At 33.6% G+C, this 71,472-nt stretch overlaps 5 protein-coding genes and 2 long non-coding RNA genes across 16 annotated transcripts in view; 3 read left to right on the top strand and 4 right to left on the bottom strand.

The window, feature by feature from the left end:
* The first annotated feature begins 13,837 nt into the window (after positions 1-13,837).
* Positions 13,838-15,287, top strand: LOC114423800 (NAC domain-containing protein 83-like). The gene is made up of 3 exons (XM_028390691.1): positions 13,838-14,404; positions 14,482-14,741; positions 14,839-15,287. Exons 1-3 carry the CDS (start codon positions 14,224-14,226, stop codon positions 15,070-15,072), a joined length of 675 nt encoding a protein of 224 aa, XP_028246492.1. The 5' UTR covers positions 13,838-14,223; the 3' UTR covers positions 15,073-15,287.
* Positions 15,288-22,044: 6,757 nt separating this feature from the next.
* Positions 22,045-24,069, bottom strand: LOC114423799 (GSH-induced LITAF domain protein). Its single transcript, XM_028390690.1, has 3 exons — positions 23,761-24,069; positions 22,514-22,640; positions 22,045-22,431 (listed from the first exon to the last, which is right to left on the bottom strand). Exons 1-3 carry the CDS (start codon positions 23,964-23,966, stop codon positions 22,348-22,350), a joined length of 417 nt encoding a protein of 138 aa, XP_028246491.1. The 5' UTR covers positions 23,967-24,069; the 3' UTR covers positions 22,045-22,347.
* Positions 24,070-24,984: 915 nt separating this feature from the next.
* Positions 24,985-49,523, bottom strand: LOC114423798. 9 transcript variants are annotated; one of them, XM_028390687.1, is made up of 27 exons: positions 49,374-49,523; positions 48,650-48,796; positions 48,330-48,453; positions 48,166-48,228; positions 47,239-47,300; positions 45,756-45,857; positions 45,502-45,667; positions 44,679-44,777; positions 43,629-43,778; positions 41,801-41,840; positions 41,564-41,621; positions 41,283-41,365; positions 38,048-38,146; positions 37,818-37,933; positions 37,614-37,732; positions 36,187-36,257; positions 35,676-35,781; positions 34,791-34,930; positions 34,495-34,653; positions 30,698-30,801; positions 30,361-30,536; positions 28,209-28,398; positions 27,575-27,674; positions 26,941-27,109; positions 25,816-25,898; positions 25,645-25,721; positions 24,985-25,542 (listed from the first exon to the last, which is right to left on the bottom strand). In XM_028390687.1, exons 6-27 carry the CDS (start codon positions 45,796-45,798, stop codon positions 25,371-25,373), a joined length of 2,520 nt encoding a protein of 839 aa, XP_028246488.1. In that variant the 5' UTR covers positions 45,799-45,857; positions 47,239-47,300; positions 48,166-48,228; positions 48,330-48,453; positions 48,650-48,796; positions 49,374-49,523; the 3' UTR covers positions 24,985-25,370. The 9 variants fall into 9 exon arrangements, with proteins under 9 accessions (XP_028246488.1, XP_028246482.1, XP_028246485.1 ...); XM_028390681.1 differs by lacking the exon at positions 47,239-47,300 and adding an exon at positions 49,174-49,224 and having other exon boundaries at positions 49,374-49,507; XM_028390684.1 differs by lacking the exon at positions 47,239-47,300 and adding an exon at positions 49,174-49,224 and having other exon boundaries at positions 49,380-49,507.
* Positions 49,524-50,735: 1,212 nt separating this feature from the next.
* On the top strand, positions 50,736-55,439 carry LOC114423796. Its single transcript, XM_028390679.1, has 7 exons — positions 50,736-50,821; positions 50,963-51,151; positions 51,229-51,282; positions 51,503-51,583; positions 53,800-53,869; positions 53,985-54,073; positions 55,077-55,439. Exons 2-7 carry the CDS (start codon positions 50,972-50,974, stop codon positions 55,209-55,211), a joined length of 609 nt encoding a protein of 202 aa, XP_028246480.1. The 5' UTR covers positions 50,736-50,821; positions 50,963-50,971; the 3' UTR covers positions 55,212-55,439.
* A 302-nt stretch (positions 55,440-55,741) lies between these two features.
* On the bottom strand, positions 55,742-56,752 carry LOC114423797. Its single transcript, XR_003668904.1, has 2 exons — positions 56,622-56,752; positions 55,742-56,447 (listed from the first exon to the last, which is right to left on the bottom strand). It is a non-coding gene; the product is annotated as an uncharacterized LOC114423797 (long non-coding RNA).
* LOC114423794 (chloroplast envelope membrane protein-like) lies at positions 56,442-67,567 on the top strand. Of its 2 annotated transcripts, XM_028390678.1 has the most exons (8): positions 56,442-57,931; positions 58,077-58,162; positions 60,325-60,498; positions 61,023-61,137; positions 63,394-63,491; positions 65,760-65,895; positions 66,196-66,269; positions 67,259-67,567. In XM_028390678.1, exons 1-7 carry the CDS (start codon positions 57,302-57,304, stop codon positions 66,262-66,264), a joined length of 1,308 nt encoding a protein of 435 aa, XP_028246479.1. In that variant the 5' UTR covers positions 56,442-57,301; the 3' UTR covers positions 66,265-66,269; positions 67,259-67,567. The 2 variants fall into 2 exon arrangements, with proteins under 2 accessions (XP_028246479.1, XP_028246478.1); XM_028390677.1 differs by lacking the exon at positions 67,259-67,567 and having other exon boundaries at positions 66,196-66,449.
* A 1,990-nt stretch (positions 67,568-69,557) lies between these two features.
* Positions 69,558-71,472, bottom strand: part of LOC114422322 — a 4,111-nt gene continuing 2,196 nt past the window's right edge. Inside the window, exons 4-6 of the long non-coding RNA XR_003668674.1 lie at positions 70,372-70,460; positions 70,120-70,189; positions 69,558-69,832 (exon numbers count right to left, since the gene is read on the bottom strand). This is a non-coding gene — a long non-coding RNA (uncharacterized LOC114422322). The remainder of the gene's footprint in view (positions 69,833-70,119; positions 70,190-70,371; positions 70,461-71,472) is intronic.

Raw genomic sequence — 71,472 nt, 5'->3', positions numbered from 1 at the left:
ATATCAAGATCAATATGTTAATAAGTGTTATTTTAAATTTTTAATGTAATATTAATTATTTCATCAAAATAATATTCTCTCTCATCTATTACTAATTTTTCTTAGTTTATGTAAAAAAATAAATATAAAATAACAATTATTATGGGATTCAAGGAGTAACATAAATTATAGTTTAAGGCTTAAAAATCAGAGCAGACTCAAGTTACTCTAACTTCACTTTCTTTTAATTTAATGGAAAAATATATTACTCATCACAACCCTTAATTAAAACAAAATAAACAATAAGGATAGATTGTAATTTTTTAAATGTCCTCTTAGAATAACTTAATCCTTTCTAAAAAATATATATTAAGAATAATTTTTTAATTCAAAACACCGTTACTCAAGCAAGGATTTCTAATCCCTTAAATAATACCAAATACATATGAATATTTGATTAAGCAATGAGACCAAAAGATATATATTAAGAACTCATGTGATATTTTAAAGTTGTTATTAATGATATTAATGATATGGGGCCTACAAAATAAAAATAAATAAATAAATGATAATAAGGTTAATTTTGTAAAATTGTTAATGTATGATCACAATTATAATAAAGCAGAGAGAGTATTCAATAAGAAAATTATATTTTTTTAAAGAAATAAGAAAATCGTATTTAATAGAAATTTAATCCAACGGTTCATCAATCACAATGTGTTTGGTAAGCTGGCACGTAGTGATCCCAATGGGTGTGTTAGTTTTGACCAAATGAATTCTAATTAACACAAATTTATTTTAATAGTTTATAAATTATTTTCATAAGTTACTTTAAATAACTTATTTTTCTTTTTTATTCTTATTAATTTACTTGAGATCTTCTTTTACCTTTTTTAATTAAATAATTATTTTTTTTATTTTATATTTATTAGTTAACTTATAAAAGCTAAAGGAGTTGCACGAAGTATTACCTGGAATGTAGGAAGCAATTGCCCATTCCGAACACAACGCATGCAAGCCTTGTTATTTCTACAATTCCACCTACTCTCTTTTTTTAGCCTTATCATTTTCACAAAAAGCGTGTAAAGTCACCCTTATCCATATTGTAATTTCCTACACCCCTTCCCCTCCCTTTCTGGCTGAGTTTTGTTTCTTTTGGATTCGATGAAATCAACAAAACCGTGATTTGTTATGTATTCATACACATCAAAATTGTTATTTAAGTTTTATATGTAACTAAATTATGATTTCACTGTGTATCTGATTAGATACATATCGAGCAATTGGTTATATATATCTTTTATTTCATTTCCTTTCATTTTTTTAATTATTTAATTACTATAATTTTTTTCTTAGTTACTAAATTAGTTATTATACAAATTATCTTAATGATAACGCCTTTACCTTTTTCAATAGCACTAAAAAAATTATGATATAAATAAATTAGTTGTGAGCAATTTTGTCGGAAATTTTGTTAAAAATGCTTCTTTTCCTGAAAAAGCTGGAGGTGCACTTAAGAAAAATAAAGGTGAGAATAGTAGTTACCAACATATGCTGGCAAGTTTGGGACATAAACAAAACACAGCAAACTGTATCCGAACGTATAGACCTCTTTAGCCATTGTGATCTGTAGGGCTTAAGCATAGGTTTATATAGAGGGTTTCTATTTGCCCCTACAAATTACTGGCCCCTATCGACTTTTAAAACTCCTGAAAAAGACCATTTCACCCCTCAGTTCATACAAATCTGAAACGTAATCTTGACGGTTATTGAAAATTGGTCATAGTGGTCGGCCTGTGTATGCGATAAAATTATGAGATGGGCTGGGTTGATCAATCAGGACCAGTTTTGTTTCTGTAAAAAAAATTACTTGTCTGTGTATTGTATTTTTTTTAATCAATTTTATGTCTTATTTTTTTATCGATAAATATTAGTTATTAATTGTTAATTATTTTAGTGGTGAGGAGTTAAATGTGCAACCTTCCCCCTCTCCCCCCTCCTTTTTCCCTTCAGAACTCACCAACCTTATAACTTCTTTGTGTACGTATTGTATAGGATAGGGTACATATTTGTTTTTATATAATTATACTTATAATAAATATTTTTTTAAAATTTATAATTATATAATAATTGAAAACTATAATAAATAAATATTTTTAAATATATAAATTATAATTTAAACTTATAATAAATAATTCAAAATATGATAAAAGAATAGTAGTTTGAAATAATTAAATATGGAGTATGAAATTCAGTCCTTCAGGAAAAAAAGTAAGTATTGAGAATATCTAATTAAGAAAATAAGCAAAGTGAAAATTTCATAGTTAAGAACTTTGCTTTGTTTGGTTGCAATGAAAATATAAGAAAAAAAAAGAAGAAAAAGGAAAGAAAGTGATTTCTGTTGTTTGGTTGGTACATAAATAAGGAAGGTGAAAAATGGTGTATCCCACGTTAATTTTTTACTCAATCAAATAAGTGAAGAGTTTTTTGTTCCTTCCACTTTTTCTCTTACTAGCTAAATAATTAAAAAAAAAAACATTTTTCTTTGTAAACCTAAGATAGTGTTACGTGTAAATTTGCATAATAAGTTAATTTGTTACTGAAGAGGGAATGTAGATGTAGCGAAATTTGTGAAGTGGTCGTTTGCAAAGAGTGGGTTGATTCAAATTGTGTTGAGTGTTGATGGCATTAAATATTCAATTCTTGTGTTGGGAAGATACGATACCCATGTCCCATGAGATGAGATGACTGAGCTCTGACAATGACAATGAGGAAATTTCTGTTTCCTGATGCTAGTCTGTCTGCATGTGTTGAAGGTTATGACCGTGACAATTTACATTACTCTCGACAATGTTGAAAATTTCAAACCTTGTGTTTAATTGAACCTGTTAAACACTGTCTATATATATTGTGAGAAATCTCAGCCATTAATTTTATTAAATATGGGTGTAGAAATTAGTAAAATAATGAGTTGTATTGTAACTTGTAAGGGGTGCAGTGAAGTGTGGTCAATATGGTTAGAACTGGTTGTCTTCACGGTTACGCTACGTATTTATTTATTTTGTAAAAATGGTTCCCCAGCTCAGCTGAGAACGAGGAATAAAGTTGGAGCATGTAATTTGTTTAGAGAAAGTGGAATGAATCTGTACCTTGTAAGTTTCGTAGGGCTAAAGAGGGAGAGAGAGAGAGAGATGATATCAAAGAGAGGGACCAGCTCACATGCTCACAAAAAGACACCCCTTTTCTCTTTCTCTTTGTTTGTTACACTTACACTTACACCATAGCATTGAAATTGGATGGGCCTTTTGAGGAAGTTTCTTTGTAGCTACTGCTGCTGCAAGCTTTGGTTGGGAAAAAAGAGAAACAATTTTGTATTTCTGGTATGGTATCTGTGAAAGCTACTTTCATTCGCCACCAGTACCACTTCCCACTTTCATTTCATGCTAGCTACTCAACAACAACAACAAACTCTTACAAATACAAAAAAATATATATACTAGTGTAGTAGTAGTAGTAGTATCCATTGGATTGACATTCCGCAACTCATCTATAACATTAATCATTTATTTTATTTATTAAATTCAATCAAATCAATACCAAAAGAGGTGGGATTAATGATGGAAAAAGTCCAACCCCTAGTTTCATAGTCAAATAGATTAAATTCAAATTTGTAAGGCATAATAGACGACTAAAACACTCCAATTAAATAAATTGGCAATTGCGAAGCCACTTAGGATTCGTTTAATTTGGTTTTCTTTTGCTTGCATTGCTTGGTGAGAGAGAAAGAGATAGGGAAACCAATTGCCATTGGGTTTTGATTTTTCTAGTGTAAAGATGAATGCAATGCAACCTTGCTTTGCTTGCGGTCACGGGTGGGATACCCCATACATGTGATAAATAATTAATCAACTAAGCTTCCGTCACGAAACAAGTATATTAACTCAAGACAAGGACGCATTTCCCCTTACAACTACACAGCTAAAATAAAACTACATGACATGACACCCACTCTCTATAGCAATTATTAGTTAGTCATGTATTTCTTCTTTAAATCATGACTACAAATGATATTATATTTATGTTATATTACTAGTTTCTTTACTATAGTTTTGAAAATGATTTTTTTAGTTTTATAGTTTACATTTTAATTCTCTTTTAGTTTATGTAATTTAAAAATATTCTTTTTAGTCCTTATAGTTTGTATTTTAATTCTCTTTTAGTCCTTACAGTTTTGAACGTGATATTTTTAGTGCTTATAATTTGTATTTTAATTACTTTTTAGTTCTTACTAAAAAAAATATATAAAAATAATTAACTACAAATTATTTATAAATTATCAATTATTTTTTTTATTAAAAACTATCTTACAATAAATTAGTTACGAATTATTTGTTAATATTTTTGTAGTTAATTGTAATTAATAATATTACTCATATTTTGATGATAAGTACTAAAATAAAATTAAAATATAGGAACTAAAAAAATCATTTTCAAATTATAAAGACTAAAAAAGAATTAAAATACAAATTATAAGAATTAAAAAAACTACTTTCAAAATTATGGGAACTAAACAATAATTAAAATGTAAATTATAGGGATTAAAAAATCATTTTCAAACTATAAAAGACAAAAAAAATAAGAATCATGAAATTATAATTAACATTTATCCTTATATTTATTCCTTATATTTATTTGCATTGAAGAATTGCTGCTTTCTTGTTCCTTGGCTATTTTGCAAAGTTTGGCTTTCCGGGTTGACAAATATTTGGCTTCAAAATCAAGGAACTTCCTTATTTCAAGTGGCCAATCACAAAAGCATAGGACCACATTCTCAAGGCATCCCTATGCGTCCAACATTAGAATTGAAAATAAATAAATTATACCGAGGTCAACTTTGAAATCAATGGAGACTTTCGAATTTCTATGCATGCTTTTGTTCTAGAAAATGCGCTCATTGGACATCGGTTACTTGTACTCTTATTTATTTCAAACAAAATTAAATATACATATTAATTTGTTCTACTCCACATCAACGTAAATATCGACCGGCTTATAAAATAAATTATCAGGTATATATACGTACGAGACTTTATTGTTCACCTTCCTTATTTCAGTACTTTATTGTTTATATGCTTAATTCTCCATTTGTTACTCAAAGTTATTTTAAATTATTTAATTTCATCTTCAAATTTTTAAAAAGTTTAATTTAATTTTAAATTTTTTTTTAAATAAATTAATTTGATACTCAAATTTTTAAAATGTTCAATTTAATCCTCGAATTTTTAAAAAGTTGAATCAATTTAATTCCTAAATTTTTTTAAATCGTTTAATTTGATCCTTAGTTAAGAGAGTTTAGATAAATTAATTTTTAAGAATTTGAAGATTAAATTGAAACTTTTAAAATTTGAGAATCAAATCGATTTATTTTAAAAATTTGAGAATCACATTGAACCTTTCAAAAATTTGGTGGTCAAATTTATTCATTTTTAAGAATTTGATGATGAAATTAAAATTTTAAAATATTTAAAGATTAAATTAAATAATTTAAAATAATTTGAGAAAAAATTGATAATTAAGCCTAATTTATATTATATTCATGAGACTGCCCCCACTCTTCAAGCGTACCTAAAAACAAATTTCATAACACAATAATTTTAATTAATATTAACTTTTGAGTTTAATTCCCATCCTTGTAAAAAGAAAATATATTTTCATCCAATAAAAAAATTATTATCAGTATCATTTTAAAGTATTATAAAATAATAATAAATTTATTATATATATGAATTTATACTTAAATGATAATATAAAAATCTTTTACCATATTAGTGCGTACGTTTTTTATACCAAATTGCATACACTTTTACTCTTAACTTTCTTGTACAGTTATTTTCAAAATAATAACAAAATCACACTATATTTTTTCATATATGATTGCAAAGGAGTGTCCTCATGAATCACCAAGATTTTTAAACTCTTTCAAAAAAATCTATTAATACTCATAGATGAATTGTTTCCTCCTAACAATAATTTTTCCATATGCATATGTCAAGATTTGAACCCTTCATCAAGTGTTTAAGGAGTCCAAGTTCCAATCACTTAAATTAACTATTGTTGGTAACAAAATTACACTATACAAAACCATAATGGTAGACGCCTAAAAATAATTTTAAAAAAAAAACACTAACCCAAAGGGCAAAGGCTCATCTTTAATCTTTGTGGCTTTTTTATTACACATGGTGCAAATACTCTAATCCTATAATGAAAGTGAAGAACTATAACCCACGAGTTCAATGAATTCATAATAATCCATATGATTTGCGTACAGAAGCTGAGGATGAGTATGATTAACAGGGGACTTTCGAACATAGCAAATGATGGGCAAAGAAAAATTTCCTCTGAAACGTAAAACAGGGCATGATGCGTCAACGGTTGACGTATAGAGTGAGGTGTGACGCACAGTTACTTTAATTTGTACCTCTTTCCAGCTAATTGCAGTTTAGAGAATGTAAACTGAGTCCAGCTCCACCATTCAGCAAAACCAAAATTCCAAAAAGATTTTTTACTCAAAACACAATAATTGCAACCTTTGACGTTTCTCTTGTACTATTTTAAATCCCCCATGACAATGCCCCCACGCAAACTCCTTTGACCCTATAACAAGAGAGGGAATAGGGAACTAGAAATGGGAAAAATCAGAGCCGCAATGTGGCATACGAAACCCTTTTTCCCTACTTATATCATATGCAAGCAAGTGGGCTCACAATACTTTGCTTGTGGGAATCTCATCTCATCTCATCCTAATAAATATAATAATCAAGTTACTGGTTTGCTTGCTTTGTTCACTCATTTTCTAATTCCCAATTCGGTGCCTCTTTTTTTTTTTTTTTGTTTAGGCGAACAAGTTTCCCTTCTTCACACGGAATTAGGCTTCTTCAATTGTCAATGTTTGAGGCTCCAGTTTAACAACAATCTCAACCGTCCCACGTTTCCACCACTCACTCACCATCCCCCTCTTTTCCAAATTCCATAACCACCCCTTTTAGTTTCCCACTTTTTTCATCATGCCATTTTCTTTTATGTTGAAATTGAACCCCATATTACAGTTTATAACATTTGCAGATCTTGCTGTAATCAATTGAGTTATATATTATTAAATTTTTTCATATTTAAAATAGTATCTAATTAGTTCATAAAAGTCTTTTGCACTGGTTGTATATTACTATTATCTAATCATATTATAAAATTATAAAGTTTAAGTTGAATGTTACAAACTGACATTTTATTTAAGGTTTGTGTAAAATGTACAAACAGGTAAAATCTTTTTACTTTTTAGTCTATACCAGATGAATCTTTTACATTTGTTTAAGTCCATTAAGATCATTACATGAAATAAAATTCTTTGGTAATAAAAAATGTTTTCATTTATTTATTAATTCTAATTCTAATTGCACCGGCCAGCAAGCATATCATTAGTAATGTTTGATTGATTGAGTAATGTGATGGATTATGTTATTATGTATTATTATGTTTGAAGAGTATGTACGCGTGTGAACTATTTTTAATTTTTGTTTGAGGTGGTTCTTTCAGCCTATTAATTTCTTTATTTTCACGTCAACTGGCTTCCGTTGACTAAAAAATGGGATTACTCTCACATCGTTATTCATTCTCCTCCATTCATTACCTTTTCACGGGCCAGTTACCCGGATCTATTTTTGGATTTGAAGAAAAATGGTAAATAAAATGAATTAATTGGTTGGGAATTATGTATGATATGATAGGGTTATAATTGTGATTGAGTTTATAGGAGAAGAATTGTCCCATGATTTGCATCATGAGATCCAAACAGCGAGACAAGAAGATCGAGGAAATCTTGAAATGGGGCATCACTTGAAGGTACCATATTTGTCTTCTACCCTTAGTCCGACGTGGGTGCCCGTCGTTTTGGAAGCAACTAGGCCCCTTGCCTTTATTCTTTCACCCACCTTTCTCCTATTGTCATAATCAATTATAAATTCATTTGACCTCATTTTAGTCTGTCTTTTATCTTTTAATATATTTTCCATCTTATCCTAAATTTCATACTATCTTATTATTAAAATTAGAAAATGCTATTTCATTATAAAAACTTATCTTTAGATTTATGATTGTTAATTAGGAGACGAGTTAAATATGCAATTATTTTAAAAAATAAATTAAAGTGTGCCCATATTTCATTATCAAGTTTAAAAGAACCTCACTCACTAATCACTATAACTCCTTCCCTTTGGCACCTTCCCCATCATTTATCGAAAATAATAATTATTGAGTTAGTTAAATGCACTTTCCCATGAGTGAATCATAATCCATCACTGTCTTTTGAGATAATAATAATAATAATAATAATAATAATAATAATAATAATAATAATAAAATTCAATCACAAATCATTATTTATATAACTTTTAAAGTAATTATTATAAAAATCAACAGTCTTATCATATATAGTAGATTGTGATTAGATGATGGTATACAATTTTTTATATTGTTGATATATAATCTTTTTTCTCATAAGATAAAAGAGTAATTTTATAATTTTTTATAAAATTTTGTATTAGTTTATAAAGACAATATTAAATAAAAAAATTAATATCTTAAAAATATAAAGCACATTCAACACTTGTTATATAAAAGAAGTAAGTTGACGTTATAAGAGGTCTAACCTATACAAAATATTAAATTTTCATTTTTTAACTTTTGGGTTTATTACGACAATGTTAAAGAATTATTTACATGTGCGTGATGGAACTTTTATTTGACAGTAAATCTTTAAATGAGACTGACGTTTTATCTTATGTATGAAACTAATATTATATTTTTTATTATATAACGGAAATACCAACCAAAAAAGATGATTCATAAAAGTTTATGATTTGCGCTCCTCAGCAAAATAAAGAGACTTTTTTACGAATTGTAAATCGGCTGCTCAACACAAGGAATTACATTATTAAATGTGTAGAGACTAGAAAAAAAAATGAAGTTATCCTAACTAGTTTATGAGCAACCTCATTAATGTGTCTCTTGATAAAACCTCTATCAAAGGTTAGATAATGTGTCACAATAAGTGGCGGATTCAAAAGAAAATTAAGTGGAGACAAATAAATTATTTATAATATTTCTATACACAAAAAATCATATAAGTTTTTACAAAATACATAATCTTATCATAAAAAAAACCAAAGCTTCTACACATTCAAAAGAATATAAAATGAATAAAATTGTATCAATTTATTTTATATTTTAATTATTAAATTCTTTATGTATTTTATGGGAACAATATCTACTTTTTTATGAAACAAAAATAATAATAATTAAATATATTCAAGTAAAAAAAATATTTTGTGGGAACAATTACCCATAACGGGCAATGTGCATTTATCACTAACCACAATGTCCCTACATTCTTAACTAAGAAACTTAACTTAGATAAATCAACAAAAGAGTTCCTAACTTTATCAACCGCAGTCTTACCATCTAACTCAAAAATAACATTTTACAAATCCAAACACCCTCTTGGAGATCCAAACAAGGGCTCCCTCCAAATTGTCCTAGCCATAATAACTCTACCGCAATCATCTTGAATGCACATTCCAGCTCAAGTACGATTTTGCGGCTAAAAAAAATCTAGTATCAACATTACACTTGAGAAACCTAGGTGTTGGTGGCATCCATTAATGTTCAATATGATTGTAGTGTAATCTTGGATATGCATGATTTGACATCCGCTGAACTTGCACCTAGTCATGAAAGAAATCATCATGAAATAAACTTGAGAAATCCTTGTTCTCCCACAACTCATCATTATTGCACCTCCTCCGTATATAAACTCCATAACATCATCGCCACCCTTTGTTGCTGCTAAGAAGACATGCTTCTAAAAAGATTAAAAATCAATTGAGAGCAAGACTCACCACAAGGACTAAGATCATCAACAATACGTCGAATTTGAATATTCTCCCAACAGTCGACGTTGATCTGGCACGTAAAAAACATATGGAACGATGTTTCAACATCACTTTGGCAAAGTGGGCACACAATAGAACACTCAACACTTCTAGAATTGATGTTTGCCCTAGTAGGAAGACATTTTCTTCGTGATCTCCATATCATATTTTTAGCTTTGGGAAGGATATTCAGCTTCCAAATTAAGCGTCAGTCCCTATGAATGTTAAGGTCATTGAACTCTGAATTGTTGCATAATTAGGTTATATGCATTTTTCACAGATTAAACCTCACTTCTTGTAGCTGCCCAAATTCTCCTATCCTCCTTCATTACGTCCAGAATAAGAATTTTTAGTATTGCATGCACATCATCCTATACAAACAATTGCTCAATAAGATTGTCATTGCAACCATTCATGTGATCAATAATATCCCACACCTTCATATTCTCAAATTCTTCATGTACATGAGTTATAATAAACTCATTGTCCTCCTCTCACCAAGGTTCGCCCATATACCAATTCTAGCACGACTCCCCAACTTCCATCTAAAATCTTCACATATAATCATTTCAAAGGAAAATATGCTCTGCTAGATAAAAGATGAATTATGCCCTGCACCTATAAAATCCCCTATTGGAAAATATTTGGCTTTGAAGATACATGATGAAAAAGCATTCGGGCAGAAGTGACTCTCCACCCTTATTTTCTTTACATGGCCAAATTAAAAGCAAAAAGATTCTCGAAGCCCATACCACCATTTCCTTTCAACACACATAATTTGTCCAAGCTAAACAATTAATTCATGTCGATTGTCTCCTCCTAGAACTCCACCCATATGAATTCATCATCTTTTGTAAAACATCCCCAAGAGATTCAGAAATTTGAAAAATACGGAATAGCTTGCATCACAAATTTTATTAAAACTTCTATACCAGCCATAGATAATGTCATTCTCTTTCCACTCCAATAATTTATTTTATGCCACACTTTTTCCTTAATAAAATTAAAGATGTTTTTTTTTTTTAATTCTTCCCAACAATAGAAGAAAACCCCAAATACTTACCTTCTCCGACTCTTTGCCATGCCTATCTCTAACTCCCAAAGTACAAGTCATTGAACCCTTTACAACTTGCTCCACATTCTTGTTATAAGTCACTTCTAATTTTTGTAGGTTAATCAAATTGACTTGAAGCACTTCCATGAGAATTACTTACCATTATGTATGTCTTTGACAATACTATCTTTTGGTCCTATATTTGAGAAATAAAAATCTAATTCATCAAAAACTTATAAAAGTGGTTAAATTGGTTAATTTTAATTAGTAATGTCATTTTTTATTTCAAAACTACCCATAACATTAGATTGTTTAAGTATTCAGCAAAAAAAATTAGATTGTTTAAGTGGTGGTTGTTTTTCAAATGATATTTTTTCAAACCAATGAATATGCCTTATTGTGTTAATAGCTTAACAAATGCATCTGCACACATTACTTTTTAGAAAGAGTATATTTGCAACTTACATATAGCTATATTTTAATATCAATTGTCATTATAGTTTGCTAGCATACTTCTTCAAAGAAATAGGTGGGTGTATATTAGTAAATCCCATAAATTTTTACTAATGTACGTTCACTTATTTGTATGTACCTTAGTCAACTATAACTATATTTTTTTTTCATTTTTTTCTATCTTATAGATTTTTGGTTTCTTTCTCTTTATTTTCTCTCATCATTTACTAAACTTTTGCCGAATATAGTCTATGACCCCAAATGGCTCTATATATATATATTCCAATCATTATAGATTAGGTTAGAAAAACCATTGTGAGTTATGTAGGTTGACTCAAAACAAAATAGGCTATGCTTACCATTTTGACTTCTTTGGGAAGAAAATCTAAGTAGGATAAGACAATAATTTGGTTTAAGGGGGGTATAGGTGATATATTGTTGCCTCTTGAAACATCAATCTCTACTTCAATGATGCAAGAAACCTACCAAGTCTTTCTTTAACCCTACCTCTCTTTCAAGTAAATAAGAGCCTTGGAACCCTACATCCATCAAATTGAAATCTTGGACAAATTTTTCAAAAGCATAATCACTCCTCGATGTAGAAGTTGTAGGAGAGCTTTCCTCCATTTCATGAACCTTGAGGACTGCATTGAAATCACCCATTAGGCTTTAAGGGTGAGTTTGTTATGTGAGCAACAATCTACTGAAGATCCCTCTAAAGAAAAATCCTCTATAGGGGATGAGGACCGGCATAAATGGTGGTTGTTTTTTTGTTTGTAGTTGCATAGATGGTTGTGAGAAACCATGATTGCGAATTATTTATCATTTAAACAAATTGCCTAGAATGAGTTACAACTTTAAATTGACCGAATTGTATGGGTTAAATTGATTAAAAAAATTATTAACTAACTATTTAAGTTGAAAGTATTCAATAAAGTTATCTAACTTTCTTTTGATAAAATAAAATTAACTAACTAGCCAATGCATATAAATTAATGTAAAAGGATAAAACCATGTGTACGCGTATATAATAATTTTAAAAAAATGGAAAAAAAAACTGTAAAGTTCCCAGTTTATAAAAAATACATTATTTTTATTAACTTATGAAAAAAAATTAAAATTAAAATTTTCTTTAAAAAAATCTCTGTAATTAAACTCCCCTGATAACTTATTTTTTGTCAAATAAAGTAATTAATTAACTTATAATTTTCCCAACACACACATAAACGTAAGACACAGAATACTAAATAATAATTTGAGCTGAGTAATGTGGTGTTTGACTAGTGCTTAATTTAATTTAAAAACACTTGTTCCACACTCCCAAGTAACTTAGACGTTTCCATTATTTTGAGAATAAACTGGGAAAATAAACAACAAATTAGGCCCACATAGAAATATAATATGACTGGAAAACACACGATCATGTCTGAGATAGAATAGATTTTCTCATTGGTTTTATATGGCTATAGTTTTTATGCATGTAGCTTTAATAAGAATATATGCCAATTTGTATGGTTAGTCGATTTCAGCGTGATTTAGACCCTTAAGTTATTGAAAAGCTAACAGAATATTTTAATTGATCTGAAAATGATTTCGCAAGTGTATGTTTACGTTCACGGCTCCTTAAATCAATGTGGTACAATAAATTAATTTTTCAAAAGAGTCTCAGAAACATAATTAATTATTTGTGATCTAAAAAAAATCTTGAGCAAGCGTAAACCTTAAAAATGAAAAGCTTACTCAAAGCTAAAAAGTAAATGGTAAAGTACAAACATATGGAGTAGTAAATCTTTGTTAAAATAAATAATATTATTTTCAGGAGACTTTTTATAAGAAAAAATGAAAGAGAAGTGAGGAAATAAAAATTTACATCTATAATTATTAATAACAAATAATTATCCTATTTGGTGTATACATCTTATTAGACAATTTAATCCTTAAATTATTTCTTTTAACTTAGATTAACTTTTCTACTTTTACATTTAACTTCTATTATAGTATTAATCTTGTAAATGTAGAAGCTAACAGAAGAGAGAGAGAGAGAGAGAGGGGAAGGGGTAAGTAAAGGAAATACCGACAGAAAGGGGTGTGTCTGAAGAAGTTACGTTAGGAGCACCAAAACGAAACGGCAGAGGAGAGACTAGTGGTTGGGTAAGGGTTGAGTTTCCGTACAAATTAACTGTTGCTTCTTTTAAGGGGCCAGGGTGCGTTGCGTTGCAAAATCTGATAGTATTCATCTCATTTCATTTGTTCCCCGTTAAGGGAGAGACAGGGTTACTTGTGTACTTTCACTCACTCACTCACTCACTCACTCTCCAGCTGTATCCAATCACATAAGCTGACTTCATGCACTTCTCTCGCCTCATTTTTATTTTAACTAACAAAAATCCTTACTTTTTTTACATTTCATAAAACATACTCTACTTTTCTTTCTTTTTGTTTTGTTCAAGGAAGGAACACTGTGACAGTAGAAGCAAGCAAGAACTAGGCTAGCAGCAGTTTCCACACAAGCCAAAACCAAAACCAAAACCAAAACCAAAACCAAAATAAAAACTGTAGTTGTCAAAGTAAAAGAAAGGTTGAGTCTAGTTTACGCCAAATGTGTCTTCTTATTCTTCTCCTTCTTGTCAGACCCATTACTATAAAAGAAGCCACACTGCATCCTTCTCCATACCCTTTTGCTTTCTTTATCCAATAATAATAACTCCATTTTCCCTCTGTCTTCCCCCCCCTCTACACAAAAATATTATTAGCATGGAGAAGGTGAATTTTGTGAAGAATGGAGAGCTTAGATTGCCTCCGGGGTTCCGTTTCCACCCGACTGATGAGGAGCTGGTTCTGCAATACTTGAAGCGCAAGGTCTTCTCCTGCCCTTTGCCAGCCTCTATCATTCCTGAGCTTCATGTTTGCAAGTCTGATCCTTGGGATTTGCCAGGTTCCTTTCTATTTTCCATTCACACCCATCATCCCCTTTCTCTTTCTCTAATTTCAATTCCATGCCCCCATTTTTAGGTGATTTGGAGCAAGAGAGATACTTCTTTAGCACCAAAGTGGCCAAATATCCCAACGGAAATCGCTCCAACAGAGCCACAAATTCGGGTTATTGGAAGGCAACTGGCTTGGACAAACAAATTGTTACTTCAAAAGGCAACAACCAAGTTGTCGGAATGAAGAAGACACTTGTTTTCTACAGAGGCAAGCCTCCTAATGGATCCAGAACTGATTGGATCATGCACGAGTATCGCCTCATCCTTAACGCCTCTCAGTCTCAGGTGAGGCCAAACAAACTAATTACTAATATTTACTTATCTGCATGCATACATTAACATTACTCATAGTTTAGAATCTTTGTGTTGTGTGTTTGTGCAGAGCCATGTTGTTCCCATGGAAAATTGGGTTCTGTGTCGCATATTTTTGAAGAGGAGAATTGGTGCTAAAAATGGGGAGGAGAGCAACTCTAAGGTGGTTTTCTATGACTTCCTAGCGCAGAACAAGACCGATTCCTCCTCATCGGTCGCCAGTGGAATTACACATGAATCAGATGAACATGAAGAGAGCAGTAGCTCCAACACCTTCCCTTATACTATTAGAAGAAAACCTTAACAACCTTCCTTAAAAATTTAAGTTCATTATCTAGTTGTTGTTTTTAATTGTCTTTCCCTTTCCCTGTAATTATCATCAATCACTTGTTGAAAGGAAGCATCCTCTTCCCAAATGAGACCGGCATTAAGGGTAGTCTGGAGAGTATGGTACTAATACTAGTAGTAGTGTGTAATACACTTCTCATTTCCCTTCAATTTAACCCCTTTTTTTTCTAAGGCCCGTGCTTCTTCTTTTAGCTAAAAGCTACTCATTTTCAGTTTCAAAGGAGATGCTTTCACAGAGGAAAAGTAGAAAGCATCCATCGAAAGAAAATAATATCAAAATATATATTCTCAAAAATTAAAACACCGTTTTCAGGAGAATAAACATAATCTATGCGACATCACTAGTTACTTGCTCTTCTTCCTTTTGCAAAAGAAAAAGGGTGCCCAGCTCCTCAACGTTGATTCTTGCCGAATCTAATTTTCAAGATTTTATACAAAACTATTATTTATGTATCTAATCTTAATCTACTACAACTAAACAACCAAATGTTTTGTTTTTCATTAGGGTTTGCAGACATTCAGGTCATATTTTCCACAACATTGTTTGGAATTGTCATTCTATTTTTGACTAAATAGCAGTAGACAGTAGTAGGCGGAGAAGTAGATGGGGTATGTTGGTCGAGGGAAACAAACAGGGTTAATTAATTTTTGAAACTAACCTATTGCAATGATAAATTTGTATATATACAGAGTATCATATTCATTCATAGTATGTTTTTACAAACAAATAAAACATATTTTTGATCCAAAAATTGATTAATGACCCCATCCCAGACTTCCATGAAGTACTAGGATTTTTTTTTCCACCTTCACAAGTATGCGTATCTTATCCATATCTCCTCTCTACTTCTAAGTCCGCTAGTTGATTTTTTTCAATTTTCCAAATCACCAATATTGACTTTATTAAGCATACAGTATGATAATTGCTTGTGCAACATATCACACTTTCCACTACTCAATCATTCACAATTACTTTTCTTTGTCAGGTCAGGTAACAATAACATATACGGAATGGAAATCGAGTTAACCTAACATTTCGCAATATTAAAAATTCAAAACAAGTGATTAAGTGCTTTGGCAGAATGACTTCTTCTTTTTTTATTGTCGAGGTTTCTCTATAGCATCCTGTACTAGTGTTTTAACACGTCTAATTTTGAACGATAGAACACATGAAAGCTACATTTCCTTCCCTCTTTGTAAAATTCGTCTACCTTATATGCATACAAGTGATACAACACTGTCGTACACGAGTGCCACTAGCCAGCTTGGAGTTGGCCAAACCTTGCACACTACAACTCATATCAACTTATCCAATTTGCACTTTTTAAAAAAATAAATAAACTAAAAGGAATAACTATGCATTTTGCGGATTAAACTAGCCGTGTTATCAACAACTCCAATTAACAAATGTATAGACACATAAAATTATAAAGTTTGTCTCTCAATTATTATATGCATTGATAAGATAAAAGTTTAATATATTTAACTGTATAAAACATCACTTTAAAGGCCACTTAGTCAGAGTATGTCAGGTCGAAAACAATGGATTCTAGGAAAGTAGGAACCGCATACATAAAACTTTAATATCGTCGAAGATAATCATATTTTCACTCTTTTTCACAACATTTAAAAAAGGAATGCTGATAAAAAAAAAATTTAAAAAAGGAATTACATAAAAAAAAAAGTATTTTTTTACTAGAAATCTCAACTCATTTCATGGTTGATAATAGCATAAATACAATTGGAAACATGATAAAAAAAAAAAAACATTCAAAACTAGCATTGGACATAGCTACTCACGCAAGAGTGTGAGCAGCTACATTGGTTTGTCTCCTAGCAAACTTCACCCTGAAGTTAGGAAAAGATGATAAACGATGCTTACAGAGTTACGGTCTCAAACTATGGCTTCAAGTTGAGAATGATCATTAGAAATGTCACTTACCTTATCTACCACCACCTCAAGTCTAATTCGAAAATCACATAAGACATTTTCAAGGAAATGATCCTACATGATCTGGTAGACCATTCAACATTGCCAATAACAAAGGCTTCTTTCTCGTCTCGAATAACAGTTCCCCATCTGGTACAAGGCTCACGATCATTCAACGAGGCATTCGCATTGCATTTGAAAAAACCTTATGGAGGAGGCAACCACTCTTCTTGGTTCATGACTCTAATACTTGTTTTTGCTATCCTTAAAATTTGTTTTGCCACAAACCAATCCTTCTGCACCATTTTGGCTTTGGTCCCAATCTGAGTCCCAGATTAAATTCCAACAAACGGGCTAAGATCCAGAATTTTATTCATAATCAAGTTATAGACCGATGCTACAGAATACTTCCCAGACTTATTATGACTCTAAACCAGTTGGCAGTTGATCATTAGCAACTGAATCAAAGAGAGGGGTCTTCGTTATTCTACCAGTCTCAACTGAATTAAACATACCAAAAATAACCTGCCAGTCGCACCTCTTCGAACCCCTTTTCATTGAAGACATACCATAGCTTTGTTGCCCTTCATACGTTATCCTGCCACTACCCACCTCCCAGATACAAGGCTTATTCCAAATCTAAATGTTTGATCCATTGCTGCTAATAGTCCATCGATAGCCTTTTATTAACACAATGAAGGATTTCCAGATGTTAAGCCAGTTATAGGACGGGTTGTGACCAACAATTGAGTCCAAAAAATCCCGTCTAGGCAAGTATCTAGCTTTGAAAATTCTTGATGTCATATCATTAGGCTCAGTCTTGAACTTCCACCCCTGGTTCCCTACATCTCTAAGTTGAATGCTTGAAGACTCTGAAAACCCATTCCACCTTTTTCATTTGAAACCGAAAGTTTATCCCAAGCCAACCACTTTATTCCTCTATTTTCCCTCCCGTGCGCTCCCCACCAGAATGAATTCATCATCTTCTCCAACTCATCACACAACGAAGAGGGGAGAAGATAGATACTCATACAATAAACCGAAATGGCTTGGAGGACACCTTAACCAACACTTCTCACCCAACAATAGACAAAAATTTAACTCTCCACGACTTCAACCTCTTCCACACTCGGTCTTTGATATGTTTAAATGTGGCCTTCCTGCTTGTACCCACCATGGATGGGATCCCAAGATACTTGCCAGTCCTCAGACCCTCCTTGATGGCATCCCTTTCTGCTTGCCTTACATTACAAGTAAAAAAGATTTCAGACTTCTGAACGTTGAGCTTTTGTATCGATGTTTTTCTGTAAATGCCAAGAATTTTTCTAATAGCTTCACCTTCTTGTGTAAAGGCTCTAAAAACTAAAAAGCAATCATTTGTGTATAACATATTAGTAATAGAAGGAGACTCCCTGCAAATTTTTACTCCATGAACATCCTCCACCCTCTCAGCTTTTCTAATTAGAGCCGAAAATCCTTCTACACACAATATGAATAAATCAAGGAAGAGGGGATCCCCTTGGTGCAACCCCTTCCCTGGAGTAATGAGACCAACCTTACCATTGTTTACCAGAATCATATATTTGACCGAGCCAACACACATCATAATCCTTATGATTGTATGCATCATATGGAGTGATTGTATGCACAGTGTTACAAGTGTCAACTGCGAAAGACTGAGACTTGCATCATATGGATTTCCACAATTCATTTTTCCAAGGGAACTTGAGAAAGTGGTGTACATGAATCCGCCACTACTTCACCACACTTCTTCATGCACAACACATGTAATATTTAGCAATATGTTTTTATCTAATGCTTATTAAAAACCCATTGGTCAAGCAAAACAAGAGTATTTTTTTTTGTCTTATGTCACAAATTACAAATGTCCTTCAACTCATTAGATTAAAGATTAATTTAACTCGCTTGATATTTATATAAACATGCATTATGAGATCTTACTTTTGGGTTAGTAAAACGAGAGTATATTCTTTAAATATATAATTGTAAGTTTGATTTTGAAATTCATATGTATTTTTGAGGTTTAACTATATTATTAAAAAAATAATCCTTATCTAATATTTGAGACTTCCCTTAAAAAAAATCTTTAAAATGTTTAAAAAATTGTTTCACTAACCCTATGTTTGGTTATGTCCCGAATCTACTTTTGCCAATATGTTCTCGTCAAAATGCTGAAACTAAACCGTACGAAATATATGCTGCTGCATGAAAAATACGAAACATTTGATTCCACTTATGTGATTGGTTAACGATTAAATAGAAATATAAAAGATAAGACACAGATTTGAGGAAAATCAAGGAAAACTGTTGATTCGAGCTTTCGTACTTTTGTGCATGGTATGTTTCGTACCATTAAGCATTTTTCAATGGCAAAAAGACGCAGATAAGCTTCAAGGTTAATGCGCGCTAGGGAAATTTGACGCCAAACAAATACAATATAACTCTGCACTGTTCTTCAAAAATCTCTATACTATCAACACTCTTTACTAACTAAATTTTTAAGGATTCGCAAAATTATCTACGGAACTCATCAAATAAAAAATGAGATTCACTATTTCACAAGTCCCAATAAATATACTACAAAGTGTGTTAGAAAAAGTTAAAAATATAGCATTAGTAACATTCTCTAATTCATTAAACTAGACACGTGAGTAAAAGTTGAGCTTTAGAATTTAATTTGTTGAATGAAAATATTGTGGCAATTAAGAATAGAGATGAATTAAAAAATAAAGAGACAAAAATGTAATTAAATTAAACTTTTAAAATGATTTAGTTGCCGACCGGAGTTTCTTGTGATGGTGGCTTAGATTCATCTAATAAGGCTGTTAGTGTTCTTCACGTCACCTTTTCTATTAAGTTTCATTTTCATGAAGAAAAAAATAAATAAAAGGATGAGAAAGGGCGACTTGTATGAATTGCTGACATAGAGCAGCACTTTTGTCAATCACGTGGGCAGGCTATTATCGTAGACCACACATCACCCACTCACTCCAAGCTAAACTTGGTAGGCTCACCTGATTAGGTCAATCACATTAAGAATGTAAGAGGCTCTGCTTTTCTATTTTTTTTCATAAAAAAAAAATTGCCTTACAAAAAAGGGAATATGTGCATCCATCAATTTTGACCAGTTCCACAAACCAACTTTTTTTTTATTAGGGTTGCTCTTGCTTAGTAACGCTGCAACAAAGACTATAACAAAGACTGTTTTTTTTATTATTATTTCTTTTCCACTCATGATATAAGTTAATGAAATAAATCTAAATATATGGGCTACAATTTCCAAAACAGATCCAAGCTTCCACGAGTATCAAAGACAAATTGAATTTCATTCTCTATTGTAAGTTGACGGGCCATAAATTAAGGGGATTTTCTTTCTATACTGTTAGTACTTCTTTTAGATCCGATATTTTGAGTGAAAATCAATTTCATTTAACTTAAATTTGAACTACAGATTGAGAATCTGTCCGCTGCACCATTCACGCCATTTTCATTTTCTCTCATTTTCTTTTCTTCAATTCGTGATTCGTCTTCATTCTTTTCATCAAGCAGTGTGTGATCGTGGTTAGTATTCATTGTTGTTCCAAAATCGCCACCGTGAGTTATGCTTTCTCTCCATTTTTTTTTCTGTATTGAATATACGAATTGAAAATCAGTATAATCCATACGGATTGACAATCCCTATGAAATAAACAAAGACAAAAAAAAAACTTATCAGTGATGACGCAATATTACTCACGATGGCGGAGGAGAGAAAACTCGCGGAGGACAACAAGAAAATGCCGGAGGAGAAACTAGGGAGGAGCCATGGACAACAAACACACACCACGAACAATACCAACACCAACTTCGCGGAGGAGACCAATGGACGCGCCAAAAATTACAAATGAACAGTGTCTTATAGATTGTTAACCCATAGGCTATATGAAGAAAAGAGAAAAGAAAAGAACGAAGAAGTAAGAAAGGATAAAGTTAAAAAAATTTAAAATATGTTGGGTGTAGAAAAAATTTGATGTGTAAGGAGAATAATCCCTAAAGCCCTACAAAACTAAGGCCCAAAACACAAACGGAAATACTACCCCAAAGACACCTATATGGGTTATTCTTCCAACACCATTCAAATTTCTTCTACACCCAATATATTTTAAAAAATTATAACTTTATCCTTTTCTACTTTTTCATTTCTTTCTTTTTTATTTTCTTCGTGTAGTCTATACAGATTGACAATCCATAAGGTTAATCCGTATGAACTTATACAAATTGAAAATCCGTAAGAATACGGATTAACAATTCATATGGATCCATACGGATTAATTGAACCCATATGGATTAGCCACAAATATTAGTGAGATTTGTTAAGTAGCCACAAATATTAGTGAGATTTGTTAAGTGTACACGGGAATATTATCCGTTACCATAATAACTCATAATAAAATATACTTTTAAAACATCTACAAAATAAAATTTTAGAAAATACAATGATATGAAATGTCTTCAATATTATAAAAGTCAAGTAAAAGTCTTACATAAGAATTAGCCACAACCGACCTTTATTTTTGTTACAGTTTTTAATAACGTTTTAAACTTGAGATACCTCCAATTGCTGTGTTTGTTTCATTATACTGAATCATGGGGAGTTCTGTATTGTTTCATTGCTGTAAATAACACAGTACTGAATCACGTTGAATATCTAATTTAATATTTATGCAGTTCATGGGGAACCCGAAACAGAAGTATTTGGAAAAAAGAATTGAAACAAAAGGAAGTGAAATAAAAGTCATCTATTATAGCCGACAAATATTCAAGAAAAAATCCTTTTTTTTCTTAATGATTATTTTTATATAAAAAAAAGCACCAAAACTCTAATGTAATTGTTCGTTATTTAATAGCTAAATAACTATAGTAAATGAACAAATGGAATATTTACAAATAAATTGCTTCTCGATATACAAAAGAACATGAACACTTGGATTTTTTCATAAAAAAGCCACTGCTTTATTAGAAATATGAGAGGAAGAATATCTCCTCATCATCAGACAACTCAATCCAATTATCAAGGCCAAAATAAAGCTAGCAGATTGTGGATGTATGCAATTCTCCTTAAAGTACAATATCTATTAACAAAACAAGAGTTTATTATAGTTATGCAACAAAACATGTATAAGTAGATAATTCTTATACATCAAATTCAAGAGCAGTAAGTTTGTCCCATGCACATGTCACAGCTAATTCTTAAACAATATAGAAAATGCAAAACCAAATGGCAGTAACAGAATTATCATCCTATCCAGACAATGCAAAGCTCTCCTGAGTCCAGTGTGGTGGATCCATCACAACACAGGGATCTGATTTCTCAAAATCAGCAACCTGCACATGAACATAACGATAAAGCAATTGAGTTGTAATTGGACATTTGGATCAATGCTATTCATATTGACGATGATACTACCTTTTCTTGACATTTAGGACAGTAGTGATATTTATGCCAAAGGCAATCCATTGAAGGGCAAAGAAAGCAAACTCCAAGCATCATTGGCATCAAGCATCCAACAAATGCTGCCAGACTGGGCTTTGATCTGTTTTTCGGGTCAAAGTATCAAACATCATAATGATGCAAAAAAATTCAAAATGGATGTAATCTCTAACTACTTACAATATTATGCTTAAATCTTAATCTAGGGAGTGAACAGAAGCAAGAAAAACTTTTAAAAATGACAAATTTACAGAATGTTAGTCGTGCTTGCAAGATAGTTCCTCGGTGTGTGTCTAAGTAATTGCAAGTCAACTCAAACTTGACTCAGCTGATTGTAGCCACTAGCCAGCCAGTTGAAACATCTAACGCAAAGTGAATTTATTTTTCTTGCCCGGCCTAAAGATGGAAGACCATCACCATGAGTTGCATCATCTCTAGGAGATGCTTTCTTGTTCCTTTTCAACAGCTAATTGACATAACGAATCACTTTAACCCATACACACACAACCAGCTAGTGCAAGATAAATAGTGAAACGGGATCAAAATTTGAACTTGTTAGCAATAGTTGAACAGATTAACAGAAGGTCAATAGCTGTGCTGTAAAAGGCTTTAACTAAGTTTTTAGTACCTATAATACATTCATTTTTTTTTTAATTCTATCTGTGTCCCTATTCGATATTTTTTTAGTTCCTCACCTTATCATTTCAACCTCTATGAAATTGTGACATTTTATAAGAATTTCTCTTATATGAAGAGTCTGTTCGATAGAGTAAAAAAAATGGAACAACGAATAAGCCATCTTAATGCAATCCGTGATAGATTTAACTTTTTTGTTCATGGGAAGGAATTGAACCTACCAGAGGTTTACAACACAAGTCACAACTCAACACTGTTCAACCAACCAACTGATGAGCTAGACCCCTTGATAATAGATTTTACCTATGGATATTTGTGGGTACATTTTTTTTTCCCTTCATTCCAAATCAAGCCTATTATGCAATCTCTTTTAAATACGCCATGACTAGGTCATAATCCCATGAAGCCACATACAAAATTAAAAAAAAAAAAAAGGGACGAAAACAAAATCATAACATAATGAGCAAAAAATTGTTTAACCCTAATAATAATAAGAAGAAGAAGAGCGATTTTGACTGGAAATTGAATCCGGTAAATTGTTATGAGATAAGATGGTTTGAATTGAAATTAAAGAGAATAAGCATAACCTGACGGTAGTGAGAGCGGTATGAGCGCAGTAAGGGCAGTTGAAAGGAGCAGGAGTGTCCCTGTAAATGGTTTGCTGGATGGGGATGCCCTTTGGATCTCCAAACACGGCGTTAGGAGGGATGATTCCCCTTTGGTATTCATTTTCTCCACCGTAATACACTGGCACTGGCACGCCCACCACCACCTTTTCCTCCTTTTTCTCCATTCTCTCTCTCTAAATCCTTTTTTCTTTCATTGATAATAAATACTACAGAAAAAGGCGATTATTCAATTCAAAACGCGTTTCTTCCCCCATACACACTGCCCGGCTCCCGCTAAACAAGAAAGTTTGCATTATTGTCTTATTACTTAATCCAAAGGGTGTTTTCAAATTTGATTGGATGAATTTTTTTTCTTTTTATTTTGTTAGATTATCATCCAATTAGTTTGGTTTAAAATTATAATTTAACTATATATAATTTAAATTGGATTAATTATCCAATTTTAATCTTATTTTTATTTCTTTTGAAAAATATTAAATAAAAGATAAAATATATAATAAAAAATCAAATATTTCATTTACATGTCATTATATAATTAATAGCAATATATTTACGCATCTAAACTTAAGTATTTAATAAAAAATATCTTTAATTAAATATATTTTTAATAAATAGATATATACAATAATTTTATAAATATATAAAAAACAAATTAGAAATACCAATGATATTATAAATTTATGAATAAAAAATATATACATGTGTACAAGTTTAATGGAATTGGGTTGAATCGATTTTTAAAATCAAATTCAAATATGATCCAATCCAATAAAAACATAATTTTTTAAATTTTTTGTCCATTTAGTTTTAAATTTTAGATAAATTTTTTTATTTCTCAATGAATGAAAAGCAGTAAGACTTGACACTTGACAGTTGCATTAGTAAGACAAAATTGAGACATGAAGCAGAAGGTAAGAATCGAGGCATGACAAAAAGTGAGTGACAAAAGGATAAAAAACTGGTTAGACCAACAACCAAATGAACCTATTTTAACCGATTTAAAGTCAATTTTACCGGTTTTGACCAGTTTAGATGCATCTCTGATCCATTAAGTTTAGATGCATCTCTATAGTAACAACTTTCACATTCCTTTAGTTTTTAAAAAACACACATGAGAATAACGTGCTTATAGAAACTAATAAATCACAAACTTAAAATCACAATTTGCACATAGGAAAAAAATTGTCGCATTAAAAAATTATGTATAAACTAAATTTGCCGGCACACTATCCATCCATAACCAACAAAACCTTAAAATCCTACAAAATTATGTACTTCTATCATAAAAATGATTGTAAATCCTTACAACCAAACTTAAACTTTCCAACATTATGTACGTCTATCATAAGAAAAAGTTGACGCATTAAAAAACCATGTATAAACTAAATTTGCTGGGGCACTATCCATAACCAACACAACCTTAAAATCCTAAAAAATTATATACGTCTTACGTCCATCTCTATCATAAAAATGATTGTAAATCCTTACCACCAAACTTGAACTTTCCAACATTGAAAACCCTTGAATAATCCTTACTTTAATTAAAATTCATTATGGTAGCTTCAAGCTCAATTAATCTTGGGTTTTGGTCGCCTTGGCCTCAATACCATAAAAAGGCACCCTAGAACAATCAAAAAAGCTGGAATTGTTGTCATATCAAACACCATATGTATTTTTCTCTCTCTTGTGCAGTTAATTGGATGGAGAAGGGCAAGAGTCACATTAACTTGATCAACAAACCTGCAAGAAAGATTGTGTCAGAGAAAAACCAACCGAGTCTCATTATTCTGTTTTATAATTGTTATTTTTAGTAAAAATGCTTATGGCAGAATAGTGGCCAACCTCTTGGATGCATCCTCCAAGTTGTTTAGTAGCCTCAATGCATCACCATAGTGCAATTCTCCAGTGACAGTTGATACCTGAAAATGACATTCACAACACATTAATGGAATTAACTGTTAAAGAAAAAGATTGTAAATTTAATAGAAGCTACTAATAATAACTAGCACCCACCCTTTTCCAAAGGCTAACAACATAATTGTACTTGTTAACAAGCTCGTGCTCCTGGGACTGGAAGATCCTGAATGTTTTTTCAGCTTTATTTTGTTAAGAATTCATAAACAGATAACCCATCTTGTGTTTCAAGGAAAACAAATGCCCTACAACACTCCTGAAAAGCAAATGGCAGGTTTGGGTTCACATTGTTTAATTCAAAATATCTGCTTCAATATATTTTTTCTCGCTCAAGGCAAATGCAATGGACAAGGAAATCTAAGCACATGGCACATTCACTATATGAAATACTCATTTAATTCTTCAAGATACTTGAAATATGTTCCCCTCCCCATGTTTTGCATATTAAGCATTGACAAGTGCTCTCCCAGTACCAGTCCACATGTCAGAGTGCCACCATTTGCAATTTTGTCACACATTGTGATAATATTGAGCAGTGAGCAACCACAAACATTACTTGCTAACAAATCAATCAATCTAAAAGATTCAGCTATCACACCAAGGAAAATGCTACTCAACTAGAATTAGTTTGCATGCTTATTATTAGAGTAGACTTACTCTAACGGTTAAGAGTTTTTTCTTTGTACAGCTGTAGTTATATCTTACTGTTTTGTGCCAGATGTAAGCTCAACTAACCATTGGTTAGTTGACAGATAATCAGTGTTAGAGAGCTAGTATAAATAGGCTATTGTAACTGTTGATCAGTGGGTTGAAGACATTTTACAACTTCACTACATATTCAGTTCCCAAAATTCTCTCTCTAAAATCTTACGAGTGTTAGCTTGAAGGGGAGAGTTAGAATGATGTGCAGTTCATGTATCACACATAGAAGGAGTTCATGCTTCACATGTTAAATGCATTTAGCTTTCATAAGAATTAGTATTTGAGAAGTAAACTCATTTACTCTTTGCCTAGGAGATAGTACCCACTTTACTTTCTCTCATGCAATATCTCATTTTTGTCTTAATTTTTAGATTCAGATGTTGATAAAGGAATAACTCTTTAGAGAGGAAAAATAAGAGATTACAGAAATAGAGGATAAGGAACATTCCAATAATGAACTCATTTTGAAACACAGTAATTTCTCTATCATTAAATGGTTGCAATGCTACACAACAAGGATACTAGTTCGTTCCATTAGCAGAAGATGAATGGCAGAGTTAACCAGTTGAATTGATTCTTCAAGGGTAGTGATGACATAACTTCGAGCAATTGAATCAGACTGGAATTGTGAAATGTGCCATCCTTGTGATGTAATGGAGAAAGGGTTGCACCCTACTGACCATAACCAGTCCTGCCATGTTCAGAGATAAATACATGGTTCAACTACACTTGATAATGAAGTTACTTTTAGCATATAGACATTGACTGTTCTAGGAACCTGGGACACACAGTATGCAAAGTGCAAACAATGCTAATCTCTAATTGAATATGTACATTGTTGATAAAGGCATTAAGCATGTGACCAGAACAAATTGAAAAAATGGTTTAGCTTCCTGCAGATCCATTTGCCATACATATGCCAGTTTTTCATTTTATTTTGGGGGATGAGGGAGAGTTGCAAGGTCGGGGTAAGGTAAAAATTAACTGAATTTTTGCATTTTAAGGGCATAGGTATACCCAAAGCAGAGCCACATACGCCCATACAACATACAGTCAATGCACAAGAACTGAACCTCAACAAACAAAAGGTATCTGGATTGAATTAGACCTAAAACACTATACATATTGGACTCCAATTATTGGACATAAAATGTACCTCAACTGCAGTCTCGTGGGCCTGTCCATAAACAAGATGAAGGGGAAGCAAACCAGCAAGATGCTCAGCAGTAGAAGCGACTGCAGCTTTTATAGGCTGCCTTTATTTATTATCCAGATAAAGGATGAAATCATGAAAGAACTGATGAGTGGATTTTTGTAAAATAAATAAAGGTATTATCAATTGTTCAATATAAAATAAATTTTTAATTATTGATGAACAACTTCAGCATAATTATTTCTTAAAGGCATAAATATGTTTTTTATTCCTAAAATATAGTAAAATTTTACTATTGGTCCCTAAAAAATTTCGCTTGACTTTTGGTTACTATAAAATTCTTTTTGGTTTTGGTCCTTGTTATATAAAATCAAAAAGAAAAAAAAACAGGAATTTTACAGGGGCAAAAAGTAAAGCAAAACACGACTATACTTCAGGGACCACAAGAACATATTTAAGCCTTTCTTAAATAATATTGTAGCACAATATGACACAAGACAACATAAATTCATATACAAGTTCACCTCTTCCTCAACAAATTTCCCCAAAAGAATTTAATATAAAAAAAAAAACCTGCTTTGCAAGATAGATGAACAAGTCATTTTAAAAAGTTGGAAGGTAGGTTTCTGAATCTTACCTCAAGTTCAGCAGAAGTGAATGCCCATTACAATGTAGATGGCTTTCCCAGGAAGAGGGCTCTGACTGTACGACAATAATCATGTCAGACAGTGCTTTTGCCTGAAAATATTTGTCTAGTAATAGTGGTTCACTGTAAATGAACCAAAAGACTGGAACCTCTAGCACAGACCTGGAATGCACATGGCTTCCTGCACCATTCATAAATATATTATTATATTTTTCAATTCCCAGAATATCAAGAATTAAAGGATATTTTTTAAGAATTATTTCAAAATGCAAGTGAAAAGAAAAGAACTCGTGTCATCAAACTATGTCCAACAACAATAGTCAATCTGTTAGGCATGACTGCATGAGAATGAAGTTTCCAGACAACTACAATTTTAGTACAGACAAAGGAAAAAAGGGGGCGAATTAGTTTGTAACAGGGGAAGCTTAGGGAAAGCTAGCGTGTTAGTAGTATTTTTGTATGTGTGGAGTTTTCTAGTATAAATAGGCCTCTATAGGGAAAAGGGAAGGCATTGGTGATATTTGTCAACTGAGCCTTGGCTCTTTGAGGAAAGGGAAACCCTTGGAGGAGAATTGTCTCTCCTATTCTCTGTATTTTCCTTACCAATCAATAAAACTCTTTCTATTCTTCTCGTTATCTCTCGGTTCTTAACACAACCCCTACATGCTATAGATGTGGAAAGTCCTTGTTAGTCCATATTTGAAACTATTAACATTCCTATGGTTTCTAGGGAAGTCTTGGGAAGCCGAATAGACATAGAAAAGCTGAATAGTCTTAGTGGCTTATCATTATTCTAGGAGGTTATATTTTATATTTATTTATTGCTCTGCTAAATGTAATCTCTCTATAAATTATTATATATAGGGAAGCCGTTGAGTGCTTCGTAATCCACACAATTTCATCAAAATATTCTAATATTCAACAGTCCCTAATATTTCACACATGTTATGCATGTTATTATGCACCAGATACTATAAACCAAACACAATATATATTCAATAGTAGAAGCACAAACCCACAACTCCCAATTCATTATAAATATAGTCTGCATCACACACTTTTGGTCGCCTATTCTGCTGCCATCTTTTTCAGCGTGTTTCCGGCCACCACCTTCAGCTTGCCACTTATTTTCCAGTTGCCTATTTTGTCACTGTCCTTTTCCGGCATGTTTCTCAGTGGCTTCTTTCACTTTGCTGTCACTTTATGATGGTTTTGTCTCTTCAGTTTGAATAATTTGGTCTCCACACTTCGTTTGAAGCTTCCAAATCTTGGTTTTAAGAAGATCGGAACTTGCTTTGAATTTACTTAAGCTAATGGGTGTTCCAGCTCTCTCTTCCTAGCAATACTCCCCGATTTCACCAAGATCCCTGAATTCTCTTCACAATATTGGTTTCAAACTTCCAAATGTGGTTCTTAAGGTCGGAACTTGCTTGCCATAAATTTCTTAGGCTGATGGTTATTCCAGCTCTTTGGCAATGTTACCTTTCTAGCAATATTTCCTGACTTCGCCAACATCCCTCAGTCATCTTTCAAACATTGTTTTTTGGTGGAACTCAATTTTATGTTTTTATTTATTAGCTGGGAATAAATTTAGCTTTAGCTTGAGGAGTGTTGAGAATCAGGAATTTAATGTATAATGATGTGATAGGATATGATATCTGATTTAGAGGAAACTGAATATCCTCTAATTATGTGTAATCAATACTACATGTCTATATAAACAAGCATCTACTGTGTACTTTGACACAGGGTTTCAGTCTATTATCCCTCTATATTGACTCTCATTTTACAGCTACATTCATCCCAAATAAGGTATGCCATACTTGCTTTTCAGCAACAAGCATCTTCTAGGCTGTTTGCAAAGGTCATTCTAAACTCATCTCTAATTCTCTGACTTAAGTATTTATTTAATTGAATGAAGATTAAAAAATAAAATTCCAACAAATTTGCTTGGAATAAAAATGTGGGATGAATGAAAACAGAATGAGCAGCATATGCACAAATCAATGGACAAAATACATTTTCTTTTCATTTCCACCTTTTCTTTTTTCGATTTCAAGAGGATTGCCCAACCTATGCTTGTTTTTCCATGTACATACAAATGACCATCTAAAACATGAGGATTTAAGGATATAAGAAAGACCTTTAAGAGAACCATGCTTATTCAGCCTTTGCAATTGAAACTGTAGAATAGAAGAATCAAGATATGTACGAACTGTCTTTCGGTAGGTTCCATTGACAAGCAGTAAAGGCACAGCAGCTGCTCGTCGTGCAACTGCAAAGGCCATTGCTAAGGCAGGATCCTCCGACAAAGGCAACCTAAAACCATAGCTATGTAAGTAGAAAACTAGGGAGAATGCACAGTTTTAAAGGAACATGATAAATCAATCACAGCATTGTATTCTAATCAATCACCAACGAAATGCCTAATTATAGGTTGGCTAATGAAAGAGTAGAATTAAAAATTCATGACTGCATACACGTGCGGACTGAACATTGGTTTCTGAGAAGGAACCATCAATGAGGAAAACCCATCCATTATAGCCTTCATATCCACAGGAAGCTGTTTAATGTGCCCAACTTTCTGCAAAAATTTATAAGGGCAACATCAGTATTCCACTGTTACTATAAGAGTACATGTTTAAACTCTTTGTAATAAAGGTCCACTGTCTAACAGTAGACCTGCAGTAGGCTAGTTTTATCTCCAATAACTAACTTGAATCCCAAGTTAGTTATTGAGTCTAGTCAGTGCTGAGTCAGCATTTAGTTGCTTCTCTAGCACTCTTATGTTAGTCTATAAATACCTGTAAAATCCTCTCCTCACTTCAGAAAATTAATACAATCAAAGTTAGTTTTTCTGTCTCTGTTTTTGGTTGAATTTCAGATTCTATGGTATTCAGAGCTTGAGAATCTTCTTCAATGGCTTCCGGTCCGTTTCTACCTACACCGTTCACCACGGTTCCGCCAAACGGCATTGATTCTTCTCCTTCTGCTCCAGCTACGCCAATGAACTCATCTTTTCCAGCGCATTTTCCATATCTCATTTCGGAGAAGCTCTTCGAATCAAATTTTCTTGTTTGGTAGCAACAGGTCGATCCTGTTCTCACAGCGCATCGTCTTCATAGATTTTTGGTGCTTCCTGAGATTCTGATGCAGTTTCTTTCCGTTGAAGATCACGCTGCAGGAATCGAGAATCCTCTTTATCACGCCTGGGAGCTTCAGGATCAGCTAGATCAGCTTTTTCTGACCTAGTTGCAGTCATTTCTCTCTGCTTCATTCTTACCGAGAGTTATCAGATCCAAACACTCTTTTCAAATTTGGGAGAAATCCACATGTATTTTCATTCTCAGACAAAAGCTAGGTCTCATCAATTGCGTACAGAACTTCTCAACTCTAAAAGAAGATCATCCAGTTTCTGAATTCCTTCTTTGGATAAAAACAATTGTTGATTCCCTTCGCTCCATTGGAGATCCTATTTCGGAGCACAAGCAATTGGATGTTATACTCGAAGGTCTTCCAAACTAGTATGAGTCGCTGGTCTTGCTGATGACTACTAAGCCTGATTTATTCTCCTTCTCTGAAATCGAAGTAGGAGTCAGATGTGGGATCCTCTACTCATCAAGTGTGAGAGAAAATTAGCGAGATGGAAACAAAGACACATTTCTTTTGGGGGGAGAGTGACACTCATAAAATTTGTCTTATCATCCATTCCTATATTTTTCTTTTCTTTTTTCAGGGTTCCTAAAAAGGTGATGGACAAGTTGGTTCGTGTTCAGAGAAGATTCTTATGGGGAAGAGCTGCGGATCATAACAAGATAGCTTGGGTCAAATGGGACACTGTGTGTCTTCCAAAGGAAGAAGGGGGGTTGGGGATCAAAGATATAAACACTTTCAATCTCGCACTGCTTGCAAAATGGAAGTGGAGCTTATTTCAGCAGCAAGGAGATTTATGGGCCAGGGTATTGGAGTCCAAATATGGTGGGTGGAGGAGTTTGGACGAGGTAACTTCAACCACTAATGAATCCATTTGGTGGAGGGATTTAAAAAGGGTCTTCCAGCATCCGGATTACGGGGAGGCATTATCGAGGAGCATAGTGTGGAGGGTAGGTTGTGGGGACAATATTAAGTTTTGGGAGGATCAATGGATTGGGGAAGACAGATCATTAGCAGTAAAGTATCCTCGGTTGTACCTCATTTCTAGTCAGCAAAATCACACCATTCAGCAGATGGGGGCATGTAAGGACACAGGGTGGGAATGGGAGCTCAGTTGGAGGAGACTGTTGTTTGATAATGAGATAGACATGGCCGTTGCTTTTTTAAACGATGTGGAGAGTAAGCAAATTCAGCTACACAGAAAAGATGAGTGGGTATGGACGGCAGATCCGAGTGGGCATTATTCAGCAAGAAGTGCTTATATCATAATGAGGGAGTCTATAGCAGAAGGGGCAGAGTTTTCAGCTTTTGAAGAACTATGGAAGCTAAAGGTTCCAAATAAAGTATTAGCATTCGCCTGGAGGTTACTCAGAGATCGTTTACCTACAAGGGCAAATCTGCATAGACGACAAGTAGAAATAAATGATAGGAAATGCCTGTTCTGTGGTAATGTGGAGGAGAGTGCAAGTCATTTGTTTTTTCATTGCAGCAAAATCAGTCCGTTATGGTGGGAATCCATGTCTTGGGTGAATAGCGTGGGTCCTCTCCCGCAAAGCCCAAAACATCATTTCCTGCAACACATATTCGGAGTGGTTGAGGCTGTCAAGGTCAACAGGTGGAAGTGTTGGTGGATAGCTCTAACATGGTCTATATGGCAGCATCGGAATAAGATTCTTTTTTCCAACGTCACATTAAATGCTAACAAGATCATGGATGATGCAGTCTTTCTACTTTGGACTTGGCTTCGTAACTTAGAGAAGGACTTTGGGACAGGCTATAACCACTGGTCGAGCAATCTTCGATTAGGTTTCATGTGCTAGAGGAGGATTTCACATTACAGTATTGTGTATTCCTTATGTAATTCTGATTTCAGGCTTCGGTTCCTATCTAGACTACATCAAGTCTGATTTGGAACCTAATGCTTGTCATCATTTATTGTAATGCTTAGTACCACTGGTACTCATTTAATACAAATTATTACTTTTGCTGAGCAAAAAAAAGGTGGGCCTAATCAAGGCCCATCCATTACTTATTAGTTAGAGTATATATTAGTTTACTTAGTGTATTTTTAGAGGAGTTAGATAGAAAACTTTTATTACAAGTTTTAGATCAAACTCTTTTCTCTGTTTTTCTCTCACTTGTTCTACATATTTCTTCATCTCTTTTCTTCCCATTTCTTTTTCAATTTTTGTTGTTCTTCCATTGGTGATGGCTATGAAAGGCTAAACAACTAATCAATCCAAGGATCCAGTTCAAGAAATGACGAATTTGAGTTCTGGTTAACAATTTTGAATTCTGTTATGAATGTTCCATCCTCTTCTCCAATTCTATTTTCGTATTCATGATTATGAATGTGTTTAGGATTGGAAATGAATTAGGTAATTGATTAATTTCCTAATTTGAATCTTAATTACAGATTAATTGGATGATACTTCAATCTGATTTGTTATCTCAATTTAATTAGGGATTAGTTCAATTGAATTACCTCTAATTAGATTGACTAGACCTTCATAGTAGGATCATCATCTTTAGAAAATTGTGATAATTCGAATTGCTTGAATTTGGTGAATTGGATTGATGCTCCTTAAATTTGTTTCATAATCCTATTAATCTTGTGATTCTGTTTCTGAATTTTAATTGTCTGCAAACTGCTCAATGAAATCCCTTGCTCTGAATTATAAGTGGATTGAAGTTGGAACCTAATTGGATTGTGCCTCTGAGTCGACCTAGGTTATTCCTATACTGCAGAATTGTGGGAATCCTAATTTGTTTTGAGACGATTCGACATCATCATCACCAAACCCTGAGTTTGTGGGGGAGTATAAGAGTATATGTTTAAACTCTTTGTAACAAAGGCCCACTGTCTAACAGTAGGCCTGCATAGGCTAGTTTTATCTCTAATAACTAACTTGTGTCCCAAGTTAGTTATTGAGTCTAGTCAGTGCTGAGTCAGCATCTAGTTGCTTCTCTAGCTCTCTTCTGTTAGTCTATAAATACCTGTAAGATCCTCTCCTCAATTCAGAAAATTAATAAAATCAAAGTTAGTTTTTCTGTTTCTGTTTTATGTTGAATCTCAGATTCTTTTAGTTGGAAGCCTTTTCAAATGGTCGAACACACATCCTACCTCCTGGGTCATGAAAAACAACTGAAAGGATATCTTCTCGTAATAATGGAAGGCACCATCAACAACCGAAGGTGACACAATATGTCTCATCGATCCCCACAGTGTTGCACCTAGATGTGCAAGAAAAGAATCACGTGCAACTGTGTAATTTTGGAACTCCTGCACAGGGGCAAATCCATGAATGAAGCCAATACTGAGATCCAAGTCTAACCAGACTTTTGAAACTACAAAAAAAATAGTGGGCCTACATTTCATTATAGTAAAGCTACTAAATTAACAAAGATCAACTGGCTGACCTCATATGTGTCACTGAATAGATTCCAGCTCTCCATCCGTTTCAAAGCCTCTATGGCTTTTTTCTTATGACTTTCATCATACTCTTCACCTTCAAATGACTGTAGCTCGTTTCTCAAATCCCGCATCCTCTCATCGAGTTCTGAAATTATCATACGTTACAAGCTGTATGAGAGACTACAAAAACATTATGTGGATTTAAGCCTACTGAAATACTGAGCTGCGCAATCTACAAAAGGTTTGATAGTTAGGGGAAAAAAGAGAACTGTGTATGAAAAAATAACCTTCATGAGAACATCTCAGTAGCAAGGAAGTATAGATACTTCACATGATTACCATACTGGGTGTCACACATCATGTTAGATATTTCTTGAACATCTGTGATATACTCCTAAGCTCTATACTACACTTTTAACTATTACTTGTTGAATTATTATACTAATATAAATGGGATAGTGTATACAGTGGTTAATGAATCTTGTAAAACATTGATGTCCTCAAGATTAGTATTAGAAATCATTATCTAGAAATGCTTATATTTTAAACACGAGGTCATTATCTAGAAATCATTACTATACTATTATTTTGCATTTTTGTTTATATCTTAAATATATCTTTAGGATTTATGTGTTTATATTAGTTTAAAGAATATTAACTACAAATTATTTCCTAATCGTGTTGTGCCCTATAACTTTCAAAGTTTGTTGCATCCTAGTGTCAGTTCATATCCTGGGTTGTATTTGTCATTTGCTAGCTCATATGTCCAAAAAGCAAGATTTTATGAGAAATTTGAGGAAACAATTATTTTACTGAAATGAAAAAGGGAATTAATCAAATTTAAAGTTCAATTTAGAAAAATAAAGCCCAAAAGATACAAATGAGATTACCTTCACAAAGAGCAAGCTTGACTTTCCTTCCTTTGCAATGTTTAAAAGCAAAAAGCTCATATATATCAATCTCAGCTAAAAGAATATCAATGGCCTGATGTTCTTTCTGCAACATTTAAAGTAACAATGGACCCACTTTGAGATTCCAATAGAAAAATGAGTGGGGGAAGGAGAGACTTTTCTTAAACATGTTGGATGCCTACATTCCTCTCAACATCCTAATTAACATTCCAATAATATCAAAGTCTAACGACACTACATAAAATTTCCTGTAACCTTGAGATAAACCTAGCAAAGAATTGTTCCTTAATTCTATCACAACTTGTTTGTCATCCTCAATCATTTCAGTTGAAAGACAACTTTCCTTTTGTTTTCGGTATTGACAGTGTGTGAGGTAGGATTATAACAAGTATTTACAATTTGCTACAATACTTTGGAACCTTGTTCTTAGAAGAATCAAATGCAATATGGAATATGCAATCTATTGTTAGATCCAACATATGATACATACATCACCAAATACAGCAAATTTCTCCTGAATAGCATCTTGCAATCGGTCTTCAGCTTCTTCTTCTGAAATTTCTGCAATCAGCAAAGAAAAAGGATCAAAATAGCTATAAATATAACATGGCATCAAGAGTTAAGCCATGCACAGTGAACTGAACAAATAAGATCAAAGTTTCAACTTTACAAGACAATGTACTATATCAAAGAGGTTGCTTACATTTTTCCTTTTCTTCATCTCTATTCGAAAAAACCCAAGGCTTATAAACTATAAAGCTTAGGTACCCCTCATCTTATAAGCTGGTTTTAAAAGGATGAGTTAGGCCACAAATCTAATGTTAAGATGGTTTTAGAGCCTTTATTAAACAACCTACCATATTATCCACACATCAAGCCCAGCAGGGTTAGGAGTGAGCGGATGTATTAGGAAAAAACACTTAAGCTTTATAGGGATGAGTGTGAAACCACCTATCTATCTATGTAATAATTTTTTTTAGCTTCCCAAAGTATACGCCCCACCTAGAAGGTAAGACCAATATCTCAGAAATATGGTTAGGTGCTAAACCAGAAACACTTTCAACGGGTTTTTTTTTTTTACATGCACATGAATCTTGGGATTGAATCCTATACTAATTCCTCAAGGGATTTGAGCCTTTCTACTTGAACCAACAAATCTTGCTATTCTTCACAATTATATTAAAGGGTCTTGTCAACAAGTGTTTTAAGGGCACTGATTAAGGACTCAATAAGTAGAACTTTTTTATTGGAAATAGTGGCGGGTTATATTGGAAATTGTAAGAAACTGGTTCATATTATTTACATGCACCAGCTTGAGAGTGTATGTCAAAAAAGTAACCCTGCGTAGTAAATAGTAACTACAAGTTTCTGACAGCTGCATATTCGTACTGCACATTATATGATGCATTAAAACCTTTATCTTTTACAGATAAGAGAGATGTTGTAAAATGCTACCGCAAATCACTCACATTCACAGAAAGGGCTTTCCCTAAGGCTCCTCTCTGCAATTTTAATCAATTGGAATCCAATGAGTCATATGCTAAAGATGGTACTTGTAGCAGCTTGAGGTAAAGTGATTGGTACTGGACAAGTAGCTTCCAATTTTAGTAACAGTGTCTAACTTGTTTAGAGTGAAGCCTTATAAAATACGTAATTTTATAATTCCAGGAGAAATATTGTCATTGCCAGTGTTCATTTTAATTGAACTGCTGATGTTTTGTTTTTATTTTTAACAAGTGCTGCATCCTTATTTCTGGATCTCTTGGATTATACATATATGAGACTGCAATATTTGTGTGTGTATATATATATATATGAGTAGTTAGCTGCAAACCTTGGCACTTTAACTGTGAGTATCACAAGTATGATTTACAGCTGTATACATTACACGCACACAATCTAACACATCATTACTACCTGAAGCAGAACCAATCGTTTTTTCCACACTTGGTAAACTTGCTTCTGTACGCACACCTTCTCCACCAACAGCAGGTCCCCATGAAAAGGGACCTGCACTCAAATCAATAAATGCCCATCTGGTACAAAAGACTAATGAATGTAAACAGAAAGAGATGTGTATGCCTTAAAATTTAGCATTGTATGAAGCAAGAGAAATTGAACCTGTCCTTTCCTATCCATGTGTCTGTGAGACATTCTGCTTGAAAACCACTGAAGTCTCCAGATTTTAATACTTTTTCCAGATGGAGCTTCAGGTCTTGATCCTTCCCTTTTAGTAACTAAACATACACGAAAAAATTACAAAGTTTCAGGAAAAGATGTGGGGAAAAAAATTGTAACTAAACCTACTTTCTTTTATGTGGAGAGTGGAGACTTATCTGATGAGTATATACCTGTAAAGCTTTGGCCTCAATGATCTCAGCTGTGTCTCTCCCTTCATACAACCTCCCAAAATTATCTAGTGAATCAAGCCACATATTATACCATTCCATCTGCATTTTACCAAAACAGCAAACTTTTCGTAAAAACTTACACTGCCTACACCATAAAATCCAGAAAAAAGACCAGACCCTAAACATAAATGAGCACTGAGCAGGACAACTACGATGAAAATGCTGCTAGTTTCTCTTTGGCTTCTAGCAAGACTTGTACAAAATGAAAAGGCAAAGAAATAGGCAATTGTTAAACATGCCTCCCATAATTATTAAATATACCTCCTTTTCTTATTTTTTTTTGTTATTAAATTTACTTTTACAGTATAAAGTATTTTTGAAAGGCAATTAAAACTTGGATACAATGCAAGTACATATGGCAATTTTGTAGGATTTTAGCTTGCGGGTGAAATGGATATTAAAAGCTGAGAAGTAGAAAAATCACGACTATGATTCATGATTGGTGGGCGAGGCATCATGTGCTGGGTGGGTATATAATTGACCTTGTTTTAGCCAGTGTTAGCAGGGGTGAATTACTGTAAGGAACTAAAGGAAAAGGGTTGTACATTTTCTCTTGTTGTACTATCCTTACTTTGGAAACCTAAATCCGCATAACTTGAGCTGAATTTAGGATCATCTTAATAAAATATATTCTCATGTTTTTGAAACCTATTTCTATTTTCAATCTAAATAGTTAATAGTCTTTGTTCCATTTAGAATTTAGAGTGAGCTCTAAGAAAGGTGTAAGGGGAAAGTAGGGTGGGTATACAGACCCAGATTGACGGACTGATCCGTTAAGCCCACAAACCTTGTGGATAATGGGCCTCTTTTTTTAAAGGGTGTGTAGTTGCATTGAGTTTTCGAGTCCAGCACGCAAAACCCACGAACCTAGTAGGCTTTATTCGCAGACTACCCATATAACCCGCCTAACTAGTATTGTTAACATATTTTGACATTTTTAGTATTGAGACTATTATAAATGTTGCTATATTTTAGTGTGATAGATTTTAGCTTAAAAAACGAAGGGAAAAAATATTGGGTTTTATGGGTAGTCCGCGAGTCCGAAGAAACAATGATCAAGACTATCATAGTGTGAAGACAGTGATAGAGCATAGATTAAGAGAAGAAAGAAGGATTGCAAATAATCCATTTGGTTTTATGCCAGGAATGTCTACAACAAAAGCCATTTATCTTTACGGAAGATGATTGAAATGTACAAAAGGAAAGAGACTTACATATGGTTGCTATTGACTAGGAAAAAGTTTATGACTGTGTACCAAGAGAAGTGTTATGGAAGACTATGGAGAAAAAAGGTGTGCACATGGCTTATATCCGAGTTATACAAGACATGTATGAAGGGGTAACTAGTAACTACTAGTATTAGAACTCCCAAGAGGTGAAACTTAGGACTTTCCTATTGGAATAGGATTACATCAAGGCTCAGCTTTAAGTCCTTGTTTAATCTAGTCTTGCACCTGCTTATCAAGGACGTACAAAAGATTATCCCTAATTCCATGCCTTTTGCGGATGATATAGTCTTGATAGAGGAATCAAGGGAAGCAGTTCACATGAAGGTTGAATTCTGGAGGCAGACTTTGCAAACAAAAAGTTCTCACACAAGTAGGAGAAAGACAAAGTATATGCATTGCAATTTTAGCAGGAGATAAGCCAATTTTGGCTCAAAAGTAAAATTGGGAGAAAATGTCATACTACAAGTTTCCAAGTTTAAATATTTGGGATCAATCATACAAGATAATGGAGAAAATTAATGAGGATGTCACACATAGGATACAAGCGGGATGGCTTAAATGGAAAAAGGCATCGCGGTTATTTGTATTGCAAAGTACCTACCAAACTCAAAGGCAAGTTTTATCGTACAACTATACATCTAGCTACACTATGTGGTAGTGAACGTTAGACTTTAAAGGGACAACATAATGAGAATATTGGTTGCAGAAGAAATCAGAATGTTAAAATGGATGTGTGGGCCTACAAGAAAGGATAGAATACAGTATGACTTTACACAAGAAAAGATTGGTGTAGCACTCATTGAGTAACAGATGATAGAAAACTAATTAAGGTAATTTGGGTATGTACAAAGAAGACCACAAGAGGCACTAGTTAGAGAGTAGATTGCATGATTTTTAGTCTGGTGAAAAGAAGAGGGAAACCAAAAAGGACATTGAAGGAAACCATATTGGGAGATCTCAGGCTAAACAATATTCCTGAAACTTTGGTTTTTAACCGTGCTGAATGGCATCATGTGATCCATGAGGCTTTGTTGTTGTTATTAAAATACAAATCCATGTGCTAAGAGGGTTTTTCCTTTCTTACAATTTTTAACTCTTTGAATGGACCCTTCCACCTTCATTCCCCTTATTTATCTAATGAGTTAATGGTGTTTCTAGTCTCTAAAATATTTTGATTTTTGTCCCCAACTTTCAAAACATTGGTTTTAGTTCCTATATTTTTTTTGGAAGACTCAGACTTTGGTCCTTGTATAGAGGGAAAAGGTGTAAACTTTAACAACTAAAGTTAAGGTATTTTAAAAAATACAGGGATGAAAACTTTTAGTTTTAAAAGTTGGGACCAAATTCAAAATTAGGTAATTTTTCAGGGACTACAAACACCATTAACCCTTATCTAATTAATCTCCTATAACTAACTGCTCTAAACATTTCTAGCTAAATTTCACTTTCCTTTTGTCCTAACTCCTAAAAGTAGTTCGCCAAACAAGAAATCAACTTTTGGAGTAGCTGCTAATAAAGAGGCCACTGATAAATAGTAGCCATGGAGAGGAAGGAGTAGAACAATCTTGGTCATAGGGGAAAAGCATCTTTGGCAACAAGGTGGGCCATCAAATGATCACTTGCAAATTCAAATAGGTAATGCAAAAGGAAATTCTGATGCAAGATGTAGGGAAAAGGAGTCCAATATAGTAGGTCTATTGGGAGGACTAATAGCCAATTTTGCATAAACTAGAGACCAATAAAGTAGGACTTCAGGAGGATTAATAGCTAGTTTTGTAGGTAAATGAAGTGCAAAATAAGTAGAAGTAGCAACTGATGCTAAAGGTGTACCAATTGGATTTGGTACAAGACTATCATTAGGCCATCCAATGATGAGAAAGATTTGAAGAGAACTTTAGCAAAATAAACATATATGCTTTCACCATACAAGGAAATGAAATACTTACAATATCAGTGTCCTCGGTCCTTGTCCACGAAAATTTCATCATTGGATGCTTTACATACAACGGTCGCTGAATCTTAGTAAGAGCTGTAGAACAATATTAAGTACTTTATGGAACTTCAAACATCAACTGTGGAAGTATATCAGAAGTAATAAACATTTGAAAATCATTGTTGTTATGGAAGAGGCAATTGTGGTGTTAATTTTCAAGATAGATGGTGGAACATCAGTTGGTTTTCTACATTCAAGATATTGTATAGTTAAACTTGTATATTTCTTCCATACCAAGAATATTTTCAGGAAAGCTTTCTGCCTGAAGAAGCTTCATTTGCAAACTCTTATTCTGCATGATATGGCAGCTGTTAGTGTTGGCACTGAAGGCATTGATAAAGCAGAGAGAAATATTTAGCAATTAGTTTTTGAAAGCAATTATTCCATAAACTCTGCAGAAGAATGCCAAGCACAGTATGATACATTTTAATAATAGTGTACATTTTTAGGAGAAAAGACAGTTTCATGTACCTCCTTTAGCAAGTTTATTTCGGGCTCAGATAAACCTCTCCTGAAATATTTTGCAAATGAATAAGAGAAGCAAGACACAGCATGGCCAAAACAGATCATTTTGATAGATACCCATCAGTTAAGATAGCAAATTATTTTGGTTGTCGTTTGCAAGAGATTTGGGGCATTTGGGCACTGGGAGGTGCAGACAATAAAAGTTCTGCAAGTTAGGCCTAGTTTTTAGGGCAGAAATCCCTTATTCTTTCTAATATTAGGTTTCTGACATATAATTTATATTTATAATATAAAACACATATGACTCAAAAACATGCATAAAATTGTCTCAGATAAGGAAGAAAAAGAAAAACTATTTTCTGGCACAATTAAAATTATAAAATATTCATACTTATTATTATGATATCCCAGACACTTTAACATAATTATTAATGGACTTTCACTCTCATTCTAATAAGAGAATAATAATCTGGAGGATCAGTAATCCTCATAAAAAGAGAACAAAACAACAAATAAAACTATTTCCTAATTTTGTTTGCATTATATAAACAGACACATGTAGCTTCACACAGTAGAGAAACTTCTTCCTTTTTCTTTCTATAGATAAAAGAAGAAAGTTTATTGAATAAGAAATAAAAAAGCAATAAACCAAGATCACAGGTTCAAACACATATCCCTGAGTATCTTACTCCAACAAAAGTAACTGGGGTCAGAATGAACAGCGCTCCACCCCCCCCCCCCCCAAATTTAAAATAAAAATAGAAGATCCAAAGAATTAAGAAAAACAAGTAAGCCAAGATCACAGGTTCAAATACATAAACACCATTTGTTTACATGTAACATTTGGGACAAAATAAGAAAAAATGTTTTGAATGAATGTGTGAAATAAAGAAATGGTTTTGGCTTAATTTGCTATTATAAAGTCCAAATCAAACTCAACTACTCGAATGAAAAGTAACTGGACAGATGTGAGACTAGCAATGCTCTATGGTAGGGAATGTGTATACTGGTATCATCATTGTAGAAGGTCAACAACTCAACATGCTTTGCAGTGAGATGTTACATAGATTCCAGTGAATCATATTTATTGATCACAAGAATGGTGTTTCCCCCAGTTCTTGACTTAGTGAATAGTGATTTCAATGAAAATTGTTGGCATTGCATTTTTTCTACCATCTTGATGTGCATTGCCGCAATGGACATGGTGAAGACCCTACTTGTTAGTCATCAAGGAACTCAACTTAGCTGAATGATCAATGAATTGAGCAATATGCTCCTTCAAAATTGAGTTATGTGGCCTGGCCAATTAATCCTGAATGTGTAGCAATATTTCCTAATTTTTGAGAGAGGACTCAACAGCACATACACGAGCATTGATGACACCATGCATTTGTAATGCCATTCTAGTTTGCATGCACTAACCATAATCTCCCAAAGCCGTTGAACAAAAGCACAAAATTGATGGAAACAAAAATATGTATAGTTTACATTAAATGAAATTGAGTATAGAAAATATAGTAAACATAAGAGCAAAAGCTCCCCATCTAAGCAATGCTATCCTATAAACCAAGCAATAACTACAAACAATAACCCAAAAATGTGAAGTCCCTCATGAGAAACATTCCCTTTAATCAGATCAAATTCATTTTCTCTCTCCATAACTAATTTCCCTCCCTCATACAGTAAAGACACAACTACTTTGGGACTTGGATTTAGGCCTACAAGAATATACTCAGACTCATCAGTTTGAACTGTGTACATATCCATGGTTATATAAGAGATGACATTCTTGGATTTTTTTTATAATAAATGACAACATTTTACAACTACTTACCGATACCCATATTTAGGTTTCCTCTCATCACGCTTGGGATTTAAAATAAAAATATTATATGCATTTTCAAGTTGAAGGTATTCAACCAGGCTAGACAAAAGACCATCTAACATGTCCACATCTACTTGCCAACCACCACCGTTATTGTTCCTGCAAAGAAGAATTTGGGAGAATAAGAGAAAGCAAGAAATTCAAAAGACAAAGCAAAAGAAGCCACTTTATGTTCCTAAGGTAGGATTTGGCTCAACTTCTTTGGAGCTTCAAAGCTACTTTGAAGTTAAAGTCAGAAGTTTATCTAATCTAACATATGTTGTTTCGGATTTGAACCCATAACCGGTCACCAAGGTGCAACTTTACCGTTGAACCCTTCAAGTTAAAAGTAAGAACCTTAAATTTAAAGTTATTTGGTAATTCTATACTTCTTTAAGATTGAAAGTTACTTTCAAGTTAAAATTTCTTAGGTGGTCTGTTCTTAGATCTTGAGATTTGAAATAAAGAAGAAAAAGGAGGTCTATATGGGTTTGCTCTTGAAACTGGCGTTTTAAAAGGATATTTTTTTCAAAGTTTTCTTGATTAAAAAAAGCTGCATTTTTAAAATTTATTTTTCTTAAAATTATGATTAGCCTCTCAAAGTAAATTGGGACAACCCCTGCCTAACCATGTAGAGTGGAAAAAACAGAACAATTAGAATGAAAACCCCTTTACAAGCTTTAAAGAATGAGTTAGTACTTAGTGGAGTGCTATCCAGTTTCATATGATTTGATCAACTAGCTCAGTTATTGGATTGCCTTTGGAGTACCAAGTTGTTTGATGCATAGTTACTACTTACTAGTACCGCAGGAGGCTAATATATGTGGTATGACCATTTGAGAAAAGGAATGCTGAAACTCACTCAAAAAGATAACAAATGATAAATTTGTTTTAGCTTCTATTAACTCTTCCTTTGATTATCAATACTTCTGTTAGGAAAGAGCACAGATGTTCAAAGAGAACTCATAATGGTTCAAATAATATGTAATCTAATTGAAGGAAAAATTTAATTTAATTTACCGGTTCCCAACTGGATCATCCTTGCGGCCAAACACATTTATGGCATGCTCAATTATGGAAGTAACCTTCTCTCCCATTTCAATAGCATGAACAGAAAAGCTGCACCAGAATGTCCACTGTCAGAGAAACAAAAGATAGTACAATTTTTTTCTCACAGAAAGGAAATTCCAAGAATAAATGGGGAAAAAATTTATATTAGATTTACATTGGAGCTGCCACATCATATGTCTCCAATCAAGAGGGCTCAAAGAAAATGATATAGAAGTGTTATTAACAGGGGTTGGAAAATACTTCAGAGCCAATATTCAATTTTTGTATGTTTAAGTTGATTCAGAAGAATTTCTCATGCTCCTTCTACACACTCCTCTTCATTCTCCAGATAGATTCTTTTATAAATAAAAATCAAATGCTAAATTAAGTGAAAGATAAAATCACAATCAAAATGGTTAGATGAGAAGGTTTAGTTTTAAACTGATGTTATCATGGCCAAGAGACAATGAATGAAGCCATTGAAGGCCTGCTAGTTCTCTTCTGAGAAAGAAGCTAGTATAAGCTTTGGGTTTCAAAATTCAGTCTAGCTAATTTTCACTTCCATCCTTACATTTGGCTCAAGGGTTTTATGATGTAAATACTCAAATTTGATGCCAAATCAGTCTGTATTTCTCCACAAACACCTTTATCTGTCAAAGATTGTGTTGAAACTTGAAACTGATATCCATTTCAGAAATGTAGTGGCAAGCAAGTCTTTAAATTCAAAGCCAGATGAAAAGAAAATGAAAGATTTACTGGTGTTTTTTGGGGAAGTTAGGATAGAAAGCATTACTTGTAATTTATGTGACTGACAACAGGAAGCTGGTGCCATCGCATTTTATCCATGTTGGTTTTGTAAAATGGAATTAGAACTTCTTCATGTCGAATCCGAGTGTGTTCAAAGACATGATCAATTTTTGTAAACCAACGCTCAATTTCTTCTAGAAGAAGCTTGAATTCTGAAAGACACGAAATGCACTTCAGAATCCGCAATACCAATAAAATGAAATAACCGTCGAAAAGATAAGTTAGTTTTCAACTATGTACCGTGGCTGCCCTTCCCTTCAAATCCTATAAATATAAAATTCATAGGAACTGGAAGGTGGATGGAATCAACTTCCTGAAGCTTTAGATAGTTAGCAATGTTACCTGAAATACAACAAAATTCTTCTAAGAAAACTATAGGTGCTACATTTTCAAAATAAACCGCACAAGCTTTAGCCAATCCTTGCTCTAAAGTAAAGTTACAGCCTGTTTAGTGGTCACATTATAATGGATACGTGAATAGGTTTTAATCATATCCAATGTTTTGGTGAACACTAGACACTAGATAACATCATTGTGTTATCATGTCCTATATTTGACGCGGACCAAATATTTATAGGATAGGATATAAATTATGTTCAAATGAAAAAAATAAGATTTCAATAAAATTACATATAATTTTTAAAAATGCAACTTTTAATTTAATTTTTACAAATTATAAAAAGATTACAATTTAACTAAATTATACAAAATTATTTTTAATTATGTATGACGTAATTTTTAAAGTTATAGAAAAAATTTATATAAGATTTTTAAATTTATAATTATTGTTCAAATAAGAAAAATATTTGAATAAGAAATAGTTAGTTTTTAATGGAGGTTCATTCTCTGTCCAATGGGGATCATTAATGATGACTCAGACAAAATATATCAGGGATTGTGCTGCAATTTATATTGGTCCCAATTTGGTTTCTTGGTGATCTAGAAATCACACAGTGGTCTCTAGATCAAGTACTGAGGCTGAGTACAGGAGCCTTGCAGCTGCTACAGCTGATATTTTGTGGATTCAAACTTTACTCTGAACTCGCAGTTCCTCATCTCACTCCTATGGTGCTTTGTGATAATTCCAGTGCTGTGCTAATGGCTCATAATCCAGTTCTTCATGCTGAAACTAAGCATATGGAGTTGGATCTCTTCTTTGCCAGAGAAAAAGTCCTGTCCAAGAAGCTGATTGTTCAACATATTCCTGGCTATGATTAGTGGGCTGATTTGCTCACTAAACATTTGTCATCTGCTAGATTTTCTTTTCTAAGATCCAAACTTAATGTTTCTGAGCTCCCTTTGGTTTCTCAGTCCCATTAAGTTTGCAGAGGGGGTGAGTGTATACTCTGTAAGTTAACTCTATCTGTTAGAATTAGAGATAATAGATAATTAGAGTTTGTTAGTCTCTCTGACTATAAGTATACGTTAGTGCTCAGAGATTCGATTGGCCAATTACATTTTCTGTTATGATATCAATAATATCAGTTTATCAACAAGCTGAGGCTATTGTATATATATAAACAAACAAGTACATGACAAGATAGGGTGCAGACTGCAGCCCCTTGTACAGCAGAGAAAGAGTGCAAAATAAGAAAGATAATAAAACATATACAAAAAACACATATTAATCTAACACTAGTAATGAAGCTGAGTTCCAAGCCATGACACAAGATATTTGTGAAATGCTTTGGTTGAAAACTATCTTAGAAGAGTTGAGAATTACATGGGATGGACTGATGAAGCTCTACTGTGATAATAAGTCAGCAATTAGCATAGCTCATAATCCTGTTCAGCATGATCAAATGAAACACATTGAAGTGGATGGGTGTTTTATCAAGGAAAACTTAATTGTGGTTTAATTTGTACTTTCACAAGGTCAACTTGTAGATATTTTTATCAAAGAATTGTGCAGTCCAGACTTTGAAAGAATTATATGCAAGCTAGGAATGAAAACATCTATTCTCCAACCTGAGGGGTAGTGTTGGAAATAGGAGCATTAATGATTATTGCTGTTCCACTACTTGTGTTCAGTTGAGTTCAATGTGTCTTAGGAAGTAGTGATATTTTAAATTGTTCTCTTGAAAATAATAGTAGCTATTTATCATCTTTGTAATCATTATTATTATAAATAGATCACTCTGCTTAGTGATATACTCAAGCAAGTTTAGAAAATAAATTCTTTGTTTCTCTCTCGTCACACATAGAAGCCTTGGCACAACAGTTGGGGTTGTTGCCATGTCATGGAATCAAATGATTGCGAACTATAGACCCACATAGTAGGTGCAAGCCTTCCCTGGGCCCAGCACATGGCAGGATGTTTTTACCGCAGCAGGCTTCTATAAGAATACAAAGTATACCACAAACAGTTTTTCACAAGTATGATATAATCTCCAATCGATGAGAAGGCGAACTCCACCTATTTAACCTCTGGTGTGAGTTTCTAATTAGAGGCCAATAAAACAACTAGCAGCCTGGAAGCTATGATTTTGACAATCCAAGTAAACTTTTACAGCAATAAAAATAGCATAAACTCATTTAGATCAAATAAATATTTATTAGATAGAAGAATATAGGATGGTACATAATGAAACAAAAATAGTTTAAAGAAACAAAGTTAATTTGTGAAGAATTTCAAAGAATGCATGTATACCTGCATTGGTATAATTAAATACGCTTAGTTTGCCATGGCTTGAAAACTTTAAATCATCAAAATCTGAAAAAAACAACAAATTAACTATTAAGAAAATCAAAATAAACCCTTACTGGAGAGTAAACAAAAGATGTTTTCATTCATTGAACAAGATGTAGACATACCATTGTGTATAACATCCTCACTCCAAAATCGACTCTTCTCTTTGAGGTTAAAAAGTGAGAATACAGATGATCTGCCAGTTTTGCGAGTTTCAATAGGAGATCCAAGTGAACTAACTGCTAATAACTGATAAAAATCACAACAAGCTTTGATGTAATGAATGTCTTTATTAACAGAAATAACAAACTTATCAAAGGGATGGCAAGAGTATATGAAAATAACAATAAGTTCGCAGAAACTTGCAATCTGGGATTATGGAATCAATTCAAAGAAAGTTTATAGTGAGAGGCCATCAGATTAGTAATAAAAAAAAGAATATTACCAGAAGAGTAGAGACAACGAGTTGGAGCTGCCACGGTAAACAATGACGTTTGACGCTGAATTTGCGAAAATCCATTTTCCTTAACCTCTCACAAACTAATACCATTTAAAACCACCTCTTCTTGGGTTGTTTCACTATTCTCTATAACTGCAGAAAACGAATACACAATTCATTATTATATAATCTTCAACAGAAAAATTAAACAATTTAGGGACAAGATTCAGTTCACCACAAAATGTCAAAAACCATTCAAAAATTCATACCCTACACCAGATTTCAGAAATTCAATTCACCTTCTACATAAAGCTTTTTTTAAAAAATAAAAAGGCAAATATTATTCAAAATTTGGCACACAACCTGTGTTTCAATTACCAAGCAGAGAGTACACCATACATATGCCAATAAGACCCCTGATACAAAGCCTCCCAAGAACAATTACAGACAGTATCTAAAATCCTTCAACCAGAGACACAAAAAGCCTTGTCACCATTGTTACAAAAACAAAAGACTCACACGAACCCCACCTTTTACTTAACATTCCTAGAGTCTGGTATGACACCCACTCCTACATAAAGCTTTTAACAGAGCAAAAAAACCAAAATTAGGAACCGCGGAACAACAACAACGAATACGACAACGGAAACAACAACAATCAGTAAAAATAAACAACAATCCTTCCAGATTTATCAACTCGATCTACTAATAAGCAAAACAAAGAGATCACCAGCACCGCGAAGTCGATCCTCTGCGAACTGCGACAAAATAGCCACCGCAAAACTCAAGCACGATCAGCGAACTCCATCTCCGAAGTATCCAGTTGCAAACTGCAAGACTACTCACAAGAACCCTATAGAACACCCCTTTATTTTTCTTTTATTCACTGACACTGTAACGTTTATTAAAAAACGGTCAAATAGTCTTTTCACACCAAAGTATTATTCAGAGAAAAAAATAATTATATATATATATATATATATATATATATATAAAATTATTAATAATTAAAATTATGCACAAATTTCATTGAATAATTTTACTCTTAAATTATTTTTTTCTTCTAACTTATATTAACTTCTTATTACTTTTATGTTATTAATTTTTTTATTAATTATATTTAACTTTTATTTTATTTTATTATTTAAAAAATTTAGAGAGCAAAATATAAACCAGACCTACTATCATGGGTTTCTACCACATGGTCCAAAACATAATAAGCCTCTTGCTATTTACACTCATTAATGCTAAGTACACCACCATACCTACCTCCTCACTTCCCGTTATACATTATCTTTCTAGAGATGCACACCCCTTTTCTTTTCAAAAAAATACCTTTAGAACTATAATTTATAGTTTCGGATATATACTTTCAAAATAGATATATTTCTTTAATAAAATATCACTTAAAAATTAAGATCATTAATGAGAAATAAAAAAAATATTGACAAGATAAAAGATTATCTTATACCCATATTTGTTAGTTTTATTTTTATTCTATTATTGAAATTCTTTAAATCATATCTAGAATCTTATTTTTATGTTATATTTATTGTTCTTTAAATCCTAATTTTGAACCATTTTTATTATATATTCATTATATAATACTATGTTTTCATTAATAGCATACATTATTTTTGCGTTTTTCTTCATGTGGCGCTATGTTTCAAGGTATGTTCATGACTAATTTCATCTATTATACACCTTAATTCTAAAACAAAGCTTTTGATGGTGATTTTTTTTCATTAAGCGTGTTTATTCATTTTTCTAATCTAAGTCTATATTAATGATTCAGGCCTCAACCATTTCAATGACTATAAAGTAATTTGATTGAGATATGATTTTTTATTATCGGAAAGAAAAAAGATGGATCTTAATAATTAATTATTTAAAAAGTAATTAAATGAAAAGAAAAAAGATGGATCTTAATAATTTTGAGGATAATTTTAAAAAAATTAATATAAATTGCTAATAAATTTAATACTACCAATTAAATTATTATTTTTTGGTTAAAAGTATGAATTAATTAAAAGAATATTAGGTTTAGGTAACAAGCCAGTAAAAAGTTAACTTGTAGAGTAATAGTATGCTACTAAAATGCTTTTGGATACACACTACTATAGTTGACTTTGCCATTCTTTCTTTGCGGAAGAGCTATTATTAATTGGATCCTGCTTTGTGAGTTGAAGGGCTTTGCTTTTGTTTCTTCTATTCCACTGCGGCTACTGACGAATCTCTTATCTTCTTCTGCTTCCTAAATGTGAGTTCATTCATTTGATGTTGCAACTTAAAGTTTTGTTTTGTTTGAAATTGAAATAGTGAAGTAAAATGGAGTCTGGAGCTGGAGGCCTAGTGTCGTCGTCTGAGAAAGAAGGAGCCTCGTATACCTATTGGGTTAGGAAAATAACGGAAGATGCAGCGCCTTTGCCTCTGCCTCGTAAGCTCAACCCAGAAGATCTTCCCCCTTCCCAATCTCAATCTTCCACGCTTGCTTCAGCTTGGAATCGCGTATGTATGACCACCTAAAGGGCTGTTGTTTTTTCTTGTATCAATCAATGAATTTGAGTTCTGCAAAATTAATGTAGGCTGGGACATGGGAGGAGAAAAGTCTAAGCAATTGGGCAACTCCAAGAATTAAGGTTTGCATCTCATATCCATTTTGTCTTTTTTTCCCTTTATGCTATGTATATGTTGTAAATCTTGTATGTGATTGTGTTCAAGTTCAACTATCTTAGAAACTGTTTGATTTCATCTTGCAATCTTACATAAAGTGTCATGAACTTGTTGCAGCTAATCATATTTAATAATTTGTTTGTTTCTTTAAGCTCTGGTTGGTTATTCTTTGCATTTTTTTTTCAGGAGTTGCTTTTCTCATTAGGCTCCATTCAGTTCTCCTTTGGCAGGGCAGAAGTAGAAGATGTAACAAAATGCGTTGGCGATGTGAGTGTATTATATATTAATATGATTTACTTTTAACCGTGTCTATTCCTGTATTACAGGACATTCACATATAATACTTTGTGGGTCAGTTTGGTGGCCCCTTTGAAAATAAGAGTGAAAAATTATGGGATGAAATTTATATGAAAAAATTATCTTTGAAGTTTGCATCCCCAATTTTACAAGGATTCAAACAGACTCCAGAGATTCCAATTTAAGTCTTGGATTGGATGATTTAATTTTTTTAATAGAATTTTCTTATCCAATGATTGAATGTATGTTTATATTGCCATTCATCTATTTGTTAACTTTTTTAATGCTAATGATGTGCTTCAAATTGGTGGAGTCTAGAGAATCAGGTTTTTTTCAGCTAAATTTTTTCAAGGTACTCGTCAGGTTCAGATTTATAGGAAAATGTTGTAAGTCTCACATTGGTTGCATTTGTAATTATATTTTAATTATTTTGTTACTCGTGTAGATTATGAGTTACCGAAGCTTTAGCTTTAGTTTAGGGACATAATTATTTAGTTTTGTATATTGTAATGTTGTGCACCGTTTCTATTATTCTGAAATAGTATCAAAGCTCTAGATCTGGGAGACTTTGCTTCTGCAAATCACTGTTGCACAGCTGCATTCTTTGCTATTTTTTTTTTCCTTTTCCTTTTTTGCACTTTCATATTGCTCAATTCTCTTTGTGGATATCAAGATCACCACTGCTTTTATGATTGGAGACCTCACTAAGCAAACCACCATCCAATGTTAGACCAACCACTAGCAACCTATCTCTGGCAACCTGCTTATGCATTGGTGAACCCCTGTATGTATCAGTCACACCCCTCTTCTGACTGCCTGAGGTAGTGTGTCTGACCACTATTCATCCCACTGCCAATCCCATTTGTCTCATCTCTGACTCCTCTACCAGTTTCTGTCCTCAGACTCACCTTGTACAATTGGTACCAACGACCAACCTGCTAGCCATCCTTCTAAACAATAACCATTTTACTATCTGACTCGGTCTCGACCACCTTGTCTAATACAACCAACCATGACTCAACCACCACTGAATGTACCTTGCTGGAAATGAGACTTTTACATATTGGGAATTGCTGTGTTAAAGTTTAGGATTCATGAATGTTCAGATTCGTGCATAGTACGCATCTTGTATACTTAGGGAATTGCATTTTTATTTACTCTTCTTAAATGTAATTAAAATCTGAAATATATATAAATACATGGCTAATTTGATCTCTCTATTCAATTTAGTCTCTTTATTTTTAAAAAGTTTAATTAGGTCCCATAATTTTCAAAACTGATGCAATGTTATCCTTTCCGTTAGCACTATAACGGAAGTGTCCTACATGACAACTAGCACACAGCAACATCATTTCCCACAATTGGACGGAAAAGGAAATGTTGCAGCTGTTTTGAAAATTGTGGGATGAAATTGAACTATTTAATAATAGAGGAACCAAATTGAATCAGTTAAATAAATAAAAGAACAATTTAGTAATTTAGCAGCTTTTAGCCCTGATGAAGGATTAATAATGCTTTGTTATTGTTTAATGTAAGCACTAAAAACAAATAGAATTTAAATGGGGGCTAAAACTTAAGAAACATCAGATTTCAAAGACCAAAATTATATTTAAACTTTTATTTTTAATGTGTTCTTCCTTTCTATTTACCAAAGTTGTATATATATTATATATATAGAGAGAGAGGAGGGATCAAATACACTAAGAGTAACTCATTTTTAGAATTATTCCTCATCTTCACCATTAATTTTTTTGAAATCTAATGGTTGTAATAAGTCACTAATCTTATTTGTTATCTTTCACCTATCTTGCTTTGTAGTGATATAACTTATACCCTACTTTATCTATAAATACTTTTTTGGTTGTTTTAAAAAAATAATAATCTTATTTGTTAGATTTCAAGAAAATGAATGATAAGAAATAACTCTAAGAAAATTATTTTCGGTGTAAGTTGATCCCTCCTCATATATATATATATATATATATATATATATGTATATAAACTTCTCCCATACCAATTTTTAATGCTTTGTGCTCTCCCTATCATTGGTGAGTTACATACTTGTTACATGCTATTCACTTGAGTTTATATTCCAAAGAAGAATCAAAAGGAAAGGAAAACTTTGAATATCGTTGCCCAAAATAGTTATATATATTACTGATATTTCTTGATTGTACATTTCTTAGGCATTCATGGTGATAGTTCGGAACAAGAAACGTGTTGGTTATACATATGAGTTGACCTTAAAAGTCAAAGGTGAGGTACTATCAACCATTCTTTTTAAGGATTTCAATCTAGCTGTTCTTTATTCTTCTTTATGCATTTCAATCTAATTACTTTATAAGTCATGCTGATTTGCGAAGGGATGTAGGGGAATGGATCATACAAGGAGAGAAGAAGTTTATTGGGGGTCATATAGATGTCCCAGAGTTCTCATTTGGTGAACTAGATGACTTGCAGGTACCTCTTAATGTTGATTTTGATTTAAACACTTTTGAGTTACTAGAAAATTGAGAAGGGTCATATGCTGTTTGGAATAGTGCATGGTCAGAAGAGTTGATTTTGATTATCCACTATTGAGGAAGTAGAGACAATGCTATAAAGACGTGTAGGAATTTGACGCACACACCCTTAACTCTCCTTCGCTGTATTAGTAAAATAATGTGAATATGTATCCACTTCCACTAGTTTTTGTTAGATTTTTCTTAAAATTAATTGACTTTAAGTAAAGTTGTCCAACATATATATAAGCTGTATCCCAAAACAAGCTAACCTACTGGAATAGGCAATTTACCAAGATGAGTTATAGACTTTGATACCATATTAGATTTCCTCTTAAAATCAATTGATGTTAAGTAAAGTTGACCAACAAATATCCCAAGAATTGAGGCAAGTGATTTGTTACCTTCCAACAGTTTTGTGGGAAGCTCCAGAATCGACCAATACCACAACCTTCCTGCCTGCTATGGATCTTTAAACCTTAAATGATTGCAATGTTGCCTGCTCTCTGTAAATGTAGAATATCTGCTGCCACTTGTCATTGGGTTTGGGGGTGTTGGTTCCTTGATCCTGGGAATGGATTCTGTCTTGGTTGCATTGCTCCTCACTAGAAGTGGTGAGCATCTATAAAAGGCACTTTTGCCCAAGTTAGTGGATGTCCAAAGTGGAAGGAATACCCTATCTATCTACTATCTAGTGTGTGTATGTGCTGCCTCTGCTTACGAGTGTCCTCTCTTTGTACGGCTACGTGGGTGAGAGCGCACTCATTTTCTTAGTAACAACTGTTAATACCCCATATAACTAGTTTTGGCATTATAGGCTTAGGCATGATAATGCGGGTGCTTCTAAGAAGTGAGAGACCTATAACCTATTGGTTTGCACGTATAAACCCCACTGCTTCGATTAAATGATTAGTTATTTGCTTATATGATCTGTTTCCTTCTTCCGGCAAAATTTTCAACAGGTGGAAGTGAGACTGAGTGAAGCAAGGGATATCTTGCATCAAGACAAGACACAGATGCGCAACGACTTGAAGCTATTTTTACAGCCTGTTCGGGAAAAGTTGCTGCAATTCGAACAGGAACTCAGAGATAGATAGATAGATAGAAAGAGGAAGTATTCGTATCTGTGACAAAAGCCATGCAGTTTTTGTAATTTTAGTCGGTACTTGTATTTCTAGTACAATCTCTTCCCGAAATAAAGTTGTGTTAATGTCTGGATCTAACCTACAATTATGGAAGTTCTCTCGGGTAAATTCGAACATGAGGCCTAAGCATTTCAATTATCATACATTAAATTGAATATATGGCGTGGTTTTGCTCATGAATCTCAATTCACTGAAACTGTTTCCTCTGCTTTCCGCGTCCCCTGAGATCAATTTTGAATGATATAGAGTTGATAAGACACGTATCACTTTTCCAGTTGAATTTTTTTTCATGATTAAATATTTGAAACGTTGTTAATCTTATTTCACTTTATTTTTCATGTGTCGTGCTGACTTGTAAATGTAATTGGAATTCTAGTATGTAAATCTCACTTAAAAAGCAAGTTTCAGTTCCTTGAGGAAAATTAACCATTAGATATTTCACATTGGTTACCATTATTTTAAGGTTTCTATTAGTAGTACTATTTCACCTAAATAACATGGTAGACAATCCATTCTCATAACGTGGGACATTTAAGTATAACAAACTTTCGTTTGAACTTTATTTTTGCCAGATCTCTATCATGACAAATTCTATCTTGCAAAAATTAAACTTTTTCTTAATCGAAGGCTTAACATTTTTTCAGTTTTTTCTTTTTTCGTTTTATTTTTTACCTCCTTTTCCCACTTTGTCCCCATGACACCATCTCCCACACCCACCAGAAGCAACCACACCGTGTTGTTGCCGTCAATGCGTCGACCACCGAGAGCCAACTTCCGCCGACGCCGTAACGACACTGAAACCGCCGTCTACGACGATCCCTCTCTTTTCAAATCTTGAAACCACAAACACATTTCTCAAATCAGGAAAAAAAGTCACCTTTCTCTAGCGCGCACATCACCGCCACCAACCACCACGAACCACGTCGGCACAGAATTCCGAATCCACCACTCCATAACGGCGCGACACTCAGACCCAAACCAAATGCCCTCACCAAAAAATCGTGCTGCCAGCGTCAGCACCGCGCAACCAGCGCCACCGTCGCGCGCGACATCATCTCCCCTAACCTTCGTCTTCTATAGCAAAACACCATAACCACCCATCAACGTCCAAGCAAAAGTCCGTAACATACCTACCAGAAACCACCATCCACCATTAGAAAGCGTTGTAACTACCAAACACGAACAGATCTGCAGAAAAAAAAAACACAAACACAAACAAAAACAGACATTAGTTCTCCGTTCAGATTTGCGAAGTAGCCGTCAAAACCAAGGAATTCATTCAGATCTGTTTCAATCGAACCCAATAATGGTGTTGCGAAACAGATTTGACTGGATTCCAGTGTTCCAACGAAGGTACTCAACCGATGAAGGTCGACGGTGGTTGCAAAGGACTGACGGAGGGGCAGTGGTGGCGCGGGTTTGACGGAGGTGCGGTGGTCGCAAAGGATTGGCGAAGGTGCAACGGTGACACGGTTTTGAAAGAGGTGCGGTGGTGACGCGGATTTGACAGAGGTGGCGATGGTTGCAAAGGATTAACGGAGGTGTGGCGGTGGCGCAGGTTTGATAGAGGTGCGGTAGGGTTGAGAAAAGATAGGCGCAGATTTGCATCAGAGAGGGAGGGTTAGTTTTGGAAAGAAGGAGCAAAAAAGAGAAAATAAGATAGTATACGCGCGCAAGTTTGGATGGCTATGGTACACTCTGGGCTAATCTGACCTGTACCGTCCGTAAGATGTGCCATTAAAATGAATGAAAGGATAGGATTTTCGGATGGACCATAAATTGAATAATGATAATAAGGAGTAATGTCTAAACAGTAGATTTTTTTTATACATAGTATGATGATATGTGAATAATAGAGAATTGAAGAGAGAGAGAACAAGAACGTGGCGGAACAATAGCCATGCCCAAGAATGTGCTGGGTAATGCTCTTTCTTGTACGGACGTATAAGAGAGGCAAAAAGGCGTGACGTGAGGAATTGAACTGTGCAGAAGCAGAATGTGCATTCACTTGTTGGGGAACTGAAAAATGTGGGCATATATTCATGATCTTGATGAGCTCTTCAATTGTTTTATGCGACAAGAACTTAATCCTCTTTAATCAGAAACTGCTTTTGAAGTCTTTCGTCTCGCATGGTTCATCATCCAACTTTGTGATTCAGTTTGGCAGCAAAACGAGGCGTCTTAATGGGTTCATTTCAAAAGCGGAAAAGCATTCAAGGAAAAGCAGTTGGTGGCAGAATTTTTTTTTCAAAGATGATGGGAATTGGCTTGGTTTGAGGGACGATGATATGGCCGAGGCCGAGGCTGAGGCTGAGGCTGAAGGCGAGGGTGAGAGGACACAAGAGTTATCCGAGGGCGACAAGTTTGAGGCATGGAAGCGGAGAGCTGAAGCAATTGTGGAGTTGAGGGAAGCCCAAGAAGATAGGAGGAACCAAGACTATAGAAAATGGGAAGACTGGCTTTTGGATGGGGATGGGGATGGGAATGGTGAGGATAACACTTCTTCTTGGGAGCAAGGGATGAAGGATTATAGGGAAAATGTGCGAGCTGATTCCGGTGATGTTCCCGTCGAAAAGGGGTTCGTAGAGTCCGCTAGGTATTTGATTTTTGGAAGGGAAGATGATGACATGCTTTATGAAGACCGTGTTTTCCAGTATGCCTCATCAAATTCGGTTAGTGCTTTTGTTTCTTTTCATCAATGCTTGTCATTTATGTAATCATTTGTCTTCTCAATCAAAACCCTCATTTAGCTGATGATAGCTTAGCATTTACTTAATATATTCTTTAATCAGTAACTCTATTCCATGTACCAAACAGGCTAAATTTTTGGCCGTGTTGATTATTGTACCTTGGGCAATGGACTTTCTGGTTCATGACTATATACTTATGCCATTTTTAGACAGGTATTTATTGGTAATCAAGTCTCTCTGATTCAAATCTTATATTTTTGTTCTGAACATATGAAATGTTTTTCTATTGGCAAAATTTTATTCTGTTTTGCTAAATTGCTTCAAGATTTGTCCACAAGCAGACTACAGATACGCCTGAGTTTGTGCTTCTCTCTGCAAGCTGTTTGTAGGAGTGTAATGTATTAGGAGGACAAGGCGAATGAAAGTGGATATATTTGATTGGAATGTCTTGCCTATTATTTAAAACTATGGTGGGCTAGGCCAATGTTTTAGTACATGGAATGAGGCCGAGTACTGTAGTGGTGAGATCAATCTGAGATGTAATAAGGTTGCCCATGACCATGCTAAGGAAACTCAGACTGCCAAGGACTATCATTTGTCTCTGAATCAGCTACCAAGTAGGAACCTATAAATACAGTCTGAGAAAAGAAGAGGCCAAGATATTATGTATAGCTAATCTCATAATTCAGTGCCAAAAAATATAGCATCAACAGAAATTAGTGGTTTGCCAGAATATAATTAATTCTTTTTAAGTATTGTGCGGTTGAATGAAAAACCATTCTGACTAGCAGAGTAGCATGTGATGTAGTATTGGTCCTACCATTATTTGTTCTCAAATAGTCAAATGTATTTGTGTTAAAGATCAATTTTCCCAATAGCCCCAGTTATAAGGTGGATGCTCAATAATAGTTTTATATCTATAGCATGATCATTTAGGCCTTGTTACTTTATTGACCAGACCGCAGCAATAAGCACTAATGCAGCCTTGATGGATTCTTGGGTGTGGGGAGCTGAACCAAGTGGGATCTTTTCTACAAACTCTGCTTATAATTGTATCAAAGCTGACCAGTTACCTCATCAGCCCATTAGTGGCTTTAGACAGCTATGGGAAATCAAAATCCCTCCTACAGCTTTATCTTTTGCTTGGAGATTACTCTGGGATAGGCTTCCTTCTAAGGAAAACCTAATTAGGAGGCAGATTGTCCTTCAAAATGACCTCTGCCCCTTCTGCCAAAGCCAAGTCGAATCTGCCTCCCACCTATTTTTCACTTGTCATAAAATTATGCCTTTGTGGTGGGAATTTAATTCCTGGGTCAGGGAAGATAGAGCTCTGCACAGCAACCCTATGGATAACTTTCTTCAGCACTGCTCCTTTGCTGGCTCGAGGAACTCCAATACAAGGAGGAAGGTCTGGTGGATAGCAGCTACAAAATCCATATGGAACCTCAAAAATGACATGATTTTTAATAATCAGCCTTTTGTCATTTCCAAATTGGTGGATAATGCAATCTTTCTCACTTGGTCATGGCTGAGGGGGTGGGAAAAGGACTTCAATGTTCCTTTTCACCAATGGTCCTCAACTATGTCTTTGTCTTTTACCTAGTCTGTGATTTGTACGGTTGGGCATTGTTATTCTTTGTTGGCTTGTTATTTGCTGGTTATGTTCTTGTGTTTTCGGAGATACTATATCCTTTGTTTCCTTGTAGTACTCCTGGTACTATTCTTATCATATATATAATATTATCTTTGGCCGTTCAAAAAAAAAAACAGTGCTACTAGGGTTACCATTAAGAGAGGGCACAGCTACTATAGATATACCTAAAGGAAACTAATTAGACAATTTCATTTCATGGTCCAAAACCTTACAAGGGTAGCCATTGAATAGGCTAGCTACAACGGCCCATAAATCTGTGCCAAACACTTGGCAAGATCAAGGCTTTTAGGGAAAGCAAAATAACAATATCAAAACATAGTTATCCAGAGTCAAAAGTGATTGGACACAGTCTTTGCTCCATATGGGCTTAGTGGTAGTGCGTCTGGGCCTGGTGAGAATGGGCACAGTAACAATTGCTCCGGGGTGGGGAGAAACCTTGCCCTTCACACTAGAGGCCTTTGGGCTTGAAATCTCTGCACAAGCCCGCTTTCCCTCGTGCTGAAGTTTAATTTAATTATGAAGAAGGGGGCCAAGGATCAAACTCATGACCACCTTGTGAGAGAGATTTGAAAGAAAACTATGATTTTCATCTTTTTTTTTCTTTGTTGTCTTTGTTATTGAGTAAAAGTTTTTCAGATTATTCATCTTTTACTTGTGTGTTAGTTTTAATTTCTTGAATTGAAAATTTCTTATAACAATTAAAACTTTTTGCTATTGATAGATATGTGAAGACTGTACCACTTGCAGCACAAATGCTTGATGTGAGAAGATATCAAAAACTTCAAATAATTGAGGAACTAAGAACTGAGAGGGGACGATTTGAACTTGAGGTTGAGATTGGTAAATCTCCACCTCTTTCTGATGATGAGGTTTGGTGGGAATTAAGGCATAGAGCGTAAGATCAACCCTTCTTTCTTTTGCCTGATCATCTTGAATGGTGCTCTTTCTTTTTCTCGTTTTGGTTACTATATCTGCATTCATTATATGAAGCATTAAAAGAACATTGAATTCACTAGGAAAGTCCACAAATCAATCATGAGAAAGAGTGCACTGTAACTGCCTGTCATTTAATATGCCTCTCACTAATCTTATGAAATCTGCTCACGATTCTTTGCCTGAATTCTGCCTTATAAAGAGCTTGTGAACTGATGAAAGCTTTGAGCAAAAGGAAAATCAATCTTGTTGATTTGTCTTAGAATGTGGGTTTGGGGCCTAACTCAATCCAAAAGCTAGCTGATGGGGTGAGGGTTGCCCTCCGCTAATATGTTCTATCTTTGCCTTATTCTCTAGCCAATGTGGGACTTGGTTATTCCCAATAATTTGTTGTTATGCTATTTAGCAAGAGTCATTATTTTAAGATAACCTTTGATTGTTGTAAATTCATTCTCCTTTTTGCCTTTCTACTTGTTGCACCAACAGATTAGATTTAAGAGAAGAGTGGAGACTGGAAAATCGCAGAGCATTTGCCAACATATGGTCAGATACAGTTTACGGGATCTCTTTGTTTATTCTTTTATACTTCAATAAGAGTAAAGTAAGTTTACCATTTTCTTTCTGTTATATGTTTTTATGCATTAACAGTTTTATTGGACTTGTTATCTATCATAATGTGAAACGTTGTTGTTTGTATGTTCACACATGTCTTATTTATAATCATTAGGGTATAACAGAATAAATCATAAATACATAAGAATAAGTCAAATCCCTAAAATTGCCGTAACCCCAACCCTAATTTCTAGTAATAGCTATTTACATGTTTAACTTGTGTTCAATATGCTATCTAACACCCTCTCAAGCTGGAAGCCTGGAACATATGTCATATGAGTCAAACTTGCTGCAAATGAAGTCACGAGAGCCTCTGAGGGACTTGGTGGTCATGTCAGGCAACTGGTCACTGGAGTTGAAAAAATCAGTTGTGATTTCCCCTAAAAGCAACATATCTCTTACAAAGTGATGATTTATATGTGTTTGGTTTGTTCATGGACGGATTTGATGCAATGTGGATTCAAGTACATGGGGAGGACGATGACAGATAGTTAGATGAGGATGGCTATGAGGATGATCACAGGGAACCTTCAATTTTAGATAATTTATCTTGATTTTGAGCTTGAGGACATGCTGAAAGTTGAGGCAGGGAATGATGATGTGGACCACGAATTACCACATCGCTTTATTTAAATCTTGAATTAATTCAGTTTTTTGTGTTTCTTAATATTTCCTTATCTTAATAAGATATGAATATCATAAATCCCTGTTTTCATATTGTTAATATTAGTATTTTTTATTAGGATAATTGATAATTGTTATGGTTATATTAATTAGTGATCTCTTTATTTTTCATTTTATTAATTAGTATAATTGTTAGATATGATCCTACTAATAAGGGATCTATTTGTTTTTTATTTCATCAATTAGGGTAATTGCTAATTTTGATCCTATTAATTAGGGATATATCTGTAAGCCTTTTTAAAAGGAAAACCTGATTGGAACATTATCAATGAGAAATTATTTTTAGAAAAACTTGTGTTAGTTTAGGAGAAGCTTTGTCAAGGATGATTCTGCTTCTTGCTTTCTGTATAGGTTGCAAGGAGTCTTATGTGTCTAGGTACATGACTCAATCCCATGCGAAGATTCATTACACAGGTTGACAAGTATTTGAGATATGAGAATCACAAGGACTAGAAGAAGGGTTACGTTCAGTGATTACTTTCAGGTCGGGTGACTGGAGTGTTGTCTGGACTAGATTGAGTTTTTTCTCCTTTGGCATACCAATGCTGGTTCACTGGCCTTGGTTTTCACTGGTTTTGGTGCATATAGAAGGCACTGATTCTTGGGAACGAGGAGACAAAAAGAATCATGTGGAAAAGGATCAGTGAGAGAAGACTCAAACTTAGTTTCTAAATGGTTCTCCCCCTAAAGCTAAGAGCAAGGGAAAGACTCATTTTCCTGGAATGTGACATCCATAGAGATAAATTGACGACTCAAGGGTGATAACACTTGTTTGCACAAACCTCCAATTTATTGTGATGTTGTTTATGAATGTCGATAAAGGCAACACATCCAAAGATTCCAAATTGTGTTTATACCATCCGATAAAATTGCACGAACAATTGTGGTACCTCCAATTTATTTTTCATCAAGAGCAACCAAGTTACTTGAGTACAATTATCGATAAATGAGAAAAACCATCTTGTGCCAGAAACATTAGAAACAGGTACTAGGCCCCAAACAATGGAATGAATAAGGTCAAATGGCTCAACACTTTTATTGTAGCTAGGAGAAAAGATTAGTTGATGGTGTTTGTCTAACGCACAAATTTCACTATTAATAGGCCACACTATGCTTCTCTTAATGTGTGCTGTGTGTGATGATTGTTCAGAATTGGTTGCTAATTTATTCTTACATTACATTGCTCTTTTTATTTTTATTTTTAATCGAATACATTGTTCAGTCTTTTTGGTGAATTTGGAAGTGCCATAGACCTAATTTCAGTGACTAGCTTTAAAGGTTTGGTAGAAATGAGGATGCTAAGTATTTGTAGCAATGTGCAGTTTGAGCTACTATTTGGTGCAACTGGTTGGAACATAACACTCATATCTTTAAGGAGGATTCTTCAGCATAGCAGTTGATTCAGGCTATGTTTAGGCAGTTTCATTTTTAATACTTTCAATTCCTATTTTTTTAAAACATTGATTGTTGATATTTGCTAATATTTTATGTTGAGCTTTAATCTGAAATATACATACATATTAATTATGTTTTGATTTGTTTCTTTGCTCCTGTTGTGCAGGTAGCTTTGCTCAAATTTACAGGTTATAAAATTATCAATAACATTTCAGATACTGGGAAGGCTTTTCTAATTATACTGATCACAGATATATTCTTAGGGTAATTTTCCTTTGCAACTCATAATCGCCTTCCATTTTGTGAAACTTGGTTTCTAATGAATTATTGATTTGCTCATGGTATCACATGTACCATGTATTAATTAATGCATTCAAAAGAAGTATCATAGCATTAGAAAAAGTAGCTAAACTATCTACAAGAGAGAAAAACATTTTGTATGCATTAAGCCATTAAGAAATGGAATATTTTGTGTTAATAATGGTTTAGCTTTCTACTTGGCCAGAAGAGATAGGAGTTCATTAACATCCCACTGAGCTTGAAGTAATTATCATTTATCGGCATTGAAGACTTCTTTGAATCTGTCAAGTTTAAGCTGTAGAAAAGACACTTAGGAGAAGTGGGAATCTGTGTTTCAAATGCATTAATGTTCTTCTTTCCATATGTTGTGATTATATTCTAATTTGATGAGATATTATTTCCTTGTTTCCTAATTTTCTTATTTTTATTTAGTTTCCTTATTTCCTCGTGACCCTACAATGATCCTACCTTTCAGCAATCTTATCAGTGATCCATCACAGCAGCGTGTGATCTTACACATTGGGTGATGCTTTTAAAAACAGTGGTGCCAAACCATTCTGCCTCTCGTATTGTAAAACCATTAAAAAAAAACTCTATTCATAGTAGAAAATGAATCCATCATAAGGGTCTGTGATCTTACTTGAATAAAATTATCATTTAATCCCATGAGGAATCAAATTTTATAATCCTGATCCTTGTACCTTTTAACATTCCTCATTGCTTCACAAGTGCATCTTACAGGGCAAATACACTGAGGCATTGGCCTAAGATTTTCCAGCTCCTCCCATAATACCTTCAATCCCATGTAAAAATCAGTCACAGCCATAGATCCCTGCTTGATACAATACGACTTTGTTGTATTTCTGCTACTCGAATCAGATCCCCTTGAGAGAATTGCTCCCAGAGATCCTTCTAAACTTCAGCAACAACTTCCTCATAAATGATGCTTTGTGCTATGGATGGCACAACATGGTTCATGATCCAAGAGTGGATCAAATTATTACACCTTTCCCAGACATTGAAATTGGGATCAAACTCGTCTAGTGGTGGGTACAAATCGCAATCCATCATAGAACTTGAATTTGTTCTTAGAGATCAAATCCTTCTTCATCAACTTTGCCCAGGCATGTTAATTATTACCATTGAGCGGAGGGCTCACCAATGCTACATTCAGATTTTCTGCAGGACAAATATAATAAGGGCTCGCTGGATTCGGGTACTTGAAGGGTTAGTGAAACTCGATTGGAACTTGAAGTACAGGTGGTGAAGGGTTAGTGACACCCGAATTCCTCGACATGATTGAGTTGCACAGGAAATTTCTAAGTTAGACCTGGTTAGACATTTACTTTATCTCACTACAACCAGACCTGACCTTTGTTTTGCCACACAATTGTCCCATTCTTATCATTTCTCACCATGTTGCATTACAAAGCAGCCCAAAAAATTCTTGAAGTATTTAAAAGGCAATTCTGACAAAAGAATTCTATTCCCTCACGCCTCTGTACTTCATATTCTTGGTTTAGTGATGCTGATTGGGCGGGTTTCCCAGACACAAGGCATTCAATAAGTGGTTATTGCTTCTTTTCTTGGGGACTCTCTGTTCAGCTGGAAATCAAAGCAAACTACTGTTGCCTCTTCCTCTGCAGAAGAAGAATAATGTGCCTTTGCCACAGGCTCTTGTGACCTTCAGTGGCTTAAGTTTCTACTTGATGATCTTCATGTTCACTGCACCAAACAAGCTGTTCTCTGCTGTGACAAAAACAGTACACAGCACATTGCCTCTATTTTGGTTTTTCACGAGCGAACAAAACATCTAGATATCGACTGCCATGTAGTATGGGAAAGGTGCACATTCAGACTCATAAAGCTGCTGCCTCTTGCCTCCAATGCAAGATTGCAGATTTTTTCACTAAAGGACTCTTGGCCAAGCTCTTCTATCACTTCCTTTTCATGCTGAGGATGGTTGATATATTTCAACCCTCAGCTTGAGGGAGGGTATTAGACAAGTATCTACAATTTGGGGACCATTACTGGTGAAAGTTAGTTTTGTAACCCACTCACCCACACGTTTATTTTCAGCTCACTTTTTCTGTGTTTTGCATTTTATAGCTTTAGTCAGGTTATAAATACCATATGTGTATTCTGAACCCTTAAGAAAATTTGCATTGCTTTAGCCTTCAGTATAATATGCATGTTGTTGACTGCTTTTGTTGGACACTGGGATGCTTTCAGCTATCATTCTGAATCTGGTTGGCAAACTTTGCTAGAGATAATTGTTGAGCACTATGGACTTGAAGTTGATCAGTCTGCTATAACTATTTTTATCTGCCTGGTCCCAGTTGTCATTGATGCATGCGTGAAACTTTGGGTATGTTCTTTTCTTTAATGACTGCCAAATGCTACTGATTCCATGTCCATTTTCATTTCATGTACTTGTTTGTGTTAGAATTAGAAATACAAGGTCATCCGTTGGCCTCTACCTAAAATTGTCCTGCATTCAGATCTGCAACTGCCGCTTCTATGCAATAACCCTTATTGATTTAATTTATTTCGTTGAACAGTAACATTACTAGGAATCTGAATTTCTATTTTGTGGACAGCTATGGAAATTTGCCCTGTTTCAATTTGTAGTTATTAATAGGTATCACCTCTTGTTTTTGTGATACAGCTGTTTAAATTCCTCCCACGTTTATCCCCAAGCGTGACAAATATATTCCAAGAAATGAAACGTCACTAGTCTGGGTAAGTCAGTTTTCTTCAGCCATGCGGGTTTTGTCAACTGAAACAATTTTTAGTTTTTCACCCTAGCCTTGTAGTATTCTTGTATACATTTCTTTAAATTGCAATTCCAACATTTTGTGTAATAATGACTGTGCGATGAGTTCAGCTACTACTTCGAGGTTTCCTTACTTTTGTTAAAAATGGTGATAAGTACTCCCTCCGGTTTTTAATACTCCAATGCAAGATTGAGGATATTTTTTTTCCCCCTTATATATGATATATGAAAACGGAGGGAGTATGTATTTTTTTAAAAAAAATCCATAATGCTAACTGGCTTTCCTTTCAATTATATGGTAGACAACAGCTCAAGGAGCTTCAATGTGGCGGGGCATTGGTTTTGGTCCCTATATCTTAAAATTGATGAATATAGTTTTCTAACTTTTGAAAACATGTGAATTTGGTCCCTTTTCTAATTTTGTGGCCGTAAAAAATTGCCACTAAATGTGAAAGATTAAACGTGAAGGACTAAATTTACATATTTTTAAAAGTTAAAAGACTAAATTTGTCAATTTTAAAGTACAAGGACCTAAATCAAGTCTAACTAAAAGTTCACAAACCAGAAACACATTTATTTTGTATGTTTTTTTTTATATTGTTAAATAACTAGAGAAAATGAGTATTATGCACAATTAAGTAGTTATGACAACGGATTAGTTATGTTCTCTTTTTTCTGATGAATCAGAGGATCAATACCAAAAAGTAGTTATAAGTCCATATAACAAAAACCATGATAAAATTCACAAAAATATTTAAGAAGATAGGATATGAAGGAGTAGGAATAGGGAATTGTGGATTGATGGTTTTTATATTGGTTAACACTTAACCTCATAGAGCTATGTTCAGTTTTTAGATGTTTCCTAACATTTTATGCTAATTCATGCAAGATCTTTTCTTGAATCTTTTTTAGCACTCACCTTGGATATCTCACCAATGACTTAAAAAATATATAGGATGCCTCACCTACAGTATGTAGGATACTTCACCTACAATATATCCTTCAAGATTATTCACTCTCATACAATCTTTCAAAGAAAATGTAATGTAATCACCTACAAGTGAAACTTGAGATTTTTTTTTTCAAAAATCTCAATAATATGTAATCTTATAATATTTTTTCCCTTCACTTTTTTGTATTTCATATGAAGCCTATAAAGATACAAAATGACGAGGGCTTATTTTTCCAGTTATCTCTACAATTGATAATGTTGTAATAAACTATAATAAGCTAATAATGGATTATTTTGATCATTAGATTACTTGGTCATGGTTCAAGAACATCGTAATCAGTTACAAAGTCTTTGCAATATAAGTTACATGGAATGAGATAGTAGATTAAAACTTTGCTGGTTATGTACGTGCTTACAGTGCAATTAGGATTTGTCTCCTAAAATAAATGGAAAATGAGCTTACAAACAGTGCTAGACCTAATAAGTTAAAGTGAGAGTGTGCAAATGAACTTTAGTATTTTGAGAATAGCATAAGTTATATATATGAGGAGGATTAAATTATTATTGTTACACATTAAATAATTATTTCATCATTTAATAACTTAATATTATTTATCTAATTATTTAATTATATCTACATATTACTAAGATTATATATCAAATTTTTGTTAAAGTTGAATAATAATAAGATAATCAAATTATTCATATTTTAATATATTTTGAAAATTAAAGTTTATATTAAGTAGATTTTATTTTATATGAATGAGGTAATAAATGGTTTTAAATTAATATAAAATTTTGTATATATAATCTATGTGAAACAAATTTTTAATCCAATGATGTGATAATTTATTAAAATTATATTAGTATAATTTGATTTTCTCTTTTTATATATACTAGTTGGATGACTTGGGCAATGCAAGGATTGATAGGTTTATCAACTACTAAAGTTAATTTTTTTTTCAAAATTTAACATAACTTAAAATGAGATGATTTTATAAAATGTGTAATTATAAAATTATTTGAATATATTCAAAATAATTATTACAAAATTTAAAATTATAAAAATAAGACTAAATGAGGTCTACTTTTACAATAGCAATATTTATGAGCAGTTGTTTTTATTGAAAAGAAATATAAAAAAGCCGAAACGAGGGTTACTTTTTATGATGATAGAAATGAAATCACATATTTTTAAATTATTAACATATAATTTTTTTTTTGTATTCTGTTAAGATAATATTTAACTAAAAATCAGAAATACAGCAAGCATATTAATATCAAGGTCAAAATCAACAATTAAAACCCGTCCCAAATTGTTTGAATAGCTAATAAAAAAAACAAGTGAACGAAAAATTAAAATTCAATGCTTAGCTTTGCTATACATGGTAGAAAATTCACACAACATAAATTATTATAACAAAGTGATGTACAATAAAGTTGAGGCTATTGTTATCATGTGTGATGTTCAGGCTATTTTTATCATACGTCCTTTGCAAAGCTATATCGCGCATTCTGTAGCATACCACACAGTTATCCAACTCTATGATTGTCTGAACATGACATAAACTTGTAATTGCATGAGCATATCACATTGATTCTCGAGCAATCCCTTAGTAAAATGTAATAAAACCTCAGCAGTTATAACTTCTATAATACATACAAGTAAGAGTCTACTATATGAGTTCTATAATAAATTGACAGTAGAAATGAAAAACATCTGAATAATAATCAGTTCTGAAAGAATGTAATCAATTAACATTTCACCCCTCCAAAAACAGTGCATCAAGACAATCCTTTAACACCTAAAAAATAGCTCCAAAAGAAAATGATTTCAGAAAACCTTTCAGAAGCTAATGCATTAACTCTCCAAAAGTAGAAGTAGGCAATGCTCTTGTGGTGTCAGTCACTAAATTCTAATCAATAAGGATTGAATTATACCTATCAAAAAGGAACAATGAACTATGTGTAGTGTACATTGTATCAATAATATTTGTATCAACGGAGTGCTTTCAAGTAGGACAAATTGGTAACCATAAGAACACAGGAAGTAAGGATTAGAACGCAAACAAATGGATTAAACATGGTAGTAGAATTTGCGCTTAAAAAAAGATGAATAGAATATACATAATGAAAAAAAAAATATAGCAAAAGATGACGTAATCAAGGATTACATTTACAATGTAGAATTCGTCCTTCTTAAGTGCAGGTAATTATGAGAGGAACGATTTCTCACCTTAATCCTTCGAGTGAAGTTGAAACTATGAACAGGAGAATTCACTCTAACATTAACCCAAAAATATTAAAGAATGGTTTAGGTGGGGGGCAGGGGGAACTCTAATTGGGTGGAAAGTTTCAACTTACAAATGTGTAACACTTGTCAACAAATAACAATTACTTCCAAATTTTGAATTGAATCTGTAACAAAAGAATCAATCAACAGGCAACTTGTAATTTAATATACATGTTAAATCATTTGTTTGTTTCTTAAGTATATTCAGCAGCTTGAAGTTCACTGTGTCTGTCCCTTTTGCAACTTATAACTCTTGCTTTCTCGTCTATAATTTATAGAGGAACCTGAAAAATACGAAAACAACTGTAAATTCCAAAAACTATTTTAAGTCGATCAAAATCTAAAGAAACATGAACTATCAAGATAATAAATGGAATTTACTTATTTACATAGTTCCGATGCCAATAACAGTGCTACATTCCCCACAAAAAATTCAAGCCTTTTCCATGGGAACTGGGCACTCGGCAGCCAGAAGAAAGATTAAGAAACATGTGATTATCTCTTATAATATTTAGTATATAACCAAAAGCATTCATTAAGGACATTGTGCTCATGGATTAGTTTGTTTTACCTCTGGTCTTGAATTCAAAACTCCACTGCACATTCCGCAATCTTTGAGCCATATGGTACAATTGTATTTACTGTAGGAAGCAAAGAACTAATTTCAGTTAATAGAACTGTTCCATGCATCCACAACGAACTAAAAGGCCTAGATATTGTATTTGCATTTAAGTCAAAATTCAAGCATAGTAAGATACAACATTATCAAATTTAGACAACTTGAGGTTATTTTAACCATGTTTAAATAGATATCTTCTCTTACCAATTTACACCTATAGTTTGAGGAGTATGTCCGACCACCATTGCTTTAGCACCAACTGCTTGCAGTGTCTCGTCAAGAATGGAACATACCTGGAGATTTAATTTCAAATTGTCAATCTGTGTCAGCTTGAAAGAAAATTCCATTAATCTGCTAAGGATATCACAAAACAAATTAAAGAATGTAGCCAAGTAATTGGACATTGCAAGTATGAAATGCATATACAACTTGGATGCACATAGTAAAGATTCATGTTTCTCTAAGCAATACCAAATATAAAGATCTTCAGTTAATTATTGTTTTCTACAACCAGGTAACTTCTTTGTTGCATTATCTCTGTTTTGACACACCAAGTCACTTTTTCCAAGCTTTTTTTAGTTATGGAGGTGATTTGTTCTTTTATTTTAACTCTAAGAGGAGTACATTTTGTAGGTTTATCCTTCTTCTGGAGAAGTAAATTTGAGTCCCTAGAACTTCTGAGTCCATTAACTCACCTTTGACCTTATAATATGGATTAAAGAAGAAAGCAAACATAGATCCAGATGTAAAGTAAAAATAAGACATATACGTAAACCATCCATTAGAATCGAAAAAAGAAAAACGAGAATTGCTCTGCCATAAAATCTTTATACTTAGGGGGCAGGGTTAGTTACCATGTTTCTATTGACTCCACTCATGAACCAACTATTAACCGTTACAGTCTCATAAGTAGACTTACCAATGTTCAAGCTGACTAAAGACAACAAATTTAACAATGAAAGCATTTTATTAAAATTCATGAATATCAAGTTTTTCTCAGGAAAATCATATACCACATCAACTCATGGACAAATGCCTTCTTTGAAAAATGTGGATACAAAATGCCAAGAGCTAACAATCCCAAAAGCTTTAAGCTTTAAGGTGAAGGCAAGCACATGAATAATTTTATATTACATCTCTAACGCATCCCCTCATGCAAGAGTCCTTTGGACTTGAAAGCGTGGATAATGCACAAGTCCACCTACCTTGTGCTAAAATTCAACTTTTTATAAGAATGAAGACACCAAGGAGTGAAATTCAAACTACTTGGTCATAGAGGATGTAATACCATGCCATGAAACAACA

This window comes from Glycine soja, chromosome 8 (genome assembly GCF_004193775.1).
Source record: "Glycine soja cultivar W05 chromosome 8, ASM419377v2, whole genome shotgun sequence".
Classification (NCBI taxonomy): domain Eukaryota; kingdom Viridiplantae; phylum Streptophyta; class Magnoliopsida; order Fabales; family Fabaceae; genus Glycine; species Glycine soja.
The sequence above is the reverse complement of the archived record's forward strand: the minus strand, read 5'-3'. Positions and strand labels throughout refer to the sequence as shown.

Excerpts from the sequence above, each read along its gene's own strand:
- LOC114423798 (XM_028390680.1), bottom strand. The coding sequence starts at position 48,754 with ATGGTATTAGTTTGTGAGAGGTTAAGGAAAATGGATTTTCGCAAATTC. Across the intron at positions 36,258-37,613 it reads AACGATTGGTTCTGCTTCAG|AAATTTCAGAAGAAGAAGCT; the intron begins GTAGTAATGATG and ends TGCTGATTGCAG. Across the intron at positions 28,399-30,360 it reads TAAGCATGGTTCTCTTAAAG|GAAGCCATGTGCATTCCAGG; the intron begins GTCTTTCTTATA and ends TGAATGGTGCAG.
- LOC114423799 (XM_028390690.1), bottom strand. The coding sequence starts at position 23,966 with ATGGAGAAAAAGGAGGAAAAGGTGGTGGTGGGCGTGCCAGTGCCAGTG. Across the intron at positions 22,641-23,760 it reads ACCGCTCTCACTACCGTCAG|ATCAAAGCCCAGTCTGGCAG; the intron begins GTTATGCTTATT and ends CCCGAAAAACAG. Across the intron at positions 22,432-22,513 it reads GTCCTAAATGTCAAGAAAAG|GTTGCTGATTTTGAGAAATC; the intron begins GTAGTATCATCG and ends GTTCATGTGCAG.
- LOC114423800 (XM_028390691.1), top strand. The coding sequence starts at position 14,224 with ATGGAGAAGGTGAATTTTGTGAAGAATGGAGAGCTTAGATTGCCTCCG. Across the intron at positions 14,405-14,481 it reads TGATCCTTGGGATTTGCCAG|GTGATTTGGAGCAAGAGAGA; the intron begins GTTCCTTTCTAT and ends CCCCATTTTTAG. Across the intron at positions 14,742-14,838 it reads TTAACGCCTCTCAGTCTCAG|AGCCATGTTGTTCCCATGGA; the intron begins GTGAGGCCAAAC and ends GTGTTTGTGCAG.
- LOC114423796 (XM_028390679.1), top strand. The coding sequence starts at position 50,972 with ATGGAGTCTGGAGCTGGAGGCCTAGTGTCGTCGTCTGAGAAAGAAGGA. Across the intron at positions 51,283-51,502 it reads GGGCAACTCCAAGAATTAAG|GAGTTGCTTTTCTCATTAGG; the intron begins GTTTGCATCTCA and ends TTTTTTTTTCAG. Across the intron at positions 54,074-55,076 it reads GTGAACTAGATGACTTGCAG|GTGGAAGTGAGACTGAGTGA; the intron begins GTACCTCTTAAT and ends AATTTTCAACAG.
- LOC114423794 (XM_028390678.1), top strand. The coding sequence starts at position 57,302 with ATGATCTTGATGAGCTCTTCAATTGTTTTATGCGACAAGAACTTAATC. Across the intron at positions 57,932-58,076 it reads AGTATGCCTCATCAAATTCG|GCTAAATTTTTGGCCGTGTT; the intron begins GTTAGTGCTTTT and ends TGTACCAAACAG. Across the intron at positions 65,896-66,195 it reads ATGCATGCGTGAAACTTTGG|CTGTTTAAATTCCTCCCACG; the intron begins GTATGTTCTTTT and ends TTTGTGATACAG.